We start from the raw sequence: 72,089 nt of genomic DNA on the forward strand, positions 1-72,089 counted from the left end.
ATATGTTTGAGAAAGTGCAAAAAATAAAATATAAATCGCACATATTTTTACAACTCAACTAAAAATCTGTACCTTAATAAATTAATCCAAAAATTGTAAAATAATTTTAAAATGTAAACTAGCGGGAAGTTCAAAATACAACACTAAAACATGTCTTATGTTGCTTTTTAACCGACTCCAAAAAAAAGGAGGAGGTTATCAATTCGGTTATCAAAAAATTTTTTTTATTAATACATTAGATATGTATAAATTCGGCTAAAATCAGCTGGGCAGCATTTGGGAAACTTTGCAATTTATTTTTGTTTGAAATTCCTCATCGCTGAAGAAGTCTTCGAAAAGTGCGTATTGCCAGTGACCTATGGTTTTGAGACTTGGTCGCTAACTATAACATAAGAAGGCTAGGAGTATCTCTGATCCGCAGAAGAACCAAAGTCACCGACAAAGCACAACGAGTCGCGAAGCTGAAATGGGCGGGGCACATAGTTTTGAGAGCCGATGGACGTTGGTGTCCCAAGGTGCTGGAATAGTGCACTAGAAAACGCAGTTTCACTCGCCCTGCCACCAGATGGGTTGACAATATCAAGCGAGTCGCAGGGCGAATAAATGCAGGCGGCTCAAGATCGTAATGGAAGTTACTACAAAAGGCTTATACATGGGCGTGGCCGGTATTGTAACTAGGGGGGGGGGGGGGGGGGGGCAGCTATACTTAAATTTATTTATTTTATTTTCGGTTTCGGCTGTAGCTTCGGTCGATTTTCAACCGATAATCGCATAGCTAGCATGGCTGCCCGTGCGCGTACTTTGCTACGCCCTTGGGCCTATGTCCTGCAGTGCACGTCTGATCCATCCGTCCATCGGCTGATATGATGATAATGATGAATGTATTAAGCTCGTTGAAGTACAAAAATACAAAATGGGCCCGGGCTGGGGGAATTAGTTAAAAATAAAAGTTGTGACTTTAAAACTCGTATACTTACGATAGATAGAGTGGCGGAGGCGAAAGTGGTACCGATCAGATAAGGTGGTAATTCTCTAGTTTTCTTCATAGTTGCAGTTGGTGATTTCATAATTTATAATAGTCCACTACACGTCATCCCAGTTCACTGCTCGTACACGAAGGGACTATATCAATCCTAATCGCACCACGATAATTATTATCAGTATTAATAACACTATTATCTTTTCGAGCACCTTGATTAATTTTGTATATGAAGAATTAAAGTTTTTCTAATCAAATTATGTTCAGATGATGATTTTTTTGGGATGATTACTAATGACTTGTTAACCTTGTTTAATCTTGTATATTTGAATGTATGTGAGGTGATAACCCCAAAAGCTCTTCAACAGATTAACAGGAGTATGCTTCTTGAGCATTCATAAAAGTCGCAGAAATAAATGTTCGGAGAAACTTCGTAACGCGCGTACAGTTACTGGTTGAGTTGTTTACGTTCTCGAGCACTTGTTGCTTCGGCGGATCGCAATCAACTAAACGTTGACTAATAAGGAACTGACCTCGCTGAAGTATGTAGAAAATGTTTGAAAATTCATTAGTTTTACGTATTCTATTTACACTTTCTGCTGATATTTATATTTTAGATTATGTATATTTTTTTTATTTTGTAAAGTATTTGTTATAAGTGCATTAATTACGTTTATTTGCAATCACTTTTCTCTTTTACAAGTGCGCAGGTTTTTCCAATGCGCAGTTCACAATATCGCCGATCCCGCGCGATTAATACGTTAGCGATACAATAACGATTCTTTATCTGATATACTTGTTTGAATTTTTTGTTCTAGAATGTTTCTACTTATAATTATTACTTTGAGTAGACAGGAAGTATTGACATATTTGTGTCTTAATAATATATATAGATAAGTCTCTCATTTATTTATTACTTCTTTCTTTTAAATTTTTTAACAATATAAGTATAAAATACAAAACATTATTTAAACAAAAATTTATAAAAATAATCCACCCTCCCGCTGCGGGACATTTGAGTGCCCAAGCAATCAGTGGTCAGGGCTCCAGAGTGAGGAACCTCCTCACAATACGCGCCGTCTCAAGAATCACTGCCTTTTGTATCCGACTCTTGATCCAACAGTTAAGCGAAAGCTTCTTAAGGTGTTGGTCGAAGCTTTTCGCTATAAGACCATTGACTGAAACAACTATCGGAAGAATAATAGTTGACTCAACAATAATAGTATATAGATAAGTACGTATTGTTTATTTTTCTACCTTTAACCCTACGTATGTTTTTATAATAAACTGCCACATGAAACCAAGGGCATGTGTCTCAATAAGTTAAAAGTATTTATTAAACGTAAGCTTATAGAAAAATCTCATTATATTGTTTATCATTATATAAATGAAAAAAGGCTTGGCAAAAAAGGCTTTAGTGCAATTCAATGTGCCCAATGCACATTGAATTGCACTGTAGATATGTCTCAATAATTCTAAATCAATTTGTAAAAGAATATACCCCGGCTGAGTTTGTTTGGAACCCTCAAAACTAGAATTTCAAGTTTTTGGCTAATAAGTGCGACCCCATAGGCGTGGCACTTTATTAATAATCGAGTAACCCAATTTAATTCAACGTAATAGCGTCAAATGAAATTTGGCTAATTATTAATAATTATTATTATCACCATTATCTAATTATTAACTGACGTTTTCAACCTTACCTTATCTTACTCTCAATAAATGAATTTTGAATTTCTTATTAAAATTTGAAAGGGTTAACTAAGGGTTAAAGGTAAGGGATTTAATAAAACTAATGCTTTGAGAGCCAGTGATAGCTTTACAAGACAGAGGTCCAGAGTTCCATTCTCAGCTGGGCCGATTGAAGTTTTTGTAATTGGTCCACGTCTGGCTACTGGAAGGCTTCGGCCGTGGGTAGTTACCGCCCTACCGGCAAAGACGTACCGCCAAGCGATATAGCATTCCGGTATTCTGTGTAAATTTTTATCTTACTCTCATAAATTAGCCTGCTTTCATATTAGATTGTATCAACATTTACCATCATCTGAGATTGTAGTTAAGGTAGTCAAGTGTTGCTAACTTGTAGAAAAATAAATATATGAGTTTCCTTCCTTTAATACAAGAGTAAATATGTCTTTTATGCAAGTGCATTCATCTCTGGGTAACATTTATACTTACCATCAAGTGAGTCCGTGGTGATTCGTGAACGTATATATTTTTTAAAAAACATGGAAGAATTTTTAAAATTAGGAGATGGTGGCAAAGGTCTAACATAGATTACACAATTTTTCAGTGGCATCGGAAGTAAGAGAAAAAGTATATACGATAAATACTAACATATAGTATATACTAACATATAGCAGATAAATCCAAATAAAATAGAAAATAGCAATTTCGGAAGTAAACCTCACGTGACGATTAGTAAATCCGCATGGGTTTATTAACACGTTCACTGTATTATGAGGCTAAACAAACCACATACGAGACTTCCCGTAGGTTCGGCATTTGTAATCGTGTTCTTTCACTCTGTGCGGGAGGCGATTATGTAGTTCTTTGAGTATAGCAGAGACAATTATATGAAATTGTTTATCTTACGTAGCCTAGCCTAACGTTGTAATTAATACTATATAAGCTATACTATATAAGTTATACTATATAAGCGTGATAGCCTAGTGGATATATTATATATATTATACAGGCAGGCAGAGGTTATATATTTTATAACCTCTGCCTCCGATTCCGGAGGGCGTGGGTTCGAATCTGATCATGCACCTCCAACTTTTCTGTTATGTGCATTTTAAGAAATTAAATGTCACGTGTCTCAAACGATGAAGGAAAACATCGTGAGGAAACCTGTAACCAAAGAATTAAGAAAATTCTCTGCGTGTGTGAAGTCTGCCAATCCGCATTGGACCAGCGTGGTGGACTATTGGCCTAATCCCTCTCATTCTGAGAGGAGACTCGAGCTCAGCAGTGAGCCGAATATGGGTTCATAATGATGAATGATGATGAAGGCAGAATAAGCGTCATACGCACTGAATATAAATTATTTCCGTTCAGTCGCGGTGCCACGCATCCAAGTTTTAGTGACAAGTTTAGAAACAGAAGCACGTTGTCGGTCGATTGTTTCGATACAGAAATAGTTGAATTTCGTAATATAGATCAATCAAGTCGTAAAAGAAACTCATATTATTTGATTCAGATTCATCAAGTGAACCATGAAGTAAAACAGGTAAAATATAGAAAAGATTTTTCTTTTATTCAACACTGAAATGTCGTAACCGGGGATGAAGCTGAATTCTACATTGTCATCTATTTGAGTTTAATATAGTAAAGTTGTAAGCAATTACTGTCAAATTTAGGTTATATTTAAAGTATTTTGAGAAACATAATTCTATGAGGTCAGAAAGGTGTCATATGCACTGAAAAGAAGTTCAATCCTGTCTTGAAAAGACCTCATACGCACTGGCTGAAGTCCATGAAAAATAGCAATGCAGTGAACGTGTTAGTTTATCGCAGAACAGAATACGGCAAAGCTAACGCTATCGCTTTTAGTAAGGAGAACACAAAGGGGATTAAGCTATACTCGTGATTTGATGGACCTGTGCACCAATCCTGATGAAATATGGAAACATTTCAATTTAGAATGATATTACCCTAATTCACAATCAGCTAAAGTGATAAAGATTTCAATTAGCTTAATTTGTTAGTATTGTTTTACGTATTGTTGTCTTATTTTCTATTTTGCATGGAATCATGATACGAGTATAGGATTTTTATATGATTGAGTTTGGAGACATTTTGTAGATTTAGCAAAAGCGAGGCTGATATTTAAAATAATGAATATACGAGTATATTTATAATTCATTATAATTGTAATGAATAACTATAAAGGAAGTGTAAGAACAAGTAAACCTTACGAATTTTTAATTTGTGCAAATATTTTAAGCCGAGTTCGTTTGAAATCAAATTTTTTGATCAATCAATGTAACGGCTGAATTTAATTAAGCAAAAAAATATACCTATATATATTTTTTCAAATATATTATAAAAAATATTTTACATTGACTACTAAAAGACAAAAAAAAGAAAAAAAAAGAAAAAAAACCAATTTTGTAATTACCGCTATTTTGTAAATTAAAACTGCGGGGCGTCTTTTAAAATATTATAAAGGTGTAAAATTAGTGGTACAGTAGGGATAATCACTGGATCTACTGCACCGAATCATCGGCTGGTGGGAGGCTTCGGCCGTGGCTAGTTACCACCCTACCGGCAAAGACGTACCGCCAAGCGATTTAGCGTACCGGTACGATGTCGTGTAGAAATCGAAAGGGGTGTGGATTTTCATCCTCCTCCTAACAAGTTAGCCCGCTTCCATCTCAGACTGCATCATCACTTACCATCAGGTGAGATTGTAGTCAAGGGCTAACTTGTAAAGAATAAAAAAAAAAAAAAGAATTTGAAAATTCTTTTACCACTAGAAACGGGTACTACGCGGGTGAAACTGCGAGGCGTCGGCTAATGATGAATATATAATCCATATTTTCTCACTCTTAGGGAAGTAACTTTTTTTAGAACTAACATGGGACTAACTTTGAAGTCCGTGGTTTTACTTTACAATTAATGGGGGTATACATTTATTTAATCATCCCCTGTTTTCCTAACCTTAAGGTTGGATTTAGTAGCCGTGATAGCCCAGTAGTAGCCGTGATAGCCCAGTGGATATGACCTCTGCCTCCCATTCTGGAGGGTGTGGGTTCGAATCCGGTCCGGGGCATGCACCTCCAACTTTTCAGTTGTGTGCATTTTAAGAAATTAAATATCACGTGTCTCAATCGGTGAAGGAAATCATCGTGAGGAAACCTGCAAACAAGAGAATTATCTTAATTCTCTGCGTGTGTGAAGTCTGCCAATCCGCATTGGGCCAGCGTGGTGGACTATTGGCCTTACCCCTCTCATTCTGAGAGGAGACTCGAGCTCAGCAGTGAGCCGAATATGGGTTGATGACGACGAAGGTTGGATTTTCTTCCTTTAAATTATACCATTTAAAATATACCTTTTCTAATAAAAAAAAAAATAAAATCTACTACTACTGCTACTCACTACAAAGACTACTCAGTACAAAGTTACAGATGTATACATCTGTCTGGGCTATCACGTCTCATTTCCAAAGTGGCTCAGCGGCTTAGTAGTACAAACATATCAGACAGTCGGCATTTTGAAAATATTTGTACGGATGGAAAAAATAAAGACAAATAAAATTAAATGCAATATAATTTTATTAATAAAATAAAATTAGGAATTCATTCATTATTAAAAAATCTTAAAATTATCAATATACTACTGAACTTACTTTATTTTGACACTTAACTGTAATTATTATGAGTTAATGTAAGTTTACACACTAATAAATTAAGTTCTGATCACTCAGTATATATTTGTCTGGATAATTTTAATAGAAATAGTTTTTTATTCTTAATTTTATTTCAGACATAAATTATTGAAATGCATGAAAATTTTAATTATATTTGGTGAAAAATAATACATGCTAATATTTTTCCCTTAAATTCGATTTCTCGATACATATTTTACTATTACATTAACTTGCTTAAAATTATTAAAAATTTTAGGAAGTTAAAATTTGTTTCGTGCAAGTCTCCTAAGCATTGGCGAGCTGGTTTCAAAGGTTGGTATTTTATTAATAACAATATTAATTAAAAAATGAATACGCACACATGCACAATCACATATCAACACAAACACACACATGCTTGCACTCACACAAAAATAAAAATAAAAATTACTTAAACACATTAAATAACCAGAGAGAAATGGAAAAATTAAAGAAAAATTAAATAGCATGGAAATGGAAAATAATATAAAATAAAAATATTAGGAAAAATTAAAGAATTCAATTAATAAATTAAATTAATTATTTGATAGCGCAATACAATTAATATCTATGATTCGAAGACATACGAGTATACGTGTATACGAGTATGTACAATAGTTCATTAATAAAAATTGAAATTAGAAAATTAAAATTGACATTATAAATTATGTTAAAATTGATATAAGAAAATTAAAATTGACATTTTATTTTATGTTATAATTGAAATTAGTCAATTAAAAATCGAAATTTTATATAATGTTAAAATTGCAATTAGAAAATTAATACACATGCACACAAACATACGCACACATGCACAATCATATATCAATACAAACACACACATGCTTGCACACACACACACGCATAAAAATACGCACACATGCACAATCACGCGCACAGATATAAACAAACTACACACGCGCACTCATATAAAAATTACTTAAACACATTAAATAACCAGAGACAAATAGAAAAAACAAAGACAAATAAAATTAAATGCAATATAATTTTATAAATAAAATTGGGAATATCGATTATTAAAAAAACTTAAAATTATCAATATACTAAAGAACTGGTTTTTATTTATTTATATAAAAGATAGCTATATATAAAATCATTCATCGCGAAATATCTAAAACCGCTTGTACAACAAGCGGTTTTAGATCACACAGATGTAATCACAGAGAGAAATGAATCACAGAGATGTAATTTGACAGGGAGGACCTCTACGCGGAGAAAAGATTTTGTGACAAAGCCTGGTGCTGCTACTAGCTAAGCTTACATAAAATAATAAATTTTGATATTTAACTCTAATTATTATGAGTTAATGTAAGTTTACACATTAATACATTAAGTTCTGATCACTCAGTATATATTTGTCTGGATAATTTTAATAGAAATAGTTTTATACTTAATTTTATTTCAGACATAAATTTTTGAAATGCATGAAAATTTTTATTTTATTTTACATCTTTTTTCATATTTCAAATATTAATTTTTCTACATGTACAAAACCAATGAAATCGTATACATTTATTTATGCCAAACACATGTATAATATGCAGATAAATTAAGAGTTCTTGCTTTTAAAGTCAGTCAGTAGGAAACTTGTAATTATCTCATTTTTGGTGAAAAATAATACATGCTAATATTTTTCCCATACATTCGATTTTTCGATACATTTTTTACTATTATATTTATTAACTTGCTTAAAATTAATGAAAATTCTAGGAAGTTAAAAGTTATTTCGTGCAAGTCTCCAAAGCATTGGCGTGCTGGTTTCAAAGGTTAGTATTTTATTAATAACAATAATCAATTAAAAAATGAAATATGATTATTTTATTTTCTTATTAATTTAATAATTATAAAACAATGTTAGTGTTCATTAATAAAAATTTAAATTAGAAAATTAAATTTGCCATTTTATTATAAGTTATAATTTAAATTAGACAATTAAAAATCTAAATTTTAAATTATCTTAAAATTGCAATTAGAGAATTAATAATATACACATGCACACAAACATATGTACACAAGCACAATCACATATCAACATACACACACACACATGCTAGCACACACACACACACAAACATACGAACATATGCTCACTCATGCACACAGATACACACAAACTACACACGCGCACCCATATACAATTACTTAAACACATTAAATAACCAGAGAGAAATGGAAAAATTAAATAGCATGGAAATGGAAAATAATATAAAATAAAAATATTAGGAAAAAATAAAGAATTCAATTAATAAATTAAATTAATAATTTGATAGCGCAATACAATTAATATCTATAATTCGAAGACATACGAGTAGCTGGATGGCATGCGGCATTATCTGAAACAAAGTATAGTTTTAAAATTTTGGACTCATCACCAAGGGCTGGTGGTTCGATCCCCGCCCCATTGGTCTGTTGTCTGCACCCACTCCTAGTAATCTTTTCCGACTAGTTGAAGGGGAACGGAAATATTGGTCTTATTTTAAAAAAAACATGGTAAATATACTTTATAAAAAAAATTAAGGCCTTTATACCTGTAAAGGGGTAAGTTTCATCAATGACCGTTATTGGATCGATCCCGGTCACTGAACTATTTATAGCCTCTTATAATTCAGTCGTTTCCGATTAATTGGAAAATTACGAGAATAGTCCAAAATTAAAAATAAATACCAAAAAACACCCCACGTTCTATTCATTCATAGCTGTGTTATTTTTATTTTACCTTTTTATACTTAAATTAAGACATGTTAATTTTAAGATAATATTAAAACTATATTAACTACATCTATACTAATATTATAAAGAGGAAAGATTTAATTGATTGTTTGTATGTTATAGGCTCTGGAACTACTAAACCGATTTGAAAAAAAAAAAAACATACATACAGCCGAACGTAGAACCTCCTCCTTTTTGGAAGTCGGTTAAAAATTCTATCACTGTTGGAAAGTTACACTATCCCCGAGTGCTATAGGATATAAATCTTTATCCCCTTATTCTTACGGGAACGGGAACCACGCGGGTAATAAATTTAAGTTATATCTAAAGAATTAAGTGTCAAAGAATTCCTCCGAATCGATGTGCATTGGTAAGGTGCCCAGAAGGCTGGCAATATTGCCACGTTGTATGGGAATACTGATTCTCTGACCTAAATATCGGCCAGCCTGGTCACGGGAGGCGTCGTTTAATCGCTTTGCGATTTCCTTAAAAAAAAAGGGTATTCGGACTCCACGGTCCTAGAGTTTCGACCTTGAATAAAAAAAAATATAGGTTGAATAAAAAGTGAGTTTTCGGTCTTATTTTAGATAAAGCCGATTTGTTTTTCTGAAAATTATTTTCTGAAATTAATTTCGCCTTTTTCTCTTAATAACAACGCGATTATAAGTAACGTATATTCTTCTCTGATATTTATTTAACTATTATTATTTTTCCATTTTTAGTGTAAAATTTCATCTCAAACGAATACATCAGACCCCTAATGACAGTCACAACCCATCTTGGAACAAAATTCTCAGCAATACAAATTAATCAAGCCCAAGCACAAGGTAGCTACCGTAAACCGTTAAGGGGTTCCCTTAATTGACCTTGGTCTTCATCATTAGACCCCTAATAACAGACACAACTCATCTAGCTAGAAAGTTCTCAGCAATACGAATTAATCAAGGCCAAACACAAGGTAGATACTGTAAACTGTTAAGGAGTTCCCTTAATTGTCCTTGGTCTTCATCACCAAACCCCTAAATGACAGTCACAACCTATCTATGTGGAAAGTTCTCATTAATACAAATTAATCAAGCCCAAACACAAGGTAACTGCTGTAAATCGCCGAGGAGTTCCCTCGTCTGTTTTATGGCTCCATCATCAGATCGATTTTAAACCTTCATGAAATTGTAGTGCTTAAAAGTACTAAATGGAAAAGTATATGAACACACTATATATATAATTTATATATAATTTTCGAAAGTTCCCCTCAATTTCTCCAGGATTCCATCATCAGATCTTGACATGATGGCAATGGGACCAAATGGGGACTATACCGTTTCCAGGCGTCTTTGAGTAATCGGTGTACATACATAAAAAAAAAAAAAATACCGACCGAATTGAGAACCTCCTCCTTTTTGAAGTCGGTTAAAAAATCATCAAAATCAATTTTGACAGACCGTTTTACTCGTAATTTCGAATTTAAAATATCCCTTAATAGGATATCTACTCCAATTTCATCCATAAACTACAGTCATTATCATCATCATCACATCAGCCAATGGACGTCCATTTCCGGACAATAGGCCTTTTGTAGGGACTTCCAAACATCACGATACTGAGCCACTTGCATCCAGCGAATCCCTGCGACTCGCTTGATTTGAATTATATTCATAAACAAAGCGTAGTTCGGTTGAGGAATAAAAGAGACCAAAGAATAGATAATGTTTACCGACGCCAATAGAAAGTTAGATAAAGATTTACAGTATAATTTCCTTTTCCTACCTGTATGTATGTATGGAATGGAATTTTTCAATAAAGTATTCCACTATCTACGTATTGAACTTTCTTGTCTTTGTCACACCCTTATAAGAAGTATTAAGTACTAACAATTTCTAACGTGAATTTCTTTCAATATTTACACACCAGTCACACGTGAAAAAACCGGGCCAAGTTCGAGTCAGGTCACGTGGAGTGTAAGGTTCCGCAGTTGTAGCCACCGACGACAGCTGGTAGGTTTTCTGATCGACTATAACTCTTTTGTGTTCCTACTTAACTGTGATAGTTTTTATTTTGATTTCATTATATATACCTACATTACTTCTGTGAATATTTTCAGGTATTTATATACGACACTTAGTTGTCAGAGTGAGGAGGACAGTTGATGCTAACAAAAATTAAAAACAGGTACCCCTATCATAAATTATATAAATGCACCCACAATTTTTTTAAAGACCTATCCAATGACACCCCACACACTATAGGAAAATCAAGTAAATTCAGCATAATTTCATCATATTTAGGTGAGTCGCCTTATATACGAATACATACAATATTTTTCAAGATTTTATTTGAAGACCTTTCGGCGCGCATAATCTATACTACGCCTTTCTTAATGAGTACTGTTTACCAACAAAGAAATTAGAAATTAAGGTAGAAAACGATTCATAACTTATTAATTTTAAATTATGTATGGTTTGTTTATAAAATGTTATTTATAATATATTAACCATATCTAATTGTTCTAAGCTCATTAGTTAAATTTATTTTCATTAATTTAAGAACAAGTTAATTATAATTATTATTAGGTGTAAAATTACTAGTGATTTATACCCTCATTTTTAATTTGTTTGTTGGTAAACAGTACTCATCAAGAAAAAATGTAGTATAGGTAGATACAAATGCTAAATTATAGTTCTTTAGTACATATTTATGCTAAATTACAGATTTCAGTGCTAAGCCGCGGACGGCCAGACTAACGGCGAAACTAGAAGGGTTCCTTGGGACTATGTAACCCTGATAATATGAGCTGATGTGACGCCTCGTGCAACTTTACAACAAACTACCGCTTCACTGCATTTCTTCTAATGTGTTTACGAGTATTTGTACTTCAATTGATGTTCTAAGATCTGGTATCAGAAATATATGTTATTTATTAGTGATCACACTAATATTATAAAGGTGAAAGTTTATGTGTAAGTGTGAAACTGTGTAAGTGTGTAAGTATGTTTGTTACTCTCTTACGCTGCGGCTACTGATGCGATTTGGCTGAAATTTGGAATGGAAATAGATTTTACTCCAGATTAACACGGAAAATCCATGGTTCTCGCTGGATTTGTGAAAAACTTAATTCTACGCGGACGAAGTCGCGAGCGTCCGCTAGTATGATAGATAATATTCAGAGTGACACATTGCGAATAGGTTGCCCAGTTTAATTGCAGATATATTTTACGTACAACATCTAGGAAACTATGAACTAGATCAAAGGCAATTTAATATAGTGAAATCTTAGTTAAATTAAGCACAAGATAAGCTTTCATTTGACATATTAGACAAATAAATAAATGATGAGGTTTTAAAAATAATATTATATTTCTTAATATTTCTCCTCTGGAGCAGTATGCGCAGTGGATTTACAATACGGAGGTCCTGGGTTCGATCCCCGGCTGGGCCGATTGAGGTTTCCTTAATTGGTCCAGGTCTGGTTAGTGGGAGGCTTCGGCCGTGGCTAGTTACCACCCTACACAGACGTACCTACTATACCGTATGTAGGTAGATATCAAATTGATAATAATTAGTTATACAAATATATTATAAAAGTATACCCCAACGATTTAAAGCATTTCGTGGAAACTTTTTCACTTACCATTTATATGTACGCGGAGAATTGATATTTTACCGGCGCAGTGGTCCTTCGCTCATCGGTATACGTCGCCCATGGCAGCTGAGCTCTAGTCGCAGTGTCATCAATACTGCAAAAAAGGTATAAAATCTACAGGGCGTCCTAATTATTTGAATGATTTATGGTAAATTTTTTATTTATCTAAAATGGAGGACTTTCCATACAAACTTTCAACCCCTATTTCACCCCCTTCCGATATTATAATATAAAATCGGTCGGTCGGATAATTTGGTCAAGTTCAATTTGAATTCATTCAGTAGTGCGATGCCCGGTCAACAAAAACACGGACAAACAGACAAAAAAGTAAAAAAAAATATATGTAAAAATAAAAGAATGTGCTAGCTGAGGCCAAGCTGTTTCACCCCATTAGTTCCCGTTTCCGTGAAAATATAATATTTTTCAAAATCTTTATAGGTTTTTCTTTATTATAAGTTGTAATGGTTATTATTTGATTTTTATAATTATATTTTGTGTAAAATTATTAGTATTCCGGCGTCTTTCATAGTATTTCCAATAGGTAGCCCAGTATCCTAGGCTGGACCATTCTAGGGTGGGCCTGGCCCACCCGGCCCACCCGCTTTATACGCCTATGAAGGAACCCTTATAGTTTCATCATGTCCGTCTGTCCGTCCGTCCGCGGTTTAGCGCAGAGACTAATACTACTAGAAAGATGTAAATTAGCATGAGCATACAAAGTCGTAAATTAAAATCTTGAAAAATTTTTTTTTAATTGTACCTCCCTTACATGTAAAGTGGGGATGATTTTTTTTACTCATTTATTTTATAGTGTGGTGTATCATTTGATAGGTCTTTGAAAGATGTGAGGGGTCTTCAATCAACATTTTTCAATTTAGGGTATCCGTTTGTAAAATATTAAGGTACGGCTACGTGAAAAAATTCACGAGAGTAGGATATATACAGAAATTACAAGGAAAACTTATAATAGATTAGTAGCAATTTGCTATTTAAAGAGTAATAGTCCACTAACTTAAAATACGTAATTGGAAATCGAAAATTGCATACTAATTCCGTTGATAATTAAAAATATAATGTTGTCAGTAAGATAAATCGGATTATGTTAAAACTAGAAAGATGAAATTTGCTATGGGTGTGTATAATTTTAATTTAGTATTAATTATGTTTAAATAATATGGTAAAAAAATTTTGGGATTCCTACCCTAGATACAAAGTGAGGATGAATTTTTTATATTAAAGTCTATCCCATGTTGTGTGGGGTATCGTTATCGGTATTTTTGTGCATTACATAAGGGATTAAATTGCTAACTTAATTAACTTCGGAACCCTACACTGCGTGTGGACCGACACGCACTTGGCCGGTTTTTATTTGAAATTTTCGTCTGTCTGACTGTGTCTTCGTGTTTGTGCATATGTTGTTTGGCTGTACCAATTTGAGATTTTCACTTATTGGGCTACTTATTATCACAAAAATCCATGATTCCCGAGGGAATAACATAACCAAACAAACATTATTATTGTACAGAGACGCATAGAATATATTTAAACAAAACTTTACCCAGCATTAAAACGGACATAATAATTATTTTTGTCCGGTCTGGACCGTTGTCGTTTTTTTGGGTGCAGTGGTGTGGCATTTCTTTTTTGAAAAATCCTCGCCGTCGATGGTCTGAAATTGCAGATTGAGATCCAGTTTTATTTTATGAAAATACCAAAAATGGTATTTTAAAAAAAAAAAAAACTTGTAAAAAAAACATATGGAGCTGAAGTGTACCATCATTTTAAAAACTTATACACTTATTAAGGTTTGTAAATTAGTATAAATCTTGTGTCTATTCTTTGTATGTACAAAGTTGCTAGTAAAAATGTACGGGAGGTTTAATACAAGAAAAAAAATTAAAAGTGTGCACATTTCAACTTTTTTCTACTGCATTAGTAAATTTAGGTGTAATATGTATTTTTAAGTCCTAGTACAACGGAAAACATGAGGATATTCTACCTGGTCTCCACGTTACAGATCAATCTAGTGTGGAGACCACAGGCAATCACTTGGTTTTTGTATATATTTTTGGTTAACAAAGATTTTATTATATTATTTATTTATATATAATATCTGTTATTTTTGTAGATAAGCGATGTATATAAAAAAATAAAATCCTGGGTCGAGATATGAGATACTTATTTTTCTTTCTTCTAAGAAATGTTGAGTTAAAATTCTCATTCTGGAGTGGGTAGTGCAAGGTTTTAATACCCCCGTGCCTTTGAGAGCTACGTTAATGTCGTCCCCGTCATTATTATCCCTAACATCTAGTGGTCTATGTCTAAGCTCCATATCGTCTCTCCTATAAGGAGGCCTTGGCCCTATGGAGGGTCGTTAAAATAGGCTTATAATGATAATATAAAACCTATATAGACCTGATATAGTGCTAGTCGATCGGTCAGTGCGTCGTGCAATAATTGTTGATATTACAGTTCCACATGACGATAATCTGGTTAAAGCCGAAAAGGAAAAAGTATCAAAATACTTGGACCTTGCTCACGAGATTACCGCCATGTGGAATGTTGAGTTAACTATTGTTGTTCCGATAGTTGTTTCAGTCAATGGTCTTATAGCGAAAAGCTTCGACCAACACCTTAAGAAGCTTTCGCTTAACTGTTGGCTCAAGAGTCGGATACAAAAGTGATTCTTGAGACAGCGCGTATTGTGAGGAGGTTCCTCACTCTGGAGCCCTGACCACCGGTTGCTTGGGCACTCAAATGTCCCGCAGCGGGAGGGTGGATTATTTTTATAATTTTTTAATAATGTTTTGTATTTGATACTTATATTGTTAAAAATTAAAAAAAAGAAGTAATAAATAAATGAGAGATGAATTATATAAAACTTCCAATTTATATTTCCTTTAAAGTACTTCGTTGCTTACCCTTGATCCTGAGTCTCTATAAAAGTGACCCCTCTCTCTCTCACGTCAGTAGGAGGTTCGCGAGTAAGAACATTTTTTAAATCCCCAAATATCGTATTATATCGTGCTCGTGGGATTCTCGGGGAGCCAGTTTCGTCAAACATATCTGATGCCATTGCAATGGACATCATGTTCTCGTCATTCAGGCTGTCGTCAAGAGTTCTTGTTTGACTTGTAAAGGCGAGCGGCGGTTTAATTATGTTTTCGGAAGATCTTGCCGTTGCAACCTGTAATAATATATGAAGTAAATGTTCAAAATTTTTGAACATTTTTGAAATTTGACGGCCACCGTGGCGCAGTGAAATGCGCGGTGGATTTACAAATCGGAGGTCCTGGGTTCGATCCCCGGCTGGGCAGAGTGAGATTTTCTTAATTGGTCCAGGTCTGGCTGGTGGGAGGCTTTGGCCGTGGTTAGTTACCACCCTACCGGCAAAGACGTACCGTCAAGCGATTTAGCGTTCCGGTACGATGCCATGTAGAAACCGAAAGGGGTGTGGATTTTCATCCTCCTCTTAACAAGTTAGCCCGCTTCTATCTTAGACTGCATCATCACTTACCATCAGGTGAGATTGTAGTCAAGGGCTAACTTGTAAAGAAAAAAAAAATTTTAAAAACTCATAACTTTTACGTAGCATAAAGTAAAAATTATATTATACGAAAATAATGATGTTTTTTATTGAAGAAGTTTATTGCTCAAATATGTAATATATGCTTTAAAAACTTCACCTCTAAAAAGTTCAAGTAATATATTTTATGTAACAATAGTTGATATTTATATAAAAGTCGCTGACATTTATAAAAAAGAAATTGTTTAAAGAAGTGAAGTATTACCATATACTTAACGTCTCCAAAAAAAAATGAATTGGAATGCCAGAGGAAAATGGCTTTCCATTTTCGTGTGTAGTTTCGTGTGTTACGAGTTATTAGATCGGTCAGCTTGTATCGTCACGAGCCTAGATAGTGAGTTCGAAGTGTTCTGTGAGTTTAGTGGGAAGTATTGGGAGGCCGAGTGAGGCTGAGAATGTAGCTGTATACAGCTAAATTTGTAATCACTATTTTTTTTATAGATATATAGATTATAATCTCAGTGAGTTTATTATATTTCTTATTGTTGGTTTTGGTTATTATCAGACAGCTTGTTTGTATAGTTAGGTAACGTGATACAGGATTACTAAAACGAAAGAGATCTTTGTCTTAGATTTGTGTTCGATCAGCTTTCCACATTGTTATTGACTTCATTCAGCAATAAAAATATCATAACTTTTGCCTGCAAGTTTGTACGGAACCCTCTGTGCGCAAGTCCAACTCAAAATCGCACTTGGCCGGATTTTTTCATTAATATTAGAAGATAAACTTCTAAGGTTCTAAGGTATTCAAGAATAAAAAAAAAATTATAACCTATTATTAAAAATCGGTGCATACTTTTATTGGTAAAGTCCTGTATGATTTTTTCGCGAACAGAATCGCGGGCGTCCACTAGTAACAAATATAATGATAAACTAGATGAGTCAACTATAATAATTGTTCCGATAGTCGTTTCAGTCAATGGTCTTATAGCAAAAAGTTTCGATCAACATTTCAAGAAGCAAGAAGAAGCTTAACTGGTGGACAAGGGTCGGATGCCGAAGGTCACTCTGGAGCTCTGATCGCCGGTTGCTTAGGCACTTAAATATCCCGCAGCGAGAGGGTTGAATGTTTTTTTATTAATTTTTAATAGTGCTATATTAATTTTTGTATTTTATTAACATTAATATTTTTAAACTTATTTCGTGGTTGTTCATTACGAATATTATTTAAACGGTTATACCACGATATAACGACGAGATTTTTAATTTCAATATTTCGACTCAGTTTCATGGATCGTGGTCACGACGGGACTGAAGTTTCCGAGATGCGAAATCAAAATATCGACAGTAAAAATATTGATATTGTCAAAAATTTAAATAAATAAGAACACAATAGATGATATCTTACCGCGTTTAACATTACTCCAATATTCGACCCCATTCCAATGACCAATGCGAATAACATATTCAGGAGTACTACACCAAAACGGAAAAACAACCCAAACATCAACCACGAGGCGGCGACAGTATCTATGGTGTTGCCCGCGACACCAATCACTTTGCCGCCAACGTAGTTGAGGATGTCACCTAGCGTCTGAAAAATCGGTGCCAAACACAATAATTAATAATAATAATAAATGACTTATTTAGCTGAGTACACAAACAATTTACCTAAATATAAAAAGGGGAAAAAAAACATAAGACTATATTAAAATTAAATAAAAATTTTTAGAAAGAGACTACACACCTTGAATGGTGACTTTGCAAAGCTTGGTTCCCTGGTGCTTGGCTTGTGCGGTCTCTTTTAATTGTTATTAATCTAACTTATATACTACTAGATACAATATTACATCAGCTGAAAAGGTTGCTGCCTCAGCATAATGCTACAGTGTTTGCTGCAGCGCTGGTGTTCTGGCGCAACCTTAGGTGGCGTCACGACTCGATGGGACAACGGTAGGTAATCTATTATTAAACTAGCGGACGCCCGCGACTTCGTCCGCGTGAAACTCGATGTAAGTCAAAATCAAAATTCATTTATTTCAAATAGGCTTAGCTTACAAGCTCTTTCGAAACGTAAGGTAATATATTTAACTTAAGATAATGGTGATAATAATTATTCGAAAACTTAAAATTAAAGTTACGAGGATTCCACACAACAAACTCAGCCAGGATGTAAACTTTCATCTACCCATACCCTACCCCTACCCCTACCCTACCCTATTTCTACCCTACTAGGGGTAGGGTAGAAATAGTTTCCGTCATAAGGACCTTCTCCTGACCATAACAAACACATGAAAAAATATAATGAAATCGTTCCAGCCGATCACGTCGGGTTGGATAGGGGTAGGATATGGGTAGGGTAGGGGCAGGGCACGGGGTAGAGTAGGTGTAGGGTTAAGCGTATTAATAAGATAGGGGTAGGGAATGATAATCTATACTTAATAAAACTGTTACTGATGAAATAAATTACTCTAGTATAATACTAACTTTTAGTATTATGTTATTACAGAGTTTTCAATAATCCTTAAGGGTTAAAAAGTGGTTGAAAATTACTCTTACCTAGAAGCTGAAAATATGCCTAAACTTAGAGGTTCAATACATGTATAATGAATTTTAAAGTCTCCATCGACCTTAAGTAAGGATCGAAACGAATAGTTTTATGTTAAGAAAAGACATTAAATTATTTATCTTTATTAATTTTATAAAGAGGTTAAGTTTGTGATGTTGTAGGGGGTAATCTTTGGATCTACCGAACCGATGTTGAAAAATCTTTTACATACTCTTCAAAAGTGCTTGTAAAATAAACTATTTACACTACAATAATATTTAAATTACTAGTAACTAACTTAAGCTAAGCTTATTATAAAAATAAAATAAAATTAAATATAAAATTATATCTACAGACTTAGCCGTCGGAAAATACTGAAATAAATGAATTTCGATTTCGAGTTAGAGTTTTCATTGTAAACAAATATGTGTAAAAAATGCAACTTACTCGGGTGTGGAAGGCGTCGTTGGCGTATATTGTTGACGCAATGATGTCAAACACACACATGCAGATTGTTAGGGTTACAAAAGGCCAACGAATTCTCCTCGAATAGTGGGTGCGTTTGGTGCCAGCTGAAAATAATTACCCCCACATTCATAAACATGGATTAAGATTTCATCACCATCATCATCATCATCGAGCCGTGATAGCAAAGTGGATATGACCTCTACCTTCAGAAGGCGTGGGTTCGAAACCGGTCCTTGGCATGCACTTCCAACTTTTCAGTTGTGTGCATTTTAAGAATTTAAATATCACGTGTCTCAAACGGTGAAGGAAAACATCGTGAGGAAACCTGCATACCAGAGAATTTAAGCTCAATATCGAGCTGCAATATCGCCTCGGCTATAATTTTCAACTTACCGCACTTATATCATAATGTACTATAATATAATTATCTAAAATATATCCAAAGTCACTACTGTTTAAAGTTCATTTTACTATCGCGATATTTGAGGTTTGGTCATAATCGATATTTATAAATTTATAAATGAGGCTGCTGGTGTATTAAAATAGAGGACGGGCAATTCGGACTAAAACTAATTCACATTCGTAATATCTAAGTCATAATTTCCAGATGTAGATCGAACCCACAACTTAGATGTCAGGGTCACTAGCTACATCACCACCGAAGCTTATTGTTTGGTATAAATTACTAATGCGTTTATTGTTTTGTATAAATAAAAATAGTTTATTTAAGGTGTACTCCGCATCCTACTCGTAATAGAGATGTTTGCCCTATTGGTTGGAAAATACATGGAAAATTCTATTCGAAACGAAGTCCATCAATCGATTTAAAAATGTTCGCACAGGAAACTACAGAACAGCATTATATTAGTAGTTCTACATTTAAGTATTCCATCAAAGTTTACAGTAGACTAGCTGACACCGCGCGTTGTTACCTGCGTGTTTCCCGTTCCCGTAGGAATACGGGGATAATATATAGCCTATAGCCTTCCTCAATAAATGGGCTATCTAACACTAAAAGAATTTTTCACATCGGACCAACAAACAAACTCTTCAGCTTTATAATATTAGTATAGATAGATGAAATCATTAGGTTCTTACCCAAAAGTATGATTGTTGTTGTCATCCAAATAATCCCGAGTCCTAAACTGACGATGTTAATAATGTAAGTTCGTTTTGTCGTGAAAGGTTCTGTAAGGAACAACACGTACGCGTGGTTCTGGACTCCACTGATTACTTGGCCTATATTTATTGTATTACCGCATCGTTCTGGGTCTATGGAAAATAAATATTTTTGTAATTCAATAAATATATACGGTCCGGGCATGCAACTCCAACTTTTAAGTTGTGTGCATTTTAAGTAATTAAATATCACGAGTCTCAAACGGTGAAGGAAAACATCGTGAGGAAACCTGCATACCAGAGAATTTTCTTAATTTTCTGCGTGTGTGAAGTCTGCCAATCCGCATTGGGCCAGTGTGGTGGACTATTGGCCTAACCCCTCTCATTCTGAGAGGAGACTCGAGCTCAGCGGTGAGCCGAATATGGGTTGATAATGACGAAAAACTGATACCCCGAATAAAAATACGTGTGGTCGCTCATTTAATTCATCATGACCTGTAGAAAATTGTGAAGAAATTTCAGGCCCGCACGTAAACAATTGCAAAAGTTATAAACAATTGAAAAATTGTAAAAATAGGGGTCTAAATTAATGGAAATTATTCCCAAACTATTGGTGTTATAGAATTTTTACAATAAGTTTCTTAAAGAAGGGATAATAAAACTATACTATAAAACTATTCAAAACATTTTGAATTATTTTTTGTTAAAGAATATCATACTAGACTTATGGGAAATACTCCCCCAGCATCCTATATTCAAGTGAAAGTCATATTAACTGCATCATTCTGTATTTATATCAGCATCGGTGATAATTAAAAAAGTTGTAAAAAAAACAAATAATTAAAATAACACTTACTGTTGAAGTACAATATTCTGATGAATACCAAGTTGGGAGCTTCGCGAAGAAAATCCATCAAACAAAAGTATTGCACTATCCCTAAAGCGCAAACTAGAATTTGCACAATTGCCTGTATCTGTAAAAAAAACACAACATAACAAACACTTTCTTACTGTTTCAGTTTATACAGGTTGCCCCGTAAATATTACGACATACTTTAGGGGGTGATAGTTGACATCAGAGCCTACTAAAATAATGCAATAGGTACCTAGATATATGTTAGCCGAAATTTCATGGTTTTTATGTTTTATTGGTTTTTGTACAAAATACAAAAAACCGTCAGTGCAGTTTAGTCGTACCATATGCTGAAAAATTACTTAAGCGTTGATTTTATGCTTGATAATTATGTTTGAATAGTTTTTTCAGCCAATGAAACTTCGATTTTTTCTACAAAGTGAGTTTTTTCTAAAAAAAATACCTATTTTTTTTATGTTTAACGATTTTTATTACATGTGCTTCTAACGGTCACGTTGAAAAAAAATGTACCAGTCAGAGTTGTGACGTCAAAATAAAAATTTTAATAAAAAAATACAACCGACTTCAAAACCTAAAAACGTACCCACTAAACTAAAAAGCGAAAAATAACATCATAATATGTTCTACCTGCTGATTAGTATGAAGGCGGTGCTAAGCCGGTGATGTATTAATTCAAGCCATGTGAGAATATCTTATAGATTTAGATTTTGCAGACAGTGTTGTTTCATGTGGTCCTGTCAGAAATGGCTTAAATTAAGACAACACCGGCTAAGCACCGCCTTCATACTGATCAGCAGGTAGAACATATTATGATGTTATTTTTCGCTTTTTAGTTTAGTGGGTACGTTTTTAGGTTTTGAAGTCGGTTGTATTTTTTTTATTAAAATTTTTATTATTTTTCCATTTTTAGTGTAAAAATTCATCTCAAACGAATACATCAGACCCCTAATGACAGTCACAACCCATCTTGGTACAAAATTCTCAGCAATACAAATTAATCAAACCCAAGAACAAGGTAGCTACCGTTAACCGTTAAGGGGTTCCCTTAATTGACCTTGGTCTTCATCATCAGACCCCTAATAACAGACACAACTCATCTAGGTAGAAAGTTCTCAGCACTACGAATTAATCAAGGCCAAACACAAGGTAGTTACTGTAAACTGCTAAGGAGTTCCCTTACTTGTCCTTGGTCTTCATCACCAAACCCCTAAATGACAGTCACAACCTATCTATGTGGAAAGTTCTCATTAATACAAATTAATCAAGCCCAAACACAAGGTAACTGCTGTAAATCACCGAGGAGTTCCCTCGTCTGTTTTATGGCTCCATCATCAGATCGTTTTTAAACCTTCATGAAATTGTAGTGCTTAAAAGTACTAAATGGAAAAGTTTACGAACACACTAGACACTCATATAATTTTCGAAAGTTCCCCTCAATTTCTCCAGGATTCCATCATCAGATCTTCACATGATGGCAATGAGACCAAATGGGGACTATACCGTTTCAAACAAAAAAAGAATTTTTGAAATCGGTCCAGGCGTCTTTGAGTAATCGGTGTACATACATAAAAAAAAAAAATACCGACCGAATTGAGAACCTCCTCCTTTTTAAAATCGGTTAAAAAGTCGGTTAATGATCACGTTTTTAAGCTATAAGGATTCGAAAGACGTTGTTTAAAATTTCTTGTCGAAATTGTTTTCAAACACTTCGTCACAATTGCTATTTTGGTTCCGAAAGGGGTTGATTATGTAAAAATCGTTACTTACTCGACTTACTTTTATAAGTAATGTTTTATTTGGTTTGTAGAAGAAAGCTTTGAATGAAATATATAAGAGTTTAACAAAAAATAGATCCTTAAAATCTCAATAATAGCAGCTATATCATGGTAACTATACCAATTACGTAGGTCAAATTTACGATACCAATTAAGGGTTAATTGAATAATTCAGCTCACATATTACAACGTCATATAAACTGTTTTGTAATGATGGAAAGAGTTTTTGACATAAAAGTGGGTATGAGAGCGAAATTCATGACAAATAAATAATTTTTTTTTAAATCTCTTTTTTAAATACTACTGAAGCGATTTGGCTGAAAATTGGAATGGAAATAGATTTTACTCTGGATTGACACATAGGCTACTTTTTATCCCGAAAAAATCCATGGTTTTCCGAGATTTGCGAAAACTGATGATTTTGATGATATGAATGTTTGTTACTCTTTCACGCCTCGACTACAGAAACGAATTAGCTGAAATTTACTATTAAGATATATTATAGCCTAGATGAGCCGTGATAGCCCAGTGGATATAACCTCTGCCTCCGATTCCGGAGGGTGTGGGTTCGAATCCGGTCCGGGGCATGCACCTCCAACTTTTCAGTTGTATGCATTTTAAGAAATTAAATATTACGTGTCTCAATCGGTGAAGGAAAACATCGTGAGGAAACCTGCATACCAGAGAATTATCCTAATTTTCTGCGTGTGTGAATCCGCTGACAATCCGCATTGGGCCCGCGTGGTGGACTATTGGCCTAACCCCTCTCATTCTGAGAGGAAACTCGAGCTCAGCAGTGAGCCGAATATGGGTTGATGACGACGATAGCCTGGATTAACACATAGGCTACTTTTTATCCCGGAAAAATCTATGGTTCACGAGGGATTTATGAAAAAATAAATTCCACGCGGACGAATTCGCGGGCATCCGCTAGTATGTATATTTCCGCTCTCGACAGTGTGAACGGTGCTTAGAATTCGCAAGTCATTAAATTGCGGCGGCGATTTTTACACGTGTTCGAATTCGCGATGCAGCGCCGGAGCAGGTCGTGTACACGGAGTTTATTCTAGATATTAGTAAAAATAACATGAAAATCTGTTCAGTATATTTCGAGTTTAAAGCAAACGGCGTTTTGACGGCCTCCGTGGCGCAGTGGTATGCGCGGTGGATTTACAAAACGGAGGTCTTGGGTTCGATCCACGGCTGGGCAGAGTGAGATTTTCTTAATTGGTCCAGGTCTGGCTGGTGGGAGGCTTCGGCCGTGGCTAGTTACCCTACCGGCAAAGATGTACCGCCAAGCGATTTAGCGTTCCGGTACGATGCTGTGTAGAAACCGGAAGGGGTGTCGATTTTCATCCTCCTCCAAACAAGTTAGCCCGTTTTCATCTTAGATTGCATCATCACTTACCATCAGGTGAGATTGTAGTCAAGGGCTAACTTGTAAACAATAAAAAAAAAGTGAAACGAACTGTCACCCCTACCATCCTACATGAAACGAACTGTAGTATAAATGGTGCCACGTAGGAATGCCCTGTTCGGGATAGATCTGTTATCAGACCGTTTGTAACGTCTCCCACAATATTGTTATCGGAATAATGATAAGAGGCATAGGTACTCGATTTGCTCGAATCATTGCTTGCGTTCCAGTTTTTAATTTGATAAATAGTGAATTCTCGCGACCTTATCCGCGTTGTTTTAAGTATTTTCGGATAACTTTATCCCTCGGTCTTATAAAAATTTAACAAAAAAATTGAAATAAATCTATGCGAATAAAAACATTTATCAACCAGCACCGAAAGCCGTGTAGAAACCGAAAGGAGTATGGATTTTCATCCACCTCCTAGCGAGTAAGCCCGCTTCCATCTTAGATTGCATCATCACTTACCATCAGGTGAGATTGTAGTCAAGGGCTATATTGTAAAAAAAAAACACCACAAAATGTAAATGTCCAACTATCAAGTCGTTGTTCTAGGAAGAGGAAATCGAGTAATGTGGTACAATATTAAAAAAAAATTAAGAGTAAAATTTTTTTAACAATACAATTAAACCGAATTCAAAATCACAGAACTAAAAAATAAAATCGTATGTGCTACCTTTTGATAACCTTGAAGGCGGTGCCAAGCCAGTGATGTATTATCAAAGCCATTTTGAAAAGAACCACGGGAAAGAACTGTCTTTAAATACTAAAACTTTATGATTTAATCGGCTTAAGTTAATGCATCTCTGTGTTGGCAAAGCCTTCAAAGTGATCAGACGGTAGTACATACGATGTTACTTTCCGCTTTTTAGTTTTGTGATTTTGAAGTCGGTTTAATTTATTTGTTAAAAAGATTTTATTTTTCTGTTTTAACTGTGACCTAGCATAGTGAACGATAGCGCCACAGTATGGAAAATTTCGTTTGTTTCATTTTAACACAGAAACACTGAACCGATTTTCATAAAAATTAAATGGGACTAATCTGAAACTATACTTTTTCAAACAAAAAAAGAATTTTCAAAATCGGTCAAGAAATTACGAAGTTATGAGGGAACACACATTAAAAAAAATTAAAAAAAAACATGCGCGCCGAATTGAGAACCTCCTTTTTTTAAGTCAGTTAAAAATGTAAAAATCTGTATCACCCGATCTATACGCCGTTCTATTCATGCAAAATTACACAAATCAGCTTATCCACTCAACCTATTTACAATGAGTCAATATGAATATACGTATTTTCCATCATTTATTTTTTATCCCAAATCTATACTATTATAAAGGTCAAGAGTTTGTTTGTTTGATTGAACGTGCTAATCTCAGAGACTACTGGTCCGATTTGAAAAATTCTTTCAGTGTAAGATAGCCCATTTATCGAGGAAGGCTATAGGCTATACATTATCCTCGCATTCCTACGGGAACGAAAACCACGCGGGTAAAACCGCGCGGCGTCAGCTAGTAATCTATGAGGGTATTTCTTAAGCTGGATCTCATACTATATCATTAAAGTTGGTTCAAATGACACATATAGATAACCACTTTTATTACATTTAGAGAACTAGAGCCAGTGATTGCCAGACCTTTCATTAGCGTTTTATTTCATTTATAGATCATTTTATAAAACTTGAAAGTTCGTCAGCTTAATGCCCTGGCCTAGCTAAAGTCCAGTCGCTTAGAGAGAGCGTTTCTGACACCAGTAAATGTCATCTCTTTATATTTGTCAATTAATTAATCATTAATAATTTTAGCCCTAAAATTAGTATGTTTATTGTAAGTTGGCATAATTATTCATTTTTTATTATTATACGTTATTAAGATTAATAAAAGATATTTAAATATCTCATTGACATTGACTTTAACATTATCTCTCTCATTGACATTCACAGGTGTTAGAAACGCAATTTATGAGCGGCCGGACTTTAAGAATTTGGCCCATGGACGTGGTGGCTTTGGAAAATAGCATGTTTCAAGGGTTTTCTCATTAGCCAGTTAAAAATTATCCTTTAAGAGGAGTTGCCACGAAGCTAAATGTATGGCGACTGGGAACATGATTTTTCGTGATTTCTACTAGTAGATTAATAAAAAATTTACGTTTTTAACAATTGAGAATCTGGATCCTTCAATCATCAAATTTGTTACCTGAAGTCATCATGGTTCAAACTCCATAGCCACCTCATCATCATCATCATCATAATCAGCCGATGGACGTCCACTGCTGGACATAGGCCTCTTGCATGGACCTCCAAGCACAACGATCTCGAGCCGCCAGCGTCCAGCGGCCTGCAATTCGCTTGATGTCCTCGGTCCACCTGGTGGGCAGTCGACCAACACTGCGCTTTCTGCTGCGGGGTCGCCATTCCAGTACCTTGGGACCCCAACGTCCATCGGCTCTTCAAACTATGTGGCTTGCTTGCTAGGCATAGACACCTACTTTACTTAAATTAGGTATAGTAAGAGCACAAGTTAACAAACTTTCAGTTTTTGTTAAATGAGGAACAGGTCTGGCCATTGCAGACTCTTAGCATTTTATTAGTCTACCCAGTTTACATTAAATATATAAAACTAAATGTACCTATACAGATAGCCCCAAAGTAAACGCAGCTTATGTTATGGGTACTGAGAAAGCTGATCTCAACCTATAAATACTTATCTATACCAATATTACAAAGCTGAAGAGTTTGTTTCTTTGTTTATTTGCTTGAACGCGCTAATCTCAGGAACTACAGGTCCGATTTGAAAAATCCAGGAACCGGACACGGGACCTCCGTCTAGTATTCTACTGCGCATACCACTGTGCCACGGAGGCCGTCATACAAAACACAGCATATTCTAATGTAACGTGCAAAAAAATTAAACTACCGACAGTCAATGATGTTAAATAATCATTGCCTACAGTCGAATAATTTACAAGCGACATTCACTTGTTATCCATAGTTCAGGTCTGAATTCCTTAGCGATAATGATAATAGAATATTAAAAATTTATCTAACGTCTAGTCAGATTAGAAAGCGTCAAGGTCAATAAGATCTGTTTCGTGAATTATTGACCTTGACTTTCAATACTGTAATAAATTTTTAACCGACTTCAAAAAAGGAGGAGGTTCTCAATTTGACGCGTATGTTTTTTTTTAATGTTTGTTACCTCAAACTTCGTAATTTCTTGACCAATTTTGAAAATTCTTTTGTTGTTTGAAAGAAAATACTTCCAGATTGGTCCCATTTAATTTTTATGAAAATCGGTTCAGTAATTTTGTGTTAAAATGTAAATAACGAAATTGCCCGAACTATGGCGCTTTCCTTCACTATGAACTCACTAAAAACAGTAAAATAAAATTATTTTACCAAAAAAATTTAACCGACTTTAAAATCAAAAAATGAACTAAAAAGCGAAAAATAATCGTATGTGCTACCTTCTGATCAATTTGAAGTGCCAACACAGTGATGCATTAACTAAAGCCGATTAAATCATATAGTTTAGGATAAAAGACAGTTCTTTCCCATTCTTCCAGAAACGGCTTTAATTAACTTCACTGTGTTGGCACCGTCTTCAAAGTGATCAGAAGGTAGCACATACGATGTTATATTTCGCTTTTTAGTTTATTTTTGTGATTTTAAAGTCGATAAAATTTTTTTGTCAAAAATATTTTATACTAATTAATAAAGTTTTTGCGGTCAACGTAGCTAATATAATAGAATAAACAATTTATGCCAAGCAACAACAAATTATTATGAGTACGAGTAAGAGTATATATTCTTTGCCCCGCGGTTTTACCCGCGTAGGTCCTGTTTGATTGGAAGTCTCAAATTAAAATATTAACATAATCTACGAGTACCTCCGAGTCCATCGAAACTTTAACACCAAAATTCATAATTCAATTAAGCTACTGTTGCACATGCTCATTTCAAGCACGAAAACTACATGCTGCATGCTACTATTTAGCAGTTGCTACTTATTATAATGTGTATAAGTGGGCGGATAATTGTGCCTCTGAGTATGTATATTTCAAAATTGTTAAACTTTAATAATAACTTTAATATTTTTACAAAAAGAAAAGTCTACGCGACAGCATTTATGTCTATATTTTAAGAATAACCCGCTATAATCTATTTTAGGGTAAACAATTTTGTTCTAAATTAATTCACTATTTGCAAAGGTATTTTTATTAATTTATTATTAAATTTAAACCAAATAAACACAATACTAATTACGAGTATTTAATTTAGAACAAAATTGCCTTTGACTTCATTTGTTTTAAATGAATATTTTAGGAGGTATCACAGTTTTAAAATAAACCTGGAACAAAATAAAATTCAATTATTAGCTAACTAAACGCGAGACGCAGGCCAGTCGCCTGTAGGTTTGCGAAGTACTCGGACAATTATAGCCCGTGTGCATTAACTTGACACGTGGCTAAAAAACACATCCATACAAACACAGTACAAACATCATTCAAGCCAGGTGTCAAGTTAATCCACACGAGCTATAACACTCGACTCAGTCTTCCGAATGAAGTCACGGGCGTAGGCAACTTTCTACTTTACTTCTTTCAACAAAATTCGTGTGGATTGCTGAATATAGGAAAACGTTCGTTTCCAAATTAGTATGCATCCATCTTATAAAATAAATAAAATACAATCGCCACAGTTTTGAATAATGCTTAGAAGAGTTATTCTAATAATTATTAATTAATACTTAATCGCAATGTAAAGTCACTCAGTTTAAATTTGGGCCGTTACTGTAAAATTGCATTGTCATTTTCGTAATTAAGATACCTATTTTTAATAATACATACGTTATATTTTTTATCGTATTTATGTAATTTTGCAATAACATATTGTTTTAAAAGGTAAATATAATTAAAGTAAATTAAAACATAACGATTCAATGGCGCAAAGCATCTAACATCAAACATAATAAACATGTCAGTATAAAGTAAAATTCACTTACCAGGCAGAAAATGCCAATGAAATATTGTAGTTTAAGTCCCATAATTGCAATGATCAGTTTTAAAATATTTCAGAAATAACTCTTAGCACCACACTCCGCGGACGTTACTTGTAGCACGATAAGATCGAAACAGATCAGATAATTCTGACACACATATCTAGTTTTGACAAATTTTAACCGCTCTTTAATCTTTTATGTTCGTCTCTTTCTTTTACTCCAAATTTTAATTATGTTGTCCTTGTTTTTTTTTTCTAAAATTTATTTTAATTAGAGGGTAATCAAATAATTTTTTAACGTGTTTAATTTGGTTGAATGCAGTGTTAAACCTCTTGTATATTACGTTAGAGTTCATATTGGCATATATCTCCGGCTTGCAAGTAAATCTGCAAAGGTGGCATCATTGGGTTTAAGTAACCTATCGTAATCCAGTTAAAGTTAACGAAGGAGAAAACGTAATTAATAGACTATATTTCCTATAGAGTAGATATGAGTTATGGTTTCTATAATATCGTGTAATAACTAATTTGTAAAAAAAAAACAAATATCAACTTTTGATTAGAAGAATTTTTTAATTTGCTTTTATTTTCGAACGTTGATATGTTTTACCATTGATATTAGCGTTAACGCTAAAATGTGGTTGGATGCTAGTGTGGCCTTGTCCTTATAATTGTATAGACCAATCAATTAATTTTTTTGCTTAGACTTTGAATTGTATAGTTTTAGGGTACATTGTCTATGCTTAAATATATTTATTTTATTTTTATTGTTTACAAGTTAGCCCTTGACTACAATCTCAATCAATATAATTATAAACTGCGGAATCAAATTAACACACTCTGCTCTAAAAAGTAATACATAAAACCCCAACGAGAGCCGCGATAGCCTAGAGGATATGACCACTGGCCAGCGTGGTTGAATATATGTACAATTCGACGTGTATATACATTTTTTTTTAAGTATGAACACGTGTAACTTTTTGCGGATTTTAATATTTTTTTTGCGTGAAACATTCACTAAGTATTTATCAAATTTGCACGTTATATCATACGTGATAACGTGAGTCATACGTTGAATCACAATTTAAATTTAAATAATAATAACTTGTAACAACAACTCAATTTATATTAACTTTATAGTTTGCTACGCGTCAATAGGAAAATGTAGGTATTTCAAAAGAACTTCGCAGTAAACTCGCGGTATTAAATCGTGTCTCTTAAAGAGTTAATATACAAGTTAAATGTAAAGCGACGCGTAACGAGGTTTAGGAATAATTTGAGTAAAATAAGTGAATTTTCTTTAAATTAATAGCAACTAAGTATATAAGAAATCAATTTAAGTTAACTTGAGTGCTTAGATGATGAATTTTTCTACATTACAATATCAGACAGAAAGCTTAAATGCAAGGATATTCGTAAGAACATTGAAATTGAATATGCTATTGAATGAGTCTTGTCGCGTCTATAGCGCCGAGATCTAAAGACACTTGTAGTGCATCTCCAAGTAACCAAGAGCAAATTCTCTCAGTAATTAAACTAAGTAAGAAGTTAAGAGCTCACTCCATTCAAATTTCTAAATTAAACAGCAACATTTTCTGTGAGAAAAATTGTTTAACACAATAATCATTACAAGACGGAAAGTCATACTTAGCTAGCAGTAACTCCCAATTAACGTTGATTATTCCCAGATCTATTGCATTTAGTAGTTCAAAACAAGTGCAATGGGGATGATGACTAGGTTTTAATATATTGATTTTTATGACACATTCGGGTAAATAAGGTCAATGTTAACTAATTTATACATAAAAAGCAAAGATTGTCTAAATATTTGCAAATTAAATAAGATTTTTAAACTTCAAAACTATTAAAATCCATGATAATTCATACAGTTTTAGCTTCCTTACATTAAATGTGACATTTTTCAATAAATGAACTATAAACATAAACGCACAAATAACAAAGATATTAGTAATTTTGTTCGAACGCCCATACAAGTCTAACGATCATTATGTACCTACGACGTCATTAATTCGTACCATTTTGTATGGGGCGTTTTTTAGTGATCCGCAGCAGCGCCGCAAATCTGAGCCTTTAAATCCCGCCCGTAGCTCCGAAAGTAATGATCGCAGTCACCCTGTTACTTTTACAAAATTGCTTTACTACTAGCATACTCTTAATTTATATACAATTTAAAAAACTGTCATCATCCCTATTAAATGAACAAACATCTCAACATTTTGGGAGGTCGAGTTACCTCAAAAATCATTCGGCGTCAGTATTACTTTTAGCCCATTGCGTCTAAATCTATTTAAATATTTATTCAAAACTTATGGACATGCAGTTTAATATGAGACCAATTAATGTCGCGTACATTACATTAAAATTGCAAACGTATGGAAAAGAACACGAAATTTTTTTTTTGTTCTGTATTTCTCATGCAATCAGTCGGTAGAATTTGACGATGAGAAGCAACATTCCCCAGCGGGAGAAGTTCCATGTAAGTGTCATATGTGGCTTTTAATCAAGTATTTGACAGGTCCAGGTCTGGCTGGTGGGAGGCTTCGGCCGTGGCTAGTTACCACCCTACCGACAAAGACGTACCGCCAAGCGATTTAGCGTTCCGGTACGCTAATGTCGTGTAGAAACCGAAAGGAGTGTGGATTTTCATCCTCCTCCTAACAAGTTAGCCCGCTTCCATCTTAGACTGCATCATCACTCATCATCAGGTGAGATTGTAGTCAAGGGCTGACTTGTAAAGAATAAAAAAAAAATTGCTGTCTTTTCAATCGTCGAATCGCCTGTGTTATTGTTAATTCAACAGCCAGGTTCGGATGGTTTCTGAGTCTAGCTTTGTAGTTGTTGTTACTAGATTTTATTTCTTCTTTCACTGTTGACATTTGTAGACTCGTGAATTTCTGGTATTTCCAGAAACCAAGGCGCGTTTGACACTTGCTTGCAATACATAAATCTGAGCTCTTTGAATAATGGTAATGTTGGAGTCGCATGCACACCCACAGGTGGATTCCATACATCCATATTGGTTTAACTATTGTCTTATAGACAAAAAGCTTGTTTTCCAAGGAACACGAATTTTTTAACACAGTTAAAATTCGTTATGTGTTGCATCAACAAGTGTGAGGGTATGAAAAGTTGAATGTGTTCTTTAGTGCGTGAATTTCGTAGTTCGAGGAAGCCTGTAATGATTCCACGGTAGGCATTAACCGTGGTAATGCTACTGTGCTCGCTGTATTATTGTCGGAATTCGGAATCGAAGGCTCGCTCGTCTATTGTTGAGCCATATATGTTTAAATTTAAAACTTATTGCATAATAATTAAATTATGCAATTTATTATGTTGATTTATAAATGACTAGCTGACGCTGCGCGCTTTTACAGGCATAGTTCCCGTTCCCGTAAAAGTACGGGGATAATATATAGCCTATATTCTTCCTAGATAAATAGGCTATGTAACACTGAAATAATTTTTCAAATCGGACCAGTAGTTCTTGAGATTAGCGCGTTCAAGCAAACAAACAAAAAAACAAACTCTTCAGCTTTGTAATATATACTCAATATTAGTACCAATAGATTGTAGATATTCTAACGCTACTGGTAATTTATCTCAGACAGAGCTAATTAAATTATTCACAAGGCTTCATTCATCAGCTTACGAGTAGTTACGGCAAGAAATACCGGATCATTTATGTATACATAACAAAATATGTAATTGTTTCACTACAAACTCACTCGACTTAAGTATGACTCGTTGTATTATACAAATAAAAGTCAAAAGTAAAAAAGTCAAAAGTTAAAATTCATTTATTTCAAATAGGCTTAGTTTACAAACTCTTTCGAAACGTCAGGTAATATTAAACTTAAGATAATGGTGATAATAGTCATTCGAAAACTTAAAATTAAAGTAACGAGGGTTCCAAACGCACCTTGGTCTGAGAAGAGCCCAAAACAACCTCAGCCAAGGTTTATTTTTTTATTTATCACCATTTTACAAACTTATTTAAAACTAAGCACACAGTCGTATAATACAGTTTAACACCAAGCTTTTTTATCATTTAAATACTCATTAACACTATAATAAGACTTTACTAAAAGCTTAAATAGTATGGAGAAGATTATTAATACAACGCACTGTGCACGACTGCATAGTAATCACCCTCCACTGTACGCGAGCAGGAACTCCAGCAATAGCAGATTTACTTAAAACGCTTAACGTTTCTGTTGGGGGAATTTATGTAAACGCCAAAATGTGGTTGGCTAGTGCATCAGCCTTATAATCTATACTAATATTATTTATTATTTTATTTATTATTTATTATTCATTATTATATTATAAAGCTGAAAACTTTGTTTGTTTGTTTAATTGAACGCGCTAATCTCAGGAACTACTGGTCCGATTTGAAAAATTCTTTCAGTGTTGGATAGCCCATTTATCGAGGAAGGCTATATCTCACGAAGGCTACATATCATGCCCGTATTCTTTGAATTGTAGATATAGTTTAGGCTATATTGTCTCATATACTCGTATGGAACGCGAAATAAAATTAACACACTCCGCTGTAAATATTCGAAATCAATCTTTTATTCTCTATACCCTAAGTTATGATGTAATTTAGAGGTTCGGCAGTCGGAATCTCATTTGTGTAGTAAACTACAAGTTACATTATTTTATTTATTACGTACATAGTGGTGTGCATAAGGTTTTCAACTAGGGTATGCACTATAAGAAATTGGAAAATTCCTTGCCCAACTATATATTCTAGTCCAACATACGGTTATATTGAGTCCTTGATGGTACGCAGTGCATTTTTTCATCTATGCACGCCACTGTACGTATACCATCTAACATATTTATTAGTACTGAGAGTACTAATGATTTTAATTAACAAAATGTCATGTATTCGCTAAACATAAGCGAAGATATAAAATAAAATGACTGCGATGTTTCCTTCATAAATCAACCTTGTTGTACAGTGCGAGTATCAGTTAATTCTTGGGATAATTGTGTAAAATGCATAAAATTATGGTAAGATTTTTTTCATTATTTGGTGCCTTCTTCACTGTCTTTAATTAAAAGCTTATAGAAAAGTCATACTATAGTGTCAATGATTACGTAAATGACAAAATTGCTTGGAAATGTATTACATGACAGGCTACTTATATACCTATTGTTAAATGGTGATAAACTAAAAAAGGATAAACCTGGCTGAGTTTGTTGTGGGCTCTTCTCGAACCAAGGCGCGTTTGGAACCCTCGTAACTTTAATTTTAAGTTTTAGAATAATTGTTATCACCATTATCTTAAGTTTAATATTTTTACCTGATGTTTCGAAAGAGCTTGTAAACTAAGCCTATTTGAAATAAATGAATTTTGACTTTTTTTTTGACTAATCTATCACTTATATTATACTCGTAAAGAGGTATGTGATAGTGTGTGTAGGAGGTAATCTCTGGTGATCCGTGTTAAGCCAGTGGATATGAAATCTGCCTCCGATTCTGGAGGACGTAGGTTTTAGGTAGGTAGGAGCGCTTTTTTAACGTCGTCGGTTAAAAAAACTCTCGTGCGAATGAGGCCTAAGAAAACGAAAATGTAATGAGCAAAAGCAATATCCAAAATAGAATTTAACTGTCGGCAGAGAAACATTTGTAAATTAACAAGGCATTTTTAAAAATAGATTTGCTCTTTAGCTTTCACTGCCTACGTAATCCTCATCAACCCTTATACAAAATATTTTATAAAAAATTAAATGAAGCATTAATTATTATAATCCATGAAATCTGAATTTATTCTGCCGAGAATAAATCTTGAAATTAATGTTTATATTTAACATTCAATAATCCACTGAGCTCAGAATTCTTACTGAATTTTTAAATAAAAAAATAATGCTCAATAGTTAATACTTAGGACTACTAAGGACTTGGACCTCTGTTAAAGGCTAACCTCAAACCCTGGACTTCAAGACCCGAAGATACAATTGCTAACCACTAGACCAACAAGGCAGATATTTCATTTATGTATGATACGTTGGGGTCCCAAGGTACTGGAATAGGGACCCCGCACCGGAAATCGCTGTGTTGGTGGACCGAGGACATCAAGCAGATTGCAGGAAGCCGCTGGATGTTGGCGGCTTTTGCTTGGAGGTCCATGCACGAGGCCTATGTCCAGCAATGGACGTCCATCGGCTGCTAGTAATGATGATGATGGTACTTATATATAAGTTCGTTCGTCATCAACCTATATTCGGCTCACTCGAGCTCGAGTCTCCTCTCAGAATGACAGGAGTTAGGCCAATAGTCCACCACGTTGGCCCAATGCGGATTGGCAGACGTCACACACAGAGAATTAAAAAAATTCTTTGGTATGTTGGTTTCCTCACGATATTTTCTTTCACTGTTAAAGACACGTGATATTTAATTTCGTAAAATGCACACAACTGAAAAGTTGGAGTTGCATGCCTCGGACCGGATTCGAACCCACACCCTCCGGAATCGGAGGCAGAGGTCATATCCACTGGGCTATCACGGCTCTATATATAAGTACTTAAAGTAAATCTGAAACAGATTTTTATGCCACTGTCATGGAAAAATATTATATGTTTACGAATAAATAAATAAACACAAATACAATAACTCTCAGCTGGAAATCATCGTTATCTCCTTAACTACATGATTATGGGTGAGTAAATTCAGCCATGAACCCTACTTGTCCTCTTTCCATAGACAATAATAATTTGTTGTCCCATAATTTACTTGCCGATATTACCGTAGGTAGCCCACGCTCCCCTGATTACCCTTTTCAATTTATTTATACGGTACAAGGAACTTTGACAATGATATTTGACATATATTTTTAGATATTTTGGTTTATGTGTTACATCGCAATTGGGCTCTGCAAGGACAGTGATGAACCCATAGCAAATCTAACAGGTCCAAAGGATATGTGAGTACCTACTTGAATATACATATTAAAATCGAACCCGTTTTTTGAACGAAGCTGTTTCCTGTGTTTCCTGTGTGAAGGTGGAAGCTTCACACAGGAAGTAAGTAAGTAAAACTATAAGACATTGTAATGTTGTCATCAATTGTAAGTTATAATACTGTATGATTTTTAAAAAAAAGAGCAACTGTCGAGTTTCATGCCGGTTTCTTCTCAGCAGAACCTGCCTTCCAAACCGGTGGTAGAATCTTTACAAATAGTCAATTGACGTGTCAAAAGTGCTTGTAAACTTTAACTTGAAATGAATGTTTTTGATTTTGAACGTTTTTTGTTAATGCGAGGGGAGAAATTTAAGATTTCCAACCTGACGTTCAAAGTTATGTAATAGACACTTTCCTTATTATTTTTTCTTTGTAATTATCTTTTTAATCTCACGGAAGTAAGTGTCTGCTTTAATAAGATTGTACATTTTGCTTGTATTTTTAAGCTTGTAACTATATAAAAACTGTGTAGACTGTTACAGTTAAGTTAAATTAAGTTATATAAGAAATCGTTAACTTTTATTCGATATATTTCGGACCCATATTCCATGTTCGAAATTAATATTGTTTATATTTTATTTGATATGAGTCAACTACCCTATTATTTTCTTTTTTCGGCCATGGAGACCAGTCTCATTTTTTATATTAATCATGTTAAAGAGCTATTCTTCTTTCTTCCCATCCTTCCCAACTCCAGGCGTATTTATTTTGTTGGCCTCACCAGGGATTCGAACCCTGGACCTCATTGTCCTCAACTGAACCAGCTGACCACGGGACCAATGAGGCAGCATTTTACATCTTAATATTTGATAATTAATTATTCGCATTTGACTGTACAGGTATGTAGTGCGTGCAACTGTATACCAAGTTGGCATCCTTACGAATAGAACGAATGAAACTACGGATTTAAATTCGTAAGTAAACGATTTGAATTAGTTTTATATTGGAAGGAGTATCCAAAGTTCTAGGTGGATCGTACCAAGTTTTAGCTGCTTAAGGAGAACAGCACGTGCGAAAAAGGGCATCCTTACGAATAAAACAATTGAAACTACAAATTTAAACTCGTAAGTAAACGATTTGAATAAGTTTTATATTATAACGAGTATCTAAAGCTCTAGGTGGATCGTACCAAGTTTTGGCTGCGTATGAAGAACAACACGAGCGAAATAGGACTGTCTTACAAATAGAACGAATGAAACAAGAAAGAAAAAATAGTAGGAGTAGGGTAGGTGTAGGGTAAGGCAGAACAGCACGTGCGAAAAAGGGCATCCTTACGAATAAAACTACGAATTTAAACTCGTAAGTAAACCATTTTAATATTTTTTATATTATAACGAGTATCCAAAGCTAAAAAATAGTAGGAGTAGGGTAGAGGTAGGGGGCTTGACAACGCCCCAGCGCAGGATAGGGAGTAATTTCAGTCCGCTCGGGGCACATTGATTGACATCCTCTACCACCCTTAAGCCGAAAGGCCTCAGCCTCGAAAGGGGCTGGAAGAACATGACCAGGGAAACAGGATCCCCGAGCCTTACCAGGACAAGGAGGCATAGCCCGTAGGTACGTACGCCCACCTGGATTTTTATCTGGGAGAAGATTACCTGCCTACCTGCTGCCATTGGTAAAGACGCCTCAGCCCTGAAAGGAGTTAGAAGAATACAGGGAAGCAAGATTCTCGCGCTTTATCAGGTTAAGGTAACCCCTTACCATCACTCGACTCATCTCATCTAGACACGACCGACACAGCACATCGTGCGAGTGTATAACCCATGACCAAGTATTACAATCGCTTAAATTGTTTAGTATTTCATATCTAGGGCAAACATACAATTTTTTTTCGTTTTTGTTTATATACGTCAACATATAGGTTTAGGTGCATACATATTATATATTATATGAAACAGTTATGCAATTAATTTCTGATAATTTCAAATTGTTACACATCTCGTTTTAATATTACGTAGTAGTTCAATCAGGTCATATTACCAAGTATCGACTTTCGAATACGAACAATACCATTTATGATTCATTTCGGTAAAATGTAAAATTACGAAATCCGGCCTCCGAAATAATATACCCTCATCTGTTATTTATTTGGGAAAAGGAATAAATGATGGAAAATATTCACATTATATAATAAAGCCCGATTTCATCTGAGATTGCATCATCACTTACCAGGTGAGATTGTAGTCAAGGGCTAACTTGTAAAGAATAAAAAAAGTTGAAAAAAACCGTGAATTAATTAAAAGAATATACCCAACAGAATTATAAACGTAATGGTCGTCTGCTTTCACACTGCAACTGTGGGGTTGCCTGTCGAAAATAAATAATTGAGTTATTTTAATACTTTCATCAGTTAATTCGGGATCATATGTCAATTGAAAGCTTATATTTTTATATTTACTTTAACTGTAATAAGTTACCTTTGATCTAATTCATGGTTTTCTAGATTTTGTATGAAAAGTGAGTCTGGCCATAACTTAACTAGGCAACCTATTTTAGATGTGGCACTGTAAATATTTACTATAATTTATTCCTTATCACTTATAAATAACAGACGAGGGTAAATATTTCTAATTCCGGTTCTCAGACCATAATTAAACATGAAATGTTTTCGACAGGGGACGTCAAGAGGCGCTCACTATTTACCGCAATAATGGCTCGAATATCGATTTGAGTAAACTACCGGGATCATTGGTAACCAATGTAACAGCTGAAAAAGTACTAGGCGTGGCTCCTGCGACTAACTCCTCTGCACCTTGGACGGCACTTCAGCAGATCATGTCTACACCTCGTCAAGGTAAATCAATACTAATTTACCTTACCTTACCTTATCAGCCGATAGACGTCCACTACTGGACATAGGCCTCTTGCATGGACCTCCAAGCACAACGGTCTCGAGCCGCCAGCATCCAGCGGCTACCTGCAACCCGCTTGATATCCTCGGTCTACCTAGTGGGGGGTCAACCAACGCTGCGCTTTTCGGTGCGGGTTCACCATTCCAGCACTTTGGGACCCCAACGTCCATCGGCTCTTCGAACTAGGCCTGCCCATTGCCGCTTCAGCTTCGCGACTCGCTGAGCTATGTCAATAACTTTGGTTCGTCTGTGGATCTCCTCGTTCCTGATTCGATCACGCAGAGAAACTCCAAGCATAACTCGCTCCATCGCCCGCTGAGTAACTTTGAGTCTTCTAATAAGGCCAATTTAGTATATTAAAAATGTGAAATTTAAAATTAAGATTTGCAAACGTTTCCATATTATTCCCTAATAATTATTGTCAAAACATCTATATTCTATAGAGGCTTTTACATTATTTATGAGTGTGAATGGTGGCGGGAATCAAACCCAGGAACTTGTGATCTGATTTCTCATGCACTTACAACGGTACCAACGAGTCAGGCTGATATTATTAAAATACTCTATGGAAAAATGCTTTTAGTTCGTTATGAGATTGCGATGCACGTAATCATATTGTATACTTATTACTGACGGCCTCCGTGGCGCAGTGGTATGCGCGTGGATTTACAAGACGGAGGTCCTGGGTTCGATCCCCGGCTGGGCCGATTGAGGTTTCCTTAATTGGTCCAGGTCTGGCTGGTGGGAGGCTTCGGCCATGGCTAGTTACCACCCTACCGACAAAGACGTACCGCCAAGCGATTTAGCGTTCCGATACAATTTCGTGGAAACCGAAAGGGGTGTGGATTTCATCCTACTCCTAACAAGTTAACCCGCTTTTATCTTAGATTGCATCGTGTGAATGAGAATAAAAAAAATATGTTTTTTTTACAGGAAACACCAATGATACCGATCTGAGTATCCAGAAATCAAAGCGTGAGGCACCTAAAACCCCCGTGCAAATAATAAAGGGTGCTGCCGTCATACCCCCCGAGGCGGGGGTCAACGCTATATCGTTGCCCCCTCTTCTCACACTCAACAAGAACATTTCAACCATACCTGTTCCAATACCGAATGTTTCCGTCGTTAGTTACGCGAAAGTCAACACATTAGTGCATTCCCCTTAAAGTCACGTAAAGCATATCGCAAAAATACGTTAATTTTAAAATATATTGTAGACTAAATTGTCAGAACAAAATATTATTATATAAATACCATGAAAATGTTTAAAAAATAATAAAATTGTGTAAATAAGAAAGAAAAAAATACCGGCCAAGTGCGTGTCGGGCCACGCGCATTATAGGGTTCCGTAGATTAGAGTTAGCCTGTAAGTGGGGTATGGTTTGTTATGTTTAATTAGTCTTAAGTTATTTTTGTATCCAAACGTTGGTTTCCTAATAAATAAATTATGTTAGCATTTTAATCATTTATGTAACGCACAAAAATACGGATAATGATACTTCACACCATGGGATAGACGATAAAAAAATCTTCCTCACATTGAGTGTAGGGAACCCCAAATATTTTTTTTCTCTAATTCTCTTCTTACCACTTTTAGACGGTATTATTATACATACCCATAGTAATTTTCACATACTCTGAGTTATTTTATTGACAACTTTATCTTTTTATTTAAAAACGGAATAAGTTTGCGATTTTCGACATCCAATTACCTTTTTCAAGTTGGTCGACTATTGCTCTTAAAATAGCCATTGTCGTGGAGAAACCGAAAGGGGTGTGGATTTTCATTCTCTTTCTAACAAGTTAGCCCGCTTCCATCTTAGATTGCATCATCAGGTGAGACTGTAGTCTAGGGCTAATTTGTAAAGAATAAAAAAAACGATAGATAGATGTTTAATTTGCCCTTAATTTACTGCTATAACTTTTCCTTTTACTTCAATTTTCATGTTCCCTAGTAAATGGTAGGAGACCATAAAGCATGTCCCTCAGAATACTTCTAACTGTCTATTAAAAATTCTTATTGTGTTTTTATTATTATACAAAATTAAACTAATTATCTTTTTTTTAAAAATCAAAATTTTACAGGTTTTAGCCGCGGGACATCTTTCTTTGCGCGGTCTATTTTGAAATCAATGTCATATTGTTTCCTATGAATACATATGCGACCTATTTAGTAACAATGCCCGAAATACCTGACAAAACATCGTCAAGAAATCCGCAACTTCAACGTATATATGGCGCTGTTAAATGTTCTTGTATGGAATCTAGCCGTTCACTCTAGTACTCATAGAGGGCACTATACTCGTATTATAATTAGATGTTTAATATTTAACCTTTTTTTATTAATGAGAATGAATACAATAAGGAACTTAAGCTAACTTATTCTAATAACTATACAAATCATGCCCACGTGGAATGGTGGCAAGAATACTGGGTGCATTTCCGCGCTGGACAGCCAGGCTGATCCTTTGCGCAGAAAATGAGCCAGCCCTTCTGTCACCAGTCGAGGCAACTAGCCGCGGTGAAATGATTCGGTAAAATTTTTTGCCACTGCGACTCCATGGCCCAAGGGTTTCCACGGCAAAAGGTACAAATATATATGTAATTCTATATAGTGGTAAAGTTTGGGAGGTTGTTGGGGGTAATCTCTGGATCCATTGAACCTATTTTAAAAAATATTTTACCAGTCGAAAGCTACGTTATCTGCGAGTGGCATAAGCTATATTTTAACGCAGTATTCTCACGGGAACGGGAATAACGCGGAGCACCAGTTAGTGTTAATTAATTTTTAAAGATAAAAATAGATCCGACTTGAAAGACGAATTTCAGTTATTTTGATTTTAACGTAAAATTACTGAACAGATTTTTATGAAAATTAAATGGGACCAATCTGGAAGTATGCTCTTTCAAACAAAAAATAATTGGTTAATAAATGACGAAATTATGAGGTAACAAAAATTATAAAAAAAACATACGCGTCGAGTTAAGAATCTCCTCCTCCTCCAACAGATATACCTAAATGATCCAGATTCAATATTTTCCACGGAATATCGTGAGGAATCATGTCTCCAGTCGCCAGATCATTAACAAAGTAGACCCTTTGCAGTCAAACCCACCACGGTCCAAAACTCCATAACTGGCTACCGTACCTATGGTAGAAGCATGAGCTAACACAATTTCAGCTTAAAATGTCGAATCTCTGGGGTTCTTGGTCTATTAATAATAACTTGAAAGAATCAAAGACTTATTTGTTTTTCATTGTATTTTTTTATTAAAAACTATGTATAATTCAACGAGTATAAAGCTGATAAAACTGTTTAAAATGGGTCTGAACGTTGATTGCGTCGTTATGTAACGCACTTATTACGGATAGGTACAAAATGTCTCCTAAAAATACGACACAATTTAGCGAATTTAACTATGTAAAATTTTGTGGCTGTATTATCACTATTATTATTTATTAGATAAAAATTATTGCTCCATTTTGTGCATTGTTAAATAATGTGAACACTCTTGAATCTTACACTTACATGCTATTATTATAATACTGGTGAATCTCACTGAAGAACTAATTAAATTTATGTATTAAGCCGCTTCAAATTGAGCAAAATGTTCCTTACAATCTAGTTATTTCGGAGCTCACATTTGAGTCTTTCTTCTTATACGAATGTGCGTGATACACGAAGCGCTGCGAGTAATAAGTTGGATGAGTTTCTCCAGGACTTTTTGTAGGGCCCACACGACGATAGTACTCGGTAGCGTCGGTGCAATCGCAGGCCAGGCGGCTTTCTGAACCACTACTCTCCAGCTGATACTTGGGGACTACGATCAAACTTTCTGTAGACTTAGTCGGAGGGCAATGGCTATGACTCCTGCCGTAAACAGGGTAGTGATGCGGTGTCCCATTCTGCCTGTGAGTGTGTTTCTCCTGGGGATGGTGCTGGCAATCATGATGTACTTGGGCGCTGCGGCCACTGTGGCTTCTTCCATGACTTTTTGATCTATTCTGATGCTTAACGCTGGTATCCAAATAACCATAACCGAAACCATATCCTCCAATAGCTTTCGTTGCCAAATTATCCCAAGATTTTGGCTTGACGTGCTGATGTGAACTTTGATATTGTATCTTTGGGGACGATTTTGCCTCTGAGCGGTCGTTGTCCCAAAAAAGTGTATCGCTACTGAGCGAAGTACTGTAGCTAGAAGCTGAGTTATCACAAGGAATAGTGGCGTTACTGGTAGCATACGATTGTAAGCTACACTGGCTTGTTTGGGTCGATTCGGTCGCCAAATAACGATATCGACTAGAACAATGGCCGGAGTTACAGACTTTCTTCGTGTGACCGTGTGCGCAAGTATCGGGTTTTTGAGTTGATTTGTCAACTTGTTGGTTTTTCTCCTTCCTTTTATGCTCCTTAGAACATTCTTTCTTCCGACGAACTTTCTTTCTAGAGTTAGGTACACAATGTGGATCGCAGCAAGGACTAGCCAAGTCATAAGCCTCCAAACTGTTTGCATCTTGATTATTATAGGCCGGCATACAAGGGGCGCATCCATGACTATGGCTACTTCTGTGTGTTTTAGTATGTTTTCCGTTGGCAGGCTTGTACTCCTCAGAAGCGCGATGACATTCACCTGAAGTCTTCACCACATAATGATGGCACTCGCGTCTATTTCTTGGCGATCCTACGGTTATTACAAAACCTCCAGTTCGCAAGTTTGGTTGAATGATACAAGCTCCGTATCTCGGGTCCAAGTATTGGTACATGAATACGTTAGCCTGTGGGGGTTTTGAGGTTGTGACGTTCTCGCTCGACAAAGTAGGTCGACAGTATACACTATTAACACTATCAGTTACATTATTCTCCTCACTGTCGGATATAATATCGGATGGCGAAGATTTTTTCTTTTGGGAAGGTAGACTGTGCGTTTTCCAATTTGTGTCATAAACTTGCCTCTCCCTAATGCTTAGCTGTTCCAGTTCACGCATTTTAGATTGCAAAGTACGTTGAATATTAATGTACTTGAGGTGGAGTTCGACTTTGCGGACGCAGTCTTCAAATATGACCACAATGCGCATACGGGAGTCGCAAGAGTTGATGGCAGAGACGATGGTGACGTGGTCAGAGCGTTCCACGTCCATCCCATTGATGGATAGGATGACGTCACCCTCCCGCATACCTGCAGCCGCTGCAGGGCCCTCTGCTTCTACATGGTCCACGTATGTTATCACCTCTATCTCTTGCTCCTGACAAACAAACAATATTAATTAATCAATGACGAATTGCATCGAAAAATTATAGTAGGAAAGTTTGTTGCAAAGTCTTAACCTGCAGGTAAATGAACAATGCGTATGCTACTAAAATATTGATAATGATATAATAACTGCTAGTTTTTTATTAATAATTTGTGGACATCCCCGACAACATCGTTGTAAAATTCAGTTTTCCACAAACCCAGCGGGAGCCATGTATTTTCCGGGAGAAAAAGAAGCACAATTATGTTATACACAATCACCCCCCACAACTTTTATTGAAAGTTCCATTAAAATCGGTTCAGCTGTTCCAGAAATTAGCACGGACAAACAGACAGTCACTAAGACGATAATTTAATAAAAGTTCGTTATATTTTAGTAACAAGTCAATAGAAAACTCAAGACAACAGTTATTTTAAAATCGCAGATAGACAGATCAATTTATATGTTTATAGTTGATATTTCAGTATTTAATGCACAGATTAATGAAAAAAAGCAAAACCTTTTTATAGTGAATGCCGTAGCTCTGCAGTGTGAATCCATAGCTGCCATTTTTCTTTTCAACAATGATAGTCCTCCGCCGACAGTCCTCTTCTGCTTTCCCCCCAGCACGTTCAGACTTTATTGACTCCCGTATCTGTAATATTATGGACACATTTATAAAGCAACTAGAAGATGCCGCGCGGTTTCACCCGCGTGGTTTCCATTCCCGTAGGAATACGGGGATAACATATAGCCTATACCCTTTCTTCAAGTTAGCCTGCTTACATCTCTTAGACTGCATCATCACTTACCATCAGGTGAGATTATAGTAAAGGGCTAACTTGTAAAGAATTAAAAAAAAGAGCTATCCTTAGCCTCCTATTGTATTTTTTCTCAATAAAAAAACGAATTTCAATTGGATAAAAATTTGAAGACTTGAGAGAAAAATTAAACAACCGAACATACCAAAAATAAATCAATACCGAAATGTCTTGTTATACACCATCCATCTATATAAAAGTACGCCAACAAATATTTACTACCACAGAATATAAAGCACATAAGCTACTATGTCAACGACCTCCTTGACCTTTAAACTTTAAAATGGTGGGATATAAAGTGCTAGTCAATGACTATTAATATATTTATGCAATTTAATAAATTTATTCTGCAGGCATATAAAAACTGGAATTTATAAAAAGAACGACCGAATACAAGTTAAATTAAATTTGAAAAATGAAAATTATATTTTTTTTAAATTCCGCATCTATTTTCATACAACAAAGCTATAGGTACCATTGTAAGTAAAAATATGAATTGTTTCGAGATATCCGCGGTGACAATGTCGAGGGTACTGTATTATTTTTATTTTATGTATCACAAATACTTACAGAATTGTCGAGGGAGTCCTCTTTGGATTCGGTACTGAGGTGTTTTTTCCCGTTGCTCATGCTGCTTGGACATCTTTCGTTAAGTTTGGGGGAACTCATCGTCAGCCTGAGCTTGCCGACACATCTAACACTTGCATTACAACCTTACTCGAGTACTCCACCGACTTTAGCTAAACTTTGTAAATTGCAGCTTAAGCTACGGTAATACGACTTAATGTAAAATAATCCTATGTTCTTTAGTGCGGCAAATCATTAAACCAGCCACGCACGCATGCGTCGATTTTGGACATGCGTTTGGGGATTCTTTTTTAAAGTCTTTGTTAAAGTCGCCTTGCTGAATTTAATCAAAGCTATCGCTGGCAGTCTCCCCCTTCTCTTTAGATGTTAGCGTCAATAGATATTTTCTTAGTGGAATGTTTGCTCGGAAATATACCTTTAACATCGCTCCATTATAGGTACTATATGATGGAACTCAAATCAAATCATAGTTTATTTGCTCAAAACATTTGGTTACAAAAGATGACAAACTTTATATGTACAATGTTTTCGCCTTGAAGGGGATACAAATTTCACATAACATTACTTAGAAACTATATATCAGAAAATTATATCATCAATAATACTTAATTAAAACTTTTAACATTTTGTAGTAGCATCATTGGAGTTGTAGTCCTCTACATCGAGATTTACTTTTTGACGGCCTCCGTGGCGCAGCGGTATGCGTGGTGGATTTACAAAACGGAGGTCCTGGGTTCGATCCCCGGCTGGGCAGATTGAGATTTTCTTAATTGGTTCAGGTCTGGCTGGTGGGAGGCTTCGGCCGTGGCTAGTTTCCACCCTACCGACAAAGACGTACCGCTAAGCGATTTAGCGTTCGATGTCGTGTAGAAACCGAAAAGGGGTGTGGATTTTCATCCTCCTCCTAACATGTTAGCCCGCTTCCATCTTAGACTGCATCATCACTTACCAGGTGAGATCGTAGTCAAGGGCTAACTTGTAAAGAAAAAGAAAAAGGTCAAAAGACCAACCAGCCAACGATGCTTCAATGCGAGTTGGCAGACTAGGAGTAATGGTGTTTTCAATATTTAACGGCCACTATCAGATGTTTATGATAAATACTGGGACCAATGGCTAAGGGTGTACTCCGAGGCACAGGGGTGAAACACCACCGAATTCCTCTAAACAGGGCTGAGAATTTTAACTGAAAATTTCCCAAAAAATAAAAGTCACAACGTCGACCCAGGGTTCGAACACAAGACCTCCTGAATTCGTTGTACCATCGAAGCAATTTAAAAGCAAACAGATTAAGCAATATTTCTACATCTTACATCTTCAAAACTAAATTCGCAAATCTGGTACAGTGTTATCTAGATTTGTCACTTCCTTGTACGCAAGTGTGGCGACGCGAGCTATCATCAAAATTGGGTAAAGTGGGTATCTTGCGAGAGTTCATCTCAGTTCAGGGGTCAGGTGGCGTTCGGTGCGCCGGGCACAGAGCTTGTTCGTCCTCCGCCGAAATGCGTGCTCCGTGGAGTACTCTGCCGCGGCTCATCTACGCTATACTGATACTGACCATTGTAAAAAACACGCACCCACTACCTCAGGTAAGACCAAGTGTGCCTACAAAAAAAATCTCCTCAAAATGTTGGAGGTTTGATCATTTTGGTAAGATCAGTGTACCCTCAAAAATTATTTTTTTGTGTAGAGGTAAATTTCGTTTTTTCAGTGAAAATTCGTTAATTTTGTATTATAAAATAATAGTGTTCAAAAAATAGAATTATCAAAATCGGATCAGTCAGTTAAAAATGCGTGGTTTTGTAATACTATGGGTTGGAAATTATTTTTCCAAATTTATATGGGATCATCTTCGAAATATGCCATTTTTATAAAAAAAGCATCATCGAAATCGGGCGGACTCAGTAAAAAATTATGCGTGTTCATACATAAAAAGATACGCGTTGAATTGAGAAACTTCTTCCGATTTTTTGTTGGTTGAAAATACATTTTGTGATGCGAAAATTCAAGGTTGATTTTTTTAAAAATATGGATTAACGAGTAGAACATTAGGTTCTACTCGTTAATCCATATGTTCTGTTAGCATACCTATGCTAATTAAAAATACGAATTAACCTCTTACATGTAAAGTTTATGTTTGCAGAAGTATCTTCTGTGTAAATTGCCAGGCACTCAAACATGTATAGCTTGGCGAATTAATGTGGACGATTTCACAAAGGACAAAAACGAAATTCGTTCGAATATAAACATTGCAAATTATTGTGGTCTCAGCGATTTACGCGAGGCATCGTCACAACGGAAGCTTTCAAAAGTTAAGGTCAGTTATTCTTATTTAAGGAGAGTCATACGAACATGCTATGCATATACAGTATTTATATGATGTCAAGTTGGCTTTTCATTGTAACTTTGTTATTTAATAATTTCCAATGAGATTTCCAGGATTGCAATTCCAAAACTCGCTCAATTTTTCCAACCAATGCGCTCACGCACTTAATGAGATCACTACATATTTGCTAATAGGAAAAGTTCAATTGAAAATAAATGTTGCCTAACTTGACTTCAGCATTGCGAACATTTATTAATGCACTGCGAAACCGAAATAATTAAAAAAACGAGAATATCTCTTTATGCTTATGACAGAGCATTTTTACTTTTTTTTACCCAAGAATGTGCCTTACGAAGACTCTGCGCTAATCCTTTTTTTTTTTACGTGGGGAAATCCTCATGGATACCTTCTCGCCACGGGGAGGCAAGAAGGTTATGTCGGACTTCAACCGACTAAAACCCCACGGTGTTCCGACTCGCCGCCTGATGACTGAGCCACGGGAACATTTCGTAAACAACCGCAACCTATGCGCTAATCCTGGATTAGCCTATAAGCTATTGAAGCAATTACTTAGGGCATTCCATCTAGGGGCACCGTTCAAGCAATTACTTTGTTATAAGTTGATTGATATAATATTCTACCTACGGTACATATTAGCATTTTATTTAATTAGATATTATTTATAGTGATCACTTAAATATAGGGTGACCTTAATCCGGCACTGCTCTGCGCATGTCAACCCACAAGTGGCTGTAATTTAAATAGTTTCCTTATCATTATTATTACTTACTAGCAGACGTCCGCGACTTCGTCCGCGTGGAATTCAGTTTTTCACAAACCCCGCGGGTACCTACCATGGATTTTTTCGGGATGAAAAGTAGCCTATGTGTTAATCCAGAATAAAATCTATTTCCATTCCAAACTTCAGACTAATCGCTTCAGTAGCCGCAGCGTAAAAGAGGAACAAACATACTTACACACTTTCACACTTACACACAATCTTTCGCTTATAATATTAGTGTGATAGTTTGATTATTCCAATTCAACCCCATTTTTGATATTTTTCCTTACGGTGTCAAGCATTTACCAGTATAGTAAAGCACGAAATCGTATGCAAAGTTAAATTTAGCGACCGAATGTAATTCAAGTAATGTTTTTTTTTTATTTTACTTTTGAGTCATCATCATCATCATTATCAGCCGATGGACGTCCACTGTTGGACATAGGCCTTTTGCATGGACCTCCAAGCATAACGGTCTCGAGTCGCCAGCATCCAGCGGTTTCCTGCGATCCGCTTGATGTCCTCGGCCCACCTAGTGAGGGGTCACTGCGCTTTCTGGTACGGGGTCTCCACTCCAGCACCTTGGAACCCCAACATCCATATGTGGCCTGCCCATTGCCACTTTACTTTCACGACTCGATGAGCTATGTCAGTGACTTTGGTTTGTCTGCGGATCTCCTCATTTCTGATTCGATCGCGCAGAGAAACTCCAAGCATAGCTCTGTACTGTATACCTAAGTATTTATTCAGGGTAAACAGTTATTTCCACATATTCACCGATAACAAATAATTATTTGTTAAGTACGAGTATTTAGGCTGATATTTATATAGAGTGTTATCTATTTTATTACTTATGTAAAGTAATATGTGTCAGTAAACTTTTGCTCTCGATAAATTTGTGAGCTCATTGACCTAAATAATGCTTTTTATAAAATCTAATCTCTAGAACCAAGAGTCGGATGCGAAAAATTACTTTTATTTTTGACGAATCAAGAATTAATTATCTTTTGCAGTATAAGAGACAGATATCCGTATCTCCAATTATTACCTACTTTTGTCGACTATGGCTTCATGATGTAATTACATAGACGACGTAATAGCCCAGTACTTCTTTTTTTTTATTTCAACAGGACATCAATAGGTTACAATAAAATATAAAGAAATATATAATTCACGGCAATTATTGCAGTCCCACTTATTGTTTGTCACAGCATGCACTAAGGATTATTATAGAAACTTGTAGAAACGACATCTGCCTTCGGTTCTAAGGGCGTAGGTTCGAATCCGGTCCGGGGCATGCACCTCCAATTTTAAGTTATATGCATTATAAAAATTAAATATCGCATGTCTCAAACGGTGAAGGAAAAACATCGTGAGGAAACCTGCAACCTGAGAATTTTCATCATAAATAAGAACTATCCGAACTAGAACGAATCCGAATCCGAACACCCTTCGGAATCGGAGGCAGAGGTCATATCCACAAGGCTATCACGGCTCTCTCTCAATGAGATACATTACGATATTAAAATTGGTGAAGTAAGCGATACATACATGTTTCAAACCATCGTTATGTATATTATAATTCTTTGACTGTGTAGTCGGTATTAATTTCTATAGAAGGCGTTTTTTTATTTATGTCAAGGCAAAACAATGTACGTATAAGTATATCTGAGTGATACCCTATTAGACCCCTAAGGGTCAACAACAACTAACAAGGGGTCCGTGCGAGTGAAAAATACCCGTGAAATTCAAAGCGAAGTCCTAGCTTGTGCGTTTTATTACCGGACCCACAGATGATAAATTTTTTCTTGCTTAGAATACTTAATAAAATAATTGATTAATTTAATGGATTGGAATGGATTTTCATATTTCGTTAAATTAACCTAGTATTTAATCTTAACCTAAGTAGTTATTTTTTTACGAAATTTATAATTTGTATTTAATTAGTAGTTAAATATCAAAGTTATGATAATTATTCTCCTTGTGACCTTGGTATAAATATTTCACAATTGATATTTTTAAATATTAATGGATTATAAAATTACTTTATTTATCAAGTAGGTACATAAATAGGCTAAACCTATTATAAAAATAAAATATAAGGAAATATCAATACAACTACAACTACAAAATTAAAATAAATTAAAATTAAAACTAATACCTAAAAATATTTATCAAAATTTGCCGCCCTTGGTAGGGTGCCCATCACGCAGGCAGCATTCCCGCGTTGAATTGCGATTGAAATTCTTGAATAATAAATATTAATTAATAATAATATAACTCCTCTGTTCACAGATTAAACCCATAAAGGAAACATCTTCAGTAACCACGATAGTCTGCAAAATTCTTAAACGAAACGGTCATACGCCAGATTGGGCTGAAGTGACGCGTATATTGGGAGACACGGTTAGAGTACGTCGTCACGGCATTGGTCCCAGAGGAAGGTATCGCGGACAAACACAATCTCAATACTTGGCAATAGACCATGGCAATGGGAAAGATGAAGGAAAGGCGGAGGCGCATTCAGCTGCGGACTCTTCGAGGGCTAGTGTCAGTAAGTACCTTTTGATATTGAGAAACAGTAGATTTTGAAGCAGTTGCTTTGTTTAGTAGTAGTATATAAAACGAAAGTGATTGTTATGAAGAAACACGAGAATTTTAAAACAAAGTCACGGGTCGGTAATCTAATATATAAAATTCTCGTGTCACAGTTTTCGTTGCCATATTCCTCCGAAAAGGCTTGACCGATTTTGATGAAATTTTTTGTGCATGTTCAGTAGGTCTGAAAATCGGCCAATATCTATTTTTCAAACCTCTAAATCCTAGGGTAGGGTAGTGGTAGGGTAGGGGTATAGTATAGGGATATGGTAGGAGTAGGGTAGCAGTAGGGTAGGGGTAGGGTCGCGGTAGGGTAGGGTAGTGGTAGGGTAGGGTAGTGGTAGGGTAGGGTAGCGGTAGGGTAGTTATAGGGTAGGGTAGGGGTAGAGTAGAGGTAGGGTAGGGGTAGGGTAGGGGTAGGGGTAGGAGTAGGGTAGTGTAAGGTAGGGATAGGGAAGAAGTGCAAATAAATAAATTAATAAGTCAAAGCGAAGCTTGAGCGGGTCCGCTAGTATGTTTATATAATTTTACTTCCACACTTCACCTCGTAAAAATAACTTTTGAGCAAAAAAGGAAGGGATAGTTACGACGAATATTTTACTACAATTACCTACAATACCATGCTATTATTAGGTAGGTAGACATTATTCGTACAATCAATATATACTTGTAATATAAATAAAATTTAAGTGAGAGTAAGATTTTAAGTGGTTATTGAGCAACGTATATATAGGGTACCTTTTATCCTGAAAATATCTATGGTTCCCAGGAAAACTGAAGTTCACGCGGATGAAGTAGCGAGCGTTCTTTCCTGAAAAAAAAAATCCCAATCTACTGAATTAGGTTCATTATTTTACGTTCATGTGTTCATATTATTACCCCCAAACAAAATATAATTTGTATTTGTTTATTTTTAGGCGGGAACAGTGGTATGGGCCAAGCACAGAGCCAGTCAATCTATGATCCGAGTTGTGATGACTGCTTTGGAAAAACTGAACATGAAGTTGAAAATCTTAAGCGACCCAGTGGATCCAGTCAGGGATACATTCCGAATGGTGGAGGTCAAAAGCCAAATTATAATCAAAATGGTGCATACGCCCCAACTGGTATGCAAACAACCGGAACACCAGGAGGGTCGAGTTACCCCTCGGGAGGTAGAGGATACCCTCCAAGTGGCACAACAGGTGGCGCAGGATACCCGCCAAGTGGCACCACAGGTGGTGGAAGATACCCACCAAGTGGAACAACCGGTGGAGGAACCTATCCCCCAAGTGGAACTACCGGTGGAGGAGGCTACCCGCCAAGTGGAACAACTGGTGGAGGAGCATATCCTCCAAGTGGAACGACTGGCGGAGGAGGCTACCCTCCAAGTGGCACAACAGGTGGTGCAGGATACCCGCCAAGTGGAACAACTGGTGGAGGAACATATCCTCCAAGTGGAACGACTGGCGGAGGAGGCTACCCTCCAAGTGGCACAACAGGTGGTGCAGGATACCCGCCAAGTGGCACTACAGGTGGTGGAAGATACCCGCCAAGTGGATCAACCGGTGAAGGAACCTATCCCCCAAGTGGAACTACCGGTGGAGGAGGCTACCCTCCAAGTGGAACAACTGGTGGAGGAACATATCCTCCAAGTGGAACGACTGGCGGAGGAGGCTACCCTCCAAGTGGCACAACAGGTGGTGCAGGATACCCGCCAAGTGGCACTACAGGTGGTGGAAGATACCCGCCAAGTGGATCAACCGGTGAAGGAACCTATCCCCCAAGTGGAACTACCGGTGGAGGAGGCTACCCTCCAAGTGGAACAACTGGTGGAGGAACATATCCTCCGAGTGGAACGACTGGCGGAGGAGGCTACCCTCCAAGTGGCACAACAGGTGGTGCAGGATACCCGCCAAGTGGCACTACAGGTGGTGGAAGATACCCGCCAAGTGGATCAACCGGTGAAGGAACCTATCCCCCAAGTGGAACTACCGGTGGAGGAGGCTACCCTCCAAGTGGAACAACTGGTGGAGGAACATATCCTCCAAGTGGAACGACTGGCAGAGGAGGCTACCCTCCAAGTGGTACAACAGGTGGTGCAGGATACCCGCCAAGTGGAACAACTGGTGGAGGAGCATATCCTCCAAGTAGAACGACTGGCGGAGGAGGCTACCCTCCAAGTGGCACAACAGGTGGTGCAGGATACCCACCAAGTGGAACAACTGGTGGAGGAGCATATCCTCCAAGTGGAACGACTGGCGGAGGAGGCTACCCTCCAAGTGGCACAACAGGTGATGGAGGATATCCGCCAAGTGGAACAACCGGTGGAGGAGCCTATCCTCCAAGTGGAACGACTGGTGGAGGAGGCTACCCTCCAAGTAGCATAACGGGTGGTGGAGGATACCCGCCAAGTAGAACAACCGGTGGAGGATCCTATCCCCCTAGTGGAACAACTGGTGGAGGAGGCTACCCTCCAAGTGGCACAACAGGTGGTGGAGGATACCCGCCAAGTGGAACAACCGGTGGAGGAACCTATCCTCCAAGTGGAACGACCGGTGGAGGAGTTTACCCGCCAAGTGGCACAACGGGTGGTGGGGGATACCCGCCAAGTGGCACAACAGGTGGTGGAGGATACCCTCCAAGTGGCACAACGGGTGGTGGAGGATACCCTCCAAGTGGCACAACGGGTGGTGGAGGATACCCACCAAGTGGAACAACCGGTGGAGGAGGTTACCCGCCAAGTGGCACAACGGGTGATGGAGGATACCCGCCAAGTGGAACAACAGGTGGAGGAGCCTATCCTCCAAGTGGAACGACCGACGGAGGAGGTTACCCGCCAAGTGGCACAACGGGTGGTAGAGGATACCCACCAAGTGGAACAACCGGTGGAGGAGCCTATCCTCCAAGTGGAACGACCGACGGAGGAGGTTACCCGCCAAGTGGCACAACGGGTGGTAGAGGATACCCACCAAGTGGAACAACCGGTGGAGGAGCCTATCCTCCAAGTGGAACGACCGGCGGAGGAGGCTACCCACCAAGTGGCACAACGAGTGGTGGAGGATACCCGCCAAGTAGGACAAATGGTGGAGGAGCCTATCCCCCAAGTGGAACGACCGGTGGAGCAGGCTACCCTCCAAGTGGCACAACAGGTGGTGGAGGATACCCGCCAAGTGGAACAACCGGTGGAGGAGGCTACACCTGGCCAATAGCATCTGGTCCATATCCAGGGCCAGGTGGAAATAATTATTTCTGTTGTATACTTCCCAGTAACGTTCAGATCGGAGGCACTTATCCCAGTAATAATGTACCATATGGTACTAATGGTAAACAAAATGATCCTCATGGATTTTATAATGCTGGTAAAGAAAGACCTGGTGTGGTAACTAATCAGTTTGAAGTTACTGGTGGAGCTGTTCCTGAAACTCGACCGTCTCTTCAAGAATCAGGTAGTCACACAGGGGGACCATATGAAGCCGGCCAACCTGGTAAACTAGATTCATCTAAAGGCTATGGTAATTCTGGTGTAGGCGGTGGTCCAAAGGGTCCGTATCCGCCCGTAGGCACAGTAAGTCCTGGTGGGCCCACCAGTCACAATGGTTACTATGGTGGTAATAGTGGCCCTGATATCACAGGAGGACAATACGGTAAATCTCCGAGTGGTTCATATGATAAAGATGCTACGGGTAGGCCAACAGGCAATTTCGGACAAGGTACATTTGGCCAGCGACCAGATAACTTGTATGGACCTCCTGTTCACCAAGGTACGTATGGTCTGCCAGGGCAATATGGAAAAGATCACACTGGTCCGTCGTATGGTTTAGAAACGTCAGGAGTATCTAATGGAAAATACGGTGAACAGAACGGTAATACAATACCAGGAATATCTGATGGATCATACAATTTACCAACAACAAACAACTTTGGATCAAGTGGCGGTGGAAAAGGGCCCCTAAAGATCCCAAACGGTGATTTAGGGAATATGGGCCCAACATATTATGGTCCTATAGGTACAAACATTGGGGCACCAACAATAAATAAATTTGGACTAGACGGCGATGGTCAAGGCCCTCTTAAAGCTCCAACTGGTGATGCAGGAAACATGGGTCCATCATATTATGGTCCTCAAGGTACCGTTACTCGTACACCAACAACAAATAACTTTGGACCAGGCGGTGATGGTCAGGGCCCTCTTCAAGCTCCAACTGGTGATGCAGGAAACATGGGTCCATCATATTATGGTCCTCAAGGTACCGTTACTCGTACACCAACAACAAATAACTTTGGACCAGGCAGTGATGGTCAAGGGCCTCTCAAAGTTCCAAATGGTGATGCAGGGAATAGGGCTCCATCATATTATGGTCCTCAAGGTACAATCACTGGTACACCAACAACAAATAACTTTGAACCAGGCGGTGATGGTCAAGGGCCTCTCAAAGTTCCAAACGGTGATGCAGGGAACAGGGGTCCATCATATTATGGTCCTCAAGGTACAATCACTGGTACACCAACAACAAATAACTTTGAACCAGGCGGTGATGGTCAAGGGCCTCTCAAAGTTCCAAACGGTGATGCAGGGAACATGGGTACATCATATTATGGTCCTCAAGGTACAACAACAAATAACTTTGGACCTGGCGGTGAAACTCAAAGACCCGTCAATGCTCCAAATAGTGACGCAGGAAACATAGGTCCATCATATTATGGTCCTCATAGTACAAACACTGGTACTGGCACGCAATATGGCAACCAGCCGACCAGCCAGGGGGTAAGTAGATATTTAAAGCGAGAATTTATTTTAAATAATTTAATGGAAAGAAATATAATTATTTTTCTTGTTACAGGATAAAATTGGACAGACTAGTGACTATAATGGTACGTAATAAATACCAGTACTATAGTCTAAGATCCGAATTAGAAACGACCTTCACCCATCCGTTTAATGGATAAAAAGTTAGGATGTTTAAAAATATGTTGTGAGTAGGTTTAGGTTGCCTATAAAACTCTTGGCCTAACTATCATTAATGATAGTTAATAGTGGTAAATAATAGTTTTGGCCAGGAAATTTTTATAACATACTAAATTTCATTAAAACATTTTTCATCAATTAAAACAGATGGGTGAAGGTTTGTTTCTAATACGGATCTTCTACTATTAGATATTAATACTTGACATGAATACCTCATGTTATACTTAATCAGGGATCCCTAGAACATTTTGTACACCTGATTACTAACAAGCTAATTTCTCGTGAGTAGCTTCATCTGGATGAGACGATCAACTTTTTTATTTAAGAAAATTCTTGATTCTGGTAGCTCATTGAGTTACCAGGAAATGAAAATTTCAAAGCGTCGTAACGCGATAATGTAACATGGATTTTTTTTCGTTTTTTTTTACTGTTGCCTAATTAATAGTCATTCAATTTAAAAGCCACATTGTCCTACAAATTGCGTGGTACATTATCTCGTTACTACGCTCTGGAATTTTCATTTCCTGGTAACTCAGTTAGCTACCATAATCAAGAATTTTCGTAAATAAAAAAGTTGATCGTCTCATCGAGAAGCTACTTACGAAAAATTTGCTTGTTAGTAATCAGGTGTTCAAAATGTTCTAGGGATCCCTGACTACTAATACTTGGTTGTTATTTTTTATAAATTAAATTTATAAATAATTAACTCAAGTTGACCTATTGTCTAGGCATTCCTCAAAATTACATGGACCCAAATTCGATTGCAATTGATGGAGATGATTCAGAAGCTGAAGCCAGTGTAGCTCAAGCTGCTAATGGCACATCTGCTAGTGCATCTGCCAAAGGTGGTAACGACAAAGGGAGGGCGCAAACAAACGTACATGGAACATACACGGGTTCTGGATCATTCCAAGCACAAGCTCAAATCACTGGCGAAAATAAAGAAGCACAAAGTGAAGTAAGTGGAGGAAAAAAGGGAGCTTCCAGTTCAGCATCTGGTAGCGGACGAAATAATAAATCTCAAGCAACTGTTCAACTTGGTTCTGAAACTGGCTCGGTTCAAACACAGTCCCAGAGTAATGGAGTGATGCATTCTTCAAACTCACAAGTGCAAGGTAGCGTAAAGGGCGGTATGGCCGATGCTCAAGCTCGTGGGCCTGGTAGTACATCTTCGCAAGCTCAAATTGGATTCACGCCATACAAAGATAAAGATAAAGCAACGCACGATTCCCAACAAAGTCCATTCGTAGGTGGAGGTGTAGCATCAGCTCAATCAAGCGGTCGCACTGGTCAGTCTCAATCGCAACTACATGGTACCTTTAAGTATGGTATAACATATAATGGAGCGGCACAGTCTGGCGCTAGTCTTGACAAAGACGCGGTATTTCCAAATCGGCTTAATTTCGAAAAAATTGATGTTTTTGATGAAAATGAGAAAAATATTAACGTCGATGTGACTGAAACGGCGCAACTTCCAGATACCTTGGACTCGACCACGACTTTACCTGAACTACCTACTACTGAACTTACACCATTTGAACCTAAACCGACTACAGAAGAAATTTCCACAGAACATGTAATAGACGAAACCATGAAGAATTCAGAAAGTAGATATTCCGGGCATACACATTTAGATCACCACAAACCAACTTATGCAGTAAATCAAGATATTCCAAGTGGGCCTACATTAATAAATAGCAGAAAATCTTTTAATACAAATTATGGCCCGAACACCGATTATGAGTTTACGACAGATAAGGATGAAAACCAGCCGGACAACTATGATACTGATGTGGGCTTCGATAATGACGCTACCGACGTAGACCAAGGTGATTATTCCAATTACGATGAGTTTACAAGCGATTCACCAACACATCAATCTTATATAAGTCCAAGTAGAAAAGGACTAGAAGTGCGTCAAACGTTAGGTGGTAATAACCAAAAAATTGTTTTAGGGTCTTTAAAAAATCACAATGCCGAGATTACTCAAAAGAATTCCCAACGTCCAGATGAAAGTAGAGTCTATCAACCCGGCGAGCGCGTTCCTGGCACTGGAGGTTACACGATACCTATCGGATTTACTGGCAGTGTGAAATCGGTAGCATCTAGAGACAAAACATATGTTGTCGGCTCGAGGGACTCTCCATCTCAAGCTCAGACTGTAACACTTACGCCAGGTACTGGCAAAATCAAATACACTTATCCCCAGTCTCATGCTCAATATGTAAAACCAAAAAATTTGAGATCACTGCACAGCCCAAAAGAAAATGATAGATACGTCTCGGTTTCCAAATCAGTTACTCGGGCCCTTGACAATGAGAATAACATTCGAAAGCAATACTCACACACGTATTACACGAAGTCCTCATCGTGTGGATACTTCACTTTTACCTGCACGATGGTGAGCAGCGCAGAAGGAAGAAAGAAGGTGTGCAAACCTAAAATTCCTACTAATCCAGATGGCACTCCTATAAGATGTTAGCATTTTAAAAATGCATAGATTAAATCATTTAACTAACCGATGCATCAGACGTTCAACAGTTGATATTCAGTCTCGGTAATAATAATAAGCGTGGAAAATAGCAGTGCATTGCTCTACTGGGACCGAACGATTATCACTGACAGGTATATTGTAGCCAATAGACCTGATATAGTGCTAGTCGATCGGTCAGTGCGTCGTGCAATAATTGTTGATATTACGGTTCCACATGACGATAATCTGGTTAAAGCCGAAAAGGAAAAAGTATCAAAATACTTGGACCTTGCTCACGAGATTACCGCCATGTGGAATGTTGAGTCAACTATTATTGTTCCGATAGTTGTTTCAGTCAATGGTCTTATAGCGAAAAGCTTCGACCAACACCTTAAGAAGCTTTCGCTTAACTGTTGGATCAAGAGTCGGATACAAAAGGCAGTGATTCTTGAGACGGCGCGTATTGTGAGGAGGTTCCTCACTCTGGAGCCCTGACCACCGGTTACTTGGGCACTCAAATGTCCCGCAGCGGGAGGGTGAATTTTTTTTTATAAATTTTTAATAATGTTTTGTACTTTACACTTATATTGTTAAAAATTTAAAAAAAAAGAAGTAATAAATAAATGAGAAAAAAAAATAAGCGTGGTATAGTCTTTCCACTTTCAGAAGACGCTTTGATACTAGATGTAGATAGTAGTAGTAAGTACACAAACATGTATTCGACGTGCGTTGGTGTGCAAAACTGAAGAAATATTAGCAATGCAAAAACATTTATTATTAATATTATCAGCTTGTGGACGTCACGTGAAAAAGAAATAATAAGAAACAGACGACCGATGTTTATAATTAATTAACAATTGTAAAACTCGTGCATATAAAACGGTAGGTGGTAGGTTGTGGCATAGAATTTTGTCTTTTGTTTTATGAGAGAATCCGACGGATTTTATTATATATTTGTCTATTGGTTTTCTGTCTATATTGGTATCGATGTCAACGTCTATAAAACTATCTAAACTTAATATTAGAGACTATAACGAGCAAAACTTTCGATATATTCGTAACTACATATTGATATATGTTTTCAATTTATTGAACGTCTGGTTAGTTTGTTATATTGGTTAGTATTTTGTAATATAAAGACATTTTACAGTATAAACGTATTTTACTTGCAAGTACTATAAATATTTTGAAGTGTCCTCTCATTCTCGTGTTTCTGACACTAAGGGCTATTTGTTTTGTATATAAATATCTGTTAGAATAATTAGTATTATATAGTTATTGAATTGTCCTTTAATATAACTAATAAATTATCTTAATTACTAAGAGTTTTATTTTATAGTTATAATACGAGTAGACACATATATACTTATAATAAATCTGTAGAGAGGTCCATTCTGAACATGAAATATATTTCCAAAATAACTATCAGGGGTGATTAGTGATCGATACTAATGCCAAAAATGCTAACAGTAAATTTTTTGCCTGTCTGTCTGTAGGGTTAAGTCCCTACTCATTCCCTGTATGGTAAGGTAGCTGTAGAGTGGGAGTAGGGTAGAAAAGTGGTAGGGTTTCACGCGGACGAAGTCGCGGGCGTCCGCTAGTCTATTATAAATGTAAAAGTGAGTTTGTTTGTTTGTCACGTTTTTTGTATTCCGATGACACGGTTGCAACCACGTGGTGTATGCTAGAGTTTAAATATATGATAGAGATTTTATAATATAAAAGGATACGAGTATCTATGGCAAATAAAACGCGCGTGTCATAATTGATACAATTTATTGGTGTAATAATTTTAATTACATTTAAATACCTATATTGTTTCAAATATGTAATCTTCACACTGACATGAAAATAGCGACACATAAAAGATAAGTATCGAATGACAATTTATATTTATTTCAAAGAACACCCTTATGTATCTAATTAAATATTGGCGTACTATTTAAATTTTTGTTTAATATAACATTTAAGGAACGCGTTAACTGAGCCTTAGTTTTGATACAACTCTATACTATTACAGACACGTAGGAAATTTGCAACAAGGACATTGAACATCAATGTACATAGAGGATATACAATTCTATGAGAGAGCTACTCAATTTGCATCATATAATTTAAAATACACAGACAACAATTATATTTTAACTTATAGAATCAGTAGGGGCTTCCTTTACCTATTTAATTACAGGGAATAGGCAAAAGTAACCTTCATTAAGTACAATAGACGATAAAATCACAAAATATCTATGAAATACGAATAAATATCTATCGAATAAATTGCGAAGTTGTGTTTGTAAATAACAAAATTTTCTTTTTAAAATATTTAGGTACGTAGACTGATCTAAGACAATGGATACTTAAGAGCATGTACTATGGGAAAAATAATTGATTTTAGAAGGTATAATAACAATTTTAATGTAAATAGTTTTCTTTCTTTTTTTTCAAGATTAAAGTTAAATTATTTAAATATTATTTTTTTTTTCACATCAAACAGATCACTTCAAATTAATCGCATTTAATTATGCATTACTAATATAATTTTGTTAGGTATCAAATTGTATATTGTCTAGCAATTACACTTCTCGCCAATACTGATATATTCAGGTAGTAGATATAATAATATGGAATACAAATATGTACTGCGAAAAGTACCCTACTTTAGTGAGGACAATAAGATGATGATTAATATGTGCATAATACATCAGACTAATTACATAAGGACCTGCCTCGCTAGACGATACTTCTCTGTCAAAATATATGATCAGCGATATAATGCGAGTGTAAAAACTATCTCTATTAAATCGATGTTCCATAGTTGTAATCGTGTTCGTCGGTTAAAGAGCTCCGTAAAAATACCTTTTTGTGTAATTGAACGGTTTAAAACTTCTAGTCTAGTTCTTATGTAAATAGTCTGAAACGGTATGTGATCCTCTTTCTATCACTTCTAACCTCAAATCATCAGTTTCCTCTTTTACACAAATATCCTCTTGCACAAAATACAATCATCTTTGGCCGTCCTCTCCTTTTTTGTTTTTACATTTGCAATTTTAACTGTCTTTTAACAACTCATCAAGCTATATCAAGCTAGACTTTAACTCCTTATTTTTAACGCTATTTCCAATCACTAGCGCCACTTACAGACTACAGAAAGGGCTTAATTTGCATCACATTGTCGCGTATTGCCTTTTCTTTTTAAGTTTAAGGCGCGACCTATTTTTGGGTCGCTTGAGACCTGTCGCAAGTCATTCATCCAACATTCATTCTTTTCACATTTCGGCCCATGTTACTTTCTTTTTCAAAAAAGTACAAATTCTAAAAGCATATCCGCAAATCGGATGTGGTAGAATTACACCAACGAATGTAACAGTACAATAAACATAAAAAAATTAAAATTATAGTAGCAGGTGAAGGTAGTTTTGAATCATCCAAGTATGTATTACGAGACACACATACAGTGACATTTCACAGCCAGCTGCTACTAAGTAAAAAGTAATAACATTTTAAAACTTAAAATACCACATGCATATTCGAAAAAACAATAAAAACAAAACAGTCTGTTATATGGAATGTAATATACGTAAATGTAAAATGCAATAGTTGCATATTTTGTACTAACAGAATCTAGTCGAGAGAGGGTTACTCAAACGCAAGATATTTGATGATGAGAATGTGTGGATATCTACATTAATTGTTATGATTATACTTAAAAACGAAGATTTTATCATTCGAGCGCGTGTAGTATACATTTGGGATGGTATCATTATCAAATTGTTTTTTCTGGCTCAATGAAAGACAAAATAAAAGCATAATCATATTTTTTGGCCAAACAATAATTTATCATCCAAAATAATACTAACGTGATCGTTAGTTTTTTTCAAGATATATAATTCGATATATCTCTATATATTATCGCATATAATAAATAATTTACTTACATACTACACCACGAATTAATTTTATTTTACCAAAAAAAAAAAAAAAACTTAAAGTAAAAAACAATTAAGATGACTATATTTTAAGTACTCTTATTACTTGGTGGGCATTCCGGCTTGATTAATAGCAGCCATATTTTATCAAAATAAAATTTTTAAAAAGTTTACACGAGAAAGTACACTATACATGTATAAATCATTAAAATTATTCTTATGTTCTACCGTTAATAATAATACTTTAAAAAATGGCAATCAATGTTACTTAAAATATAAAATTTAATTATAAATTATAGTTTTTCATTTCATTTATAGTCCCGCATAGATATTATGGTGTTTTAATAAATTGTTAAGAATATTGATAAAGTGTAAATTCTAAAGGAAATTCTAATTCAAAAGGCTGGCGTTTGTAATTAATTATATATTTGATAAACTTCTGTAATTTTAATAAACAAAATAATGAAATTGTCCAACAGAATATTCTGGCAGTGTATTTCTTCTCATTATAATATCTAGATGGGCTTGGTTAGCGATATCAATATAATGTGGTTCGGTTAAATCCAATTACGTTCTAAATACTCGTATATTTGTATAAGAATTATTTATAATAGGACTATAACCCAACTGTAGGACGTAATTTTATCTTTAATTTATTTACTCAGAAAGTAAATAAAATATTTCGAACAGAAGAAATACGGGAAAGATTGGAGTAAAGAGTGGAAAAATCGCAACAATAGAAGGAACTTAATAGATTCAGACTTATTAATAATCGAAATTGCGAACTAACGACCGTTTTCAATACCCTATCTATCCGCCATTTCGCTTACTGAAGTTAAGAAAATCTATCTTTCTTTTCCTATCTGCTTTTCAATAACCTACTGACAGATAGTTTGTCTATGTAAAGATAGTTTGACTGTTACTGATAATCGAGGATAGCTATCTATCCGTAATCTTGGGTAGGTATTGAAAACGGCGGTTATACAATTCGCTTCACTGTTGGATCAAGAGTCGGATATAGATGGCAGTGATTCATGAGACGGCGCGTATTGTGAGGAGGTTCCTCACTCTGGAGCCCTAATCGTCGGTTGCTTGGGCACTCAAATCCGTCGCAACGTAAGGGCTGGATTTTTCCAAAATTATATTTTTTACAGTTTTGTATTATATTTTGTAGTTTATAAACAATCAAAAATTTTAAAATAATAGTGTAAATAAATAAAAATAAAATATTTTGAATAAGTCGAGATACTCGCTACTTCTGTAAACACACAGAATAGAGAATGATCCAGAATGAGTCTTTACAAGCCGCACGGAGAAGTCGGTGAAACCCATAAATAAAACAACAAACGTCACGCTTGCGTCTTGTTGACATCCGCATAATGTACTAGCTACTTACAACGTTTTTTCATAATTTACAATAAAAATGTGTTGGAAATATTTATTGGAATAATATTTTTTTTCGAATTGACTGAAATATTATTATGCATGCACTTTAGGATTTTATGTGTGTCAGATTAATACATAATGATGAATAAAATTACGTTGATTATAAAATTATGATATAATGTTGGGATTTAAAGAAATTAAATATCACGTGTCCCATCGGTGAAGGAAAAAACATCGTGAGGAAACCTGCATACCAGAGAATGATCTTAATTCTCTGCGTGTGTGAAGTCTGCCAATCCGCATTGGGCCAGCGTGGTGGACTATTGGCCTAACCCCTCTCATTCTGAAAGGAGACTCGAGCTCAGCAGTGAGCCGAATGTGGGATTTAAAGTACATATTTATAATTGTATGTTTGAATTGTGCACGTTAATGTAAGTTTAGACAGTATTTTAAATTTAAATTAGCAACACCGGACGAGGAGGTTTTGTATTTCTAGATTTAACACTAACAACAATTACGTAAATTGATATCTAAATAGACTACTAATTTTTAAAAAGATACTCCATCTTCTGACTTTTGTTTTTGTGAACAGTTTTTACAATATTTAAAAGCAAGACGGATTTTGTCTTCAATAATATTGGAAATTACTGTGATTTTCTAATGATGCAACGCTTCGTGACTTTGTATTGTTCTGATTCGCGAATGTATTTGTTTTTGAATTTGTATTTGGAATGGCTGGTTCTCTGACATGTTCCGTGCGCTCTATCTGGCTATTATTCTATATTCTGTGTGTAAAGATAAAAAAACACAACTGCTACGTATCTACTGGTTAATATATAATATTCTACATCGGAACTAATTTTGTGTACTAATGGAAATCGCAATTAATTTGTAAAGTGGAACTAAATAATTTGCTTATTTAAAAAAATACTTATAATATAGCTAAGCGCACACACACATACACCTTTATGAAAAATCAAAAATACGCGAAAATATAAGTTACCCCTGTTACACGAAAATATAAGTTACGCCTTGAGACACGGTCATAATTATACGAATAGTTAAATATTTGAGATCAACATTACAGTACATCCTTTTAAAACATACCATGATTTATATAATAATATAATTTTCATTCTACATATGACATTTAATTATGCATAATAGTAAATATAGTATACCTGTATTTTAAATGCAGACTTCTTGTGAGCAAAATCATGTGTTTACTAACTCTTATATAACACGATAATTATAATAATAAATGTACACAACAAAAGTAACCAAGAACAATCGAAAAACGTATACGCAAATTTTACAGGATGTTGGGGAGTATTTTCCATAACTCTGGGGTTATATTCGTTAACGAATATTAATAAAAAAATTTCAAGGAACCTGTGTTCTAAAATGAATATTTTCGGAATAGATAATATTTCTTTCGACGGAGCCAAATTCATTCATTGATAAATATCATGAAGTAGCCATCTCGTCGATATCGAAAAAGTCCGACCACTATGATCAAAATAAGTTTGCCTTAATAAGTAAAAGCTGTTTGACAATAGTAGAAATCAAACTCATTCTTACATAAAGACGCGTGTTGCATGGATAGTCAGAATTATTGGAATTACTTTTTATGAAAACATATTTTTTTTTTCTTTAGTTAATAAAATATTAGTTATGCAGTTCGATCCCTATAAGTGGTCTCGTCACCAACTTAAAGTTATGGGAAATAATCTCCAACATCCTGTATATAATATTAATGTACTGAAAAGTATAAAAATGAAGCCTGAATAGTTCCACGGTATTCAAGCCTGACTCAACAACTTCATCATGTCGTAATGGATTCGATCCCCGCCCGCAGGACTATGTCATACCCACTTATTACATTACATTCCCTAAAATTAATGATAAAATAGTGAATTTTAAGGTAACCTTTCAGAATACAGAAAACACCAGAAGGCACGTTCAACCGCTATTTTAAAGCACGCATTGTGACCAAAGATTTTACCTTTATAGCACGTCATACAACACGGCATACACCAAAAGATTACACCAAAAAATAATAATTTCAGCGGCTTCATACCTATATGCGATTACACCTTCTCGAGTTTTCTGTATTCTGAGGGTTGATTAAAATTATAACAATAAAAAAAATGTTTATTTGACATATACATGTTTAGCACGTTTTAACGCTTTTTTTTAAAGTAATGTAAGTCGCAATAAAAGAACTACGTTAAAAATATTTATTGAAAATTATTTTAAACTGCAATATAAAAAGATAAAGAAAACGGGTGAATATATTTTTCAAGGTGAATATTAATAAAAACTTTTTTCTAAAACCATGACCAACTCTTAACTATTTTTATTCCAACTAAGAATTTAGGACTTTGAAAGTGTGTACGACATTCGTTCAACGTCTGCGAATTGAGTCCAGGACCTTTGAGAAGGCTTTGAGTTTCATACCCTCATCATGGAAATATTGATGCAAAGATTTAGAAAAGTAATTATATTTTTAAAAGAAGTAATTAAAAAAAACATATATATATTTACTGAAATAAATCTTTGGACCCAAAAAATTGTTTATAAATCAAATAATTATAGTGGTTCTTACATTGTAAGCTGATAAACCAAATGAAGTAGTAGAGATTTAAATTATTAGGCCTAGTGCTCATTAAACTTTAATCTTCAATTGTTACGTTATAATTGTGCGTTAATATAAGTAATTTTTTGATGTGCTGTCTATTCAAAATATATGTGTTTAGTAAATGTTTTAAGCTAAATTTTGTGGCGTATTTTATGTGCATTGACATTATACAGGGTGCTGGGGAGTATTTTCCATAATTCTGGGGTTATGTTCTTTACCGAAAATTAATTAAAAATGTTCAAGGAACATGTGTTCTAAAATTAATATTTTCGGGGTAAATACCATTTCTTTTGTAAATACATCTTAAAATGTGTCCCATAGACGCATCCTTTTAATTATGACGTCGCCAAGATTTACGAATTTTAAAATGCAATGATAAATAAAGGCATGTGTAACATAAATCGGAATTATTTGAATTACTTTGTATGAAAACATAAAAAGATTTTATTTTTTAGTTAAAAAATATTAGGTATGCAGTTCGGCTCCTATAAGTGGACTCGTCAACACCTTGCAGTTATGGGAAATACTCCCGAGCACCCTGTATATTGGTATCGCCTAACCGGAAAAATAAAAAACTCTCGCTAATCGCTATTTGTAAGCAATTTGTTTGCAATTTTAATATTATACTAGCACAAACTATACAAGGACCAATAAAAGTAAAAAAATAAATTAAAAACGTTTCAAAAGCACCTCGTGTCTCATACGCAACATGACTAACAAAATGTACAATAACTAAGTGTTCCCGGATACATACAATTGTAAGTTGGCTGACTATCAATCTAATACGATCGGTGTCCAATTTATACCAATATAATCAGTTTTTTTATTATTATCAAGTCAATTCAAATGACTGTATTAGTAAATTAAGTCAGATATTATAATACATTGGTAATTTAATCCGTAATGTTCAAAAATCTTTAAAATCTTAATTACAGAAGCTACAGCATTGAAAAAACTGATAAAAGATAGAAGATCTAGAGTAGTGTAGAGTAGGGATATAGAAGAAGTGCACATAAGTCGAAGCTTGACCGGGACCGCTTTTGTACACTATATAAATAACTTGAAAGATATATTTTTTTTTATTCCAAAAAAAAAATATTTTGGAAACCTTTCATTTGATGTACCACACGATGATGTTTGTAAAAGTTTTTTTCAACTCTCCATCTTACCCCCCATATTCAAATTTTACCTATTCACGGTACATCCCTGTATTTGAGTCACAAGAATTGATATGTGTACCAAATTTCAACTGGATTGGTCCGGTAAGTTCGGAGAAAACAGACAGACATTAAAATGTGCGCGTGATATTATAAGGCTTCCGTTTTTGTACTAAGTACGTTCGGAACCCTAAAAGTTGTCCAAATAAATTGAAAACGTTTGCTATTGTTGTTCGATAGTCGGCCAACTAAGAATTGTAAGTGAGCGGGTGGTCTTAGTGTGAGCGAACTAATGGTCCCTAGGTCAGAGAACATTTACAACCAGAGTGACGCGTTTCACGCGCCGCCCGCGTCAATTCCAGCGGGCACTCAGGCTGTACCCTAATATTTAGAGAGCGTTTATTAACACTGTACTTCGCTAACATTAAATTTCTAAAATAATATTGTTTTCTATAATAATTTTTAATATAATAGGAAATTTTTAAATACCGGTCTGCCTAAAGAACTAATCACCTAAAATAACACCCGTCATATATTCCTCGAGTCTTTTGATTTCTGAACTAGTAGCAAAAGGAAATGTGTACTTCACTTATCGACTTCTAACAAATCTACTAAATCCACTCCTATACAATATTAAAAAAATCAATTTTATTCCTAAATATGTATATATATATCGTATCGTGACGAATAGATGATATACTAACTCATAATAATAATTTATAGATAAATTGTATGTTAGTACAAATTTACCAAAATGACATATTTAATTACTTATACAATACATGTATATATATTATAATATTTTTATACTAACATATTCAATATGTCTTCAATAATATCGTAAATGTATATATTTTAAAATTTGTTCACTGTATTACAGTCACTGAGTCATAGTTAAAATATTTGAATCAGTGCACACTATTTTTTTTATATATTTTTAGTCTAAGTTCCCATTACATCGACATACCATCAACGAGTTTTCCAATAAATTGTATTTTTCTGCTTTTACTGCAGAAAACGTTAACTTTAATGGTTTACCACCAAGAATTTTTTTAATGAATGTCCCGAAGAAGCAACAAAATAAAAAATGCTTTGTTAAGCAAAGAATCTGTAAATATGACATACCACAATCTATAACAAAATAACTGTACTAAGTCAAAGATACGAAGAAGATAGAGCTGTGATAGCCCAGTGGATATGACCTCTGCCTCCGATTCCGGAGGGTGTGGGTTCGAATCCGGTCCGGGGCATGCACCTCCAACTTTTCTGTTGTGTGCATTTTAACAAATTAAATATCACGTGTCTCAAACTGTGAAGGAAAACATCGTGAGGAAACCTACACACCAGAAAATTTCTTAATTCTCTGCGTGTGTGAAGTCTGCCAATCCCCATTGGGCCAGCGTGGTGGACTATTGGCCTAAACCCTCTCATTCTGAGAGGAGACTCGAGCTCAGCAGTGAGCTGTATATGGGTTGATAACGACGAAGTCAAAGATAGCCCAAAGAGCCGTGATAGCCTAGTGGATATGACCACTGCCTTCAATTCGGTAGGTGTAAATTCGAATCCAGTTCGAGGCATGCATCTTTTCAGTTGTGTGCATTTAAAGAATTTAAATATCACGTGTCTCAAACCTTGAAGGAAAAACATTGAGAGGAAACCTGAATACATGAGAATTATCTCAATTATCTACGTGTGTGATGTCTGCCAATCATCATTGGGACAGCGTGGTGGACTATTAGCCTAACCCCTCTCATTTTAAGAGGAAACTCGTGCCCAACAGTGAGCAGAATATGGGTCGTTTATCCAGTATTTACTTATTACGTCATGTCGAAAATCATGTTAAATTTGGGATTATATTAACTTTTATAATTGGGACCTTCTGATACTCATATCATATGATACACATAGCCCTATCACATATGTCAATGGCAAAATAAAATTAAAAAAAAAGTATATTTATATGTGTGAATTATATACTTCCAACTTTGTCTATATAAACAAATATTAACGTTTTCTAGTTATATTGCAGAAAATAGAAATTTCATTACGAAACTCGATGGTGATTGGTCGACTAAAACGTGATCTTGTACTAATATAAATGAATGACATATACATAATACATCACATAAGAAATGGTTTTGAATAAAAATAATGAATTATAAAACAGGTTCCCATTAAGATATATCTTTTATAATATATAATATTACGTTATATATGATTTTGACAACTTTACTTAATAATATTTCTTACGTAAAAAGTAATTTCTATGAAATATTGTAGAGACTGTACACAATTTTAAAATACCACGAGTTTAAATACTGCACTGATACCTAATCTTTAAAAGTGCCATCAACATAGATATAAAAACTGGAATCACGGATTTAATACAATTTTAGATTATAACTTAAAAAATGTGTGATTACATTTCAATTCTTATTAGATTTATATTAATGACTATGACCATAATGGTACATATTATGTTAATGTAAATATTTTATAAACATCGACACTGGTACGTTTGTAATTAAATATTTTAATAATACTTCAGGATCTTTATAATTCGCTCAAACGTTCTGAAACATCTTAGTGCATGAAAAAAAATTTCAACGATTCCCTTATATTATTTCACTGGGATGTTTTATTCCACTGAGTTTTAATAGGGTAGTTGACTCGTATCAAATTAAATATAAACAATATTAATTTCGTGTTGTTCATGGAATAAGGGCCCGAAATATATCGATATCAATTAATAAAAGTTAAGGATTTCTTTTAAAACTCAGTTTAAATACACGTATTTTTTCAAATTTACCAAACGTCTAAAACGCTGTCGTCCATTTTGTGACGTCACTGACACCGTTGATGTACTAAACGTCGAAATAATTGTCAAACGTTTCATTTGTATGGGATTTATTGTAGTGACGTCATGAAACAGTTGAAATATAGACTTTCATAGCCGACAAGCGCTTTTGGCTCGTATTGTCAAAAACTAATATTTTCATGTAATCACGTCTCAAAAAAATATAAAAAAAGTTTTATTAGTCTAGTAGAACGTTATTGAACTATTTAAGACCATTTAAAAAAAGTGTCAACTAGCCTATATAAGTATACACAACATTGAATTGGGAGATGTTTCGTATATTACGTTTTAACACTGTAAACGAGATTCTGATAGAATATATGTACTAATAACTATGTTACTTGTTAGGTGAAAGTTAGGCCCTTTCTGTGGCTCCTCGCAGACGCTTCAATCGGTCTTTCTCGTGATGGTCCACGGGCGGCTCTCGCTCGAACGACGTCAACTCCATAGCTGAAACACGAATAAATATCAAGATTCAAAATTCACAATTCATTTATATCAATGGGGATGATGACTAGGTTTGAATAAATTGATTTTTATGATAAACACGAATAAATATCAAGATTCAAAATTCACAATTCATTTATATCCATGGGGATGATGACTAGGTTTGAATAAATTGATTTTTATGATACATTCGGGTAAATAAGGTCAATGTTAACTAATTTATAATGACCGCGTTGTCTATGACCAAAAATACAATTTATTATTAATCTAGACATAGAAACTAATTTCAGTACATTTATAAAATTAGATAATTTTCATTTCTCCCTATTCAGGTGGAACTGGACAGCTATTCGTGCGTGCAACCGAGCGTTCATCGACTTGTAAAAGTCCGTTTATATCTAACAGACACAGTGCGTCACAGACAAGTAGCGTGATACCCACAGACACCGTCTATTTACACTGCCCGTGCCCAGCAGATAGCTAGAGACACTTAAAGATCTTTTCATGAAAGAAGTCCTAATGGCGCTCATTGTCATTTGGTAATGGCGGCTCTAATGTCATTTGTGTAAGGCGCTGTCAATTTTAGATGAGGT

At 35.6% G+C, this 72,089-nt stretch overlaps 4 protein-coding genes across 4 annotated transcripts in view; 1 reads left to right on the forward strand and 3 right to left on the reverse strand.

Moving 5' to 3' along the window:
- Positions 1 to 6,327: 6,327 nt before the first annotated feature.
- LOC112047833 (uncharacterized) lies at positions 6,328 to 29,605 on the reverse strand. The gene is made up of 9 exons (XM_024085093.2): positions 29,473 to 29,605; positions 21,259 to 21,376; positions 20,382 to 20,555; positions 19,263 to 19,387; positions 17,676 to 17,861; positions 15,663 to 15,928; positions 14,300 to 14,410; positions 12,730 to 12,835; positions 6,328 to 8,725 (listed from the first exon to the last, which is right to left on the reverse strand). The coding sequence occupies exons 1-8, from the start codon at positions 29,512 to 29,514 to the stop codon at positions 12,733 to 12,735; spliced, it is 1,125 nt and encodes a 374-aa protein (XP_023940861.1). The 5' UTR covers positions 29,515 to 29,605; the 3' UTR covers positions 6,328 to 8,725; positions 12,730 to 12,732.
- Positions 29,606 to 34,443: 4,838 nt separating this feature from the next.
- On the forward strand, positions 34,444 to 40,804 carry LOC112047830 (uncharacterized). The gene is made up of 5 exons (XM_024085090.2): positions 34,444 to 34,508; positions 36,336 to 36,421; positions 37,299 to 37,373; positions 39,078 to 39,256; positions 40,248 to 40,804. Exons 1-5 carry the CDS (start codon positions 34,494 to 34,496, stop codon positions 40,478 to 40,480), a joined length of 588 nt encoding a protein of 195 aa, XP_023940858.1. The 5' UTR covers positions 34,444 to 34,493; the 3' UTR covers positions 40,481 to 40,804.
- A 1,766-nt stretch (positions 40,805 to 42,570) lies between these two features.
- Positions 42,571 to 46,610, reverse strand: LOC112047827 (uncharacterized). Its single transcript, XM_024085086.2, has 3 exons — positions 45,942 to 46,610; positions 45,071 to 45,205; positions 42,571 to 44,562 (listed from the first exon to the last, which is right to left on the reverse strand). Exons 1-3 carry the CDS (start codon positions 46,038 to 46,040, stop codon positions 42,931 to 42,933), a joined length of 1,866 nt encoding a protein of 621 aa, XP_023940854.1. The 5' UTR covers positions 46,041 to 46,610; the 3' UTR covers positions 42,571 to 42,930.
- A 14,231-nt stretch (positions 46,611 to 60,841) lies between these two features.
- LOC112047828 (ras-GEF domain-containing family member 1B) overlaps positions 60,842 to 72,089 on the reverse strand; it is a 28,936-nt gene continuing 17,688 nt past the window's right edge. The window contains exon 13 of the mRNA XM_024085087.2: positions 60,842 to 71,499. Within this exon, the coding sequence (XP_023940855.1) occupies positions 71,405 to 71,499 (95 nt within the window). The 3' untranslated portion in view covers positions 60,842 to 71,404. The remainder of the gene's footprint in view (positions 71,500 to 72,089) is intronic.

The sequence above is a fragment of the Bicyclus anynana genome, chromosome Z (genome assembly GCF_947172395.1).
Source record: "Bicyclus anynana chromosome Z, ilBicAnyn1.1, whole genome shotgun sequence".
Lineage (NCBI taxonomy): Eukaryota > Metazoa > Arthropoda > Insecta > Lepidoptera > Nymphalidae > Bicyclus > Bicyclus anynana.

What these genes read in the sequence shown, in the direction of transcription:
- LOC112047833 (XM_024085093.2), bottom strand. Translation starts at nt 29,514, where the DNA reads ATGGGACTTAAACTACAATATTTCATTGGCATTTTCTGCCTG. An exon ending in TCATTGGCATTTTCTGCCTG is followed by an intron (nt 21,377 to 29,472) that starts GTAAGTGAATTT and finishes TTTTTTTTACAG; the next exon opens with ATACAGGCAATTGTGCAAAT. An exon ending in ACGACGCCTTCCACACCCGA is followed by an intron (nt 17,862 to 19,262) that starts GTAAGTTGCATT and finishes CCGATTTTTCAG; the next exon opens with ACGCTAGGTGACATCCTCAA.
- LOC112047830 (XM_024085090.2), top strand. An exon ending in CTAACAGGTCCAAAGGATAT is followed by an intron (nt 36,422 to 37,298) that starts GTGAGTACCTAC and finishes TTGACTGTACAG; the next exon opens with GTATGTAGTGCGTGCAACTG. An exon ending in GAAACTACGGATTTAAATTC is followed by an intron (nt 37,374 to 39,077) that starts GTAAGTAAACGA and finishes TGTTTTCGACAG; the next exon opens with GGGACGTCAAGAGGCGCTCA.
- LOC112047827 (XM_024085086.2), bottom strand. Translation starts at nt 46,040, where the DNA reads ATGAGTTCCCCCAAACTTAACGAAAGATGTCCAAGCAGCATGAGCAAC. An exon ending in AGGACTCCCTCGACAATTCT is followed by an intron (nt 45,206 to 45,941) that starts GTAAGTATTTGT and finishes ATAATATTACAG; the next exon opens with ATACGGGAGTCAATAAAGTC. An exon ending in ACGGCATTCACTATAAAAAG is followed by an intron (nt 44,563 to 45,070) that starts GTTTTGCTTTTT and finishes TTTGTTTGTCAG; the next exon opens with GAGCAAGAGATAGAGGTGAT.